At 42.0% G+C, this 72,089-nt stretch overlaps 1 protein-coding gene, 2 long non-coding RNA genes and 1 pseudogene across 4 annotated transcripts in view; all 4 read right to left on the bottom strand.

Moving 5' to 3' along the window:
* The window catches only part of LOC112845041 (uncharacterized), a 4,243-nt gene extending 599 nt beyond the window's left edge, over positions 1 to 3,644 (bottom strand). The window contains exon 1 of the long non-coding RNA XR_003217823.1: positions 3,593 to 3,644. This is a non-coding gene — a long non-coding RNA (uncharacterized LOC112845041). The remainder of the gene's footprint in view (positions 1 to 3,592) is intronic.
* A 34,085-nt stretch (positions 3,645 to 37,729) lies between these two features.
* On the bottom strand, positions 37,730 to 38,715 carry LOC109199778 (GTPase IMAP family member 4 pseudogene; annotated as a pseudogene).
* Positions 38,716 to 45,851: 7,136 nt separating this feature from the next.
* Positions 45,852 to 50,141, bottom strand: LOC112845038 (uncharacterized). Of its 2 annotated transcripts, XM_025904573.1 has the most exons (8): positions 50,024 to 50,135; positions 49,861 to 49,943; positions 49,606 to 49,782; positions 49,078 to 49,170; positions 48,361 to 48,426; positions 46,631 to 47,247; positions 46,361 to 46,450; positions 45,852 to 45,877 (listed from the first exon to the last, which is right to left on the bottom strand). In XM_025904573.1, exons 1-6 carry the CDS (start codon positions 50,031 to 50,033, stop codon positions 47,062 to 47,064), a joined length of 615 nt encoding a protein of 204 aa, XP_025760358.1. In that variant the 5' UTR covers positions 50,034 to 50,135; the 3' UTR covers positions 45,852 to 45,877; positions 46,361 to 46,450; positions 46,631 to 47,061. The 2 variants fall into 2 exon arrangements, 1 of the variants encoding a protein (XP_025760358.1); XR_003217816.1 differs by lacking the exons at positions 48,361 to 48,426; positions 49,078 to 49,170 and having other exon boundaries at positions 50,024 to 50,141.
* A 1,888-nt stretch (positions 50,142 to 52,029) lies between these two features.
* On the bottom strand, positions 52,030 to 57,452 carry LOC109199777 (uncharacterized). The gene is made up of 3 exons (XR_002060076.2): positions 57,278 to 57,452; positions 55,890 to 56,063; positions 52,030 to 52,049 (listed from the first exon to the last, which is right to left on the bottom strand). It is a non-coding gene; the product is annotated as an uncharacterized LOC109199777 (long non-coding RNA).
* Between the last annotated feature and the right edge of the window lie 14,637 nt (positions 57,453 to 72,089).

Here is a 72,089-nt window from a genome sequence, read left to right as displayed (position 1 = left end):
GTGTGTGTGTGTGTGTGTGTGTGTGTGTGTGTGTGTTCCAGATGTGACCCTGTGACCCCAAAGCTGGTGCTAAGAGTCCAGCGGTCCCCCTAACAAAGGGCTCTTATACTTAACCAGACACAGAGTAGGTGTCCTCCTACACCAGGGGTCTCAAACTCGCGGCCCGCGGGCCAATTGCGGCCCGCAGGACGATAGTTTTTGGCCCCCACCTTAATATGAAAATACGTATATAGATTTATACACACGTCAGTGGGAGTTTTAGTTATTTTCTCACAGAGAGAGATCTCATATTAACTCTCAAAGTGATGCGTAGGCGGCGGGATAAAAGAAAAGTAATGAAGTCAATGCAGCCCAATTTAGTCTGCAGTCACATAGCGACACCTGTTCATCGGCAACAACAGTCCCCGGTAACCCGACTAATTATAGGGTCGCACCGTAATTTGTGGGTCGATGTTTTTTATTTGCATCGCTCCGTTTGCATTGCAGCAAACATGAACATTACATATATTTCAATATAATGTGAAAGCAGTCAAAACAACTAACATCAGAAACATGTTATTTATGTGTCACGGTGTCATTTCCGCTTCTTTCTCCTGTAACAACAGCCCGGCGCCGTGAGCAGGCGCCTTTTTTGCGCTCGCTATCCCTGCACTTTGTACCATCTGCAAACGCCACGGTGTTCGTGTCGTCATGAAAGACGTGAACATCGAGCGTAAAAACAAAGGAGACTGCTACCGGCTTCTTATCTGCCGATCGCCGTGCTACGGTTGCAAGAAAAAGAAGCAGGAATGACGTTCTCTACGCGTTGAGACGTTCCCCGTCCGTCGGCTAAACGCTTGATTGAAACTTCAATGCGACAGTGACACCAAGTAGAATTATAAATGTTACACAGCCCCAAACATGTCTTTTTCAAAGCCTGCGGTGAAGAGAACGGTTGGTGATGAGCACCGACAATTTCAGGAAAAGTGGGAAATGCAATATTTCTTTGTTGAGCACAGGGGCACCCCGACGTGTCTCATTTGCACAGAGGAAGTTGCGGTGCACAAGGAATACACTTTGAAACGTCATTACACAACTAGACATGCTGAGGTGGATGCAAAATACCAGGAGATGAGAGAGTGAACCGGGTTGCCAGTCTTAAAGCAGATCTACTGAGGCAGCAAGGTTTCTTCAAGAAAGCAACCAAAGAGAATAATGCAGCAGTGGAAGCCACGTCGTTAGTGAGATGATCGCTAAAGCAGGGAAGCCATTCACAGAAGGGGAATTTGTCTAAAAGTGCATATTGCAGGCTGCAAATATAGTCTGTCCGGGAAAGAAAGGTCAGTTTAGCAACATCAGCCTTTCTGCCAACACCGCAGCAGATCGCATTTCTGACCTGTGACATTTCTGACCAACTGTGTGACAAAGCCAAATGTTTCAGTGCACACTCAGTCGCTCTGGATGAGACCACATCACCGACACTGCCCAGATCCCAATGTATGTCCGTGGTGTTGATGACAGTTTTGAAGTGATGGAGGAGCTGCTCACAGTGATTCCAATGCATGGCCAGACCACCGCTCAGGAGATATTTACAAGCTGTGTGATGTCATTGAGAATGTTGGTTTGCCATGGAAGAGGTTTGTTGGAATAACAACAGATGGAGCGCCATCAATGACAGGGAGGACAAATGGACTGGTGGCACTTGTTCAAAAACACTGGAAGAGGAAGGTGTGGAGGAGGCCATTGCTCTGCACTGCATTATCCATCAGCAGGTCCTTTGCAGCAAATGCCTGAAGTTTGACAATGTGATGTCTATGGTTGTGAAATGCATCAACCAAATCAGATCCAGGGGCTTAAAGCACCGAAGGTTTCGTGCTTTTTTAGAGGAAATGGAGTCAGAAGATGGGGATGTGCTCGACTTCACTGAGGTACGTTGGCTCAGCAGGGGAAATGTATTAAAGAGAGTTTTTGAGTTGAGAGCAGAAGTGAAGCCTTCATGGAGAAGGATGGAGTTAGTGTTCCTGTGCTAACTGATCCCAAATGGCTCATGGACTTAGCTTTTCTTATGATATAACACATGAGCTTAATGTACTGAACAAGAAGTTACAAGGCCAGGGGCAACTTGTCAGCGCTGCCTATGACAACGTGAGAGCATTCTCCACAAACCTGCGCTCTGGAAAGCTCAGCTCTGTCAGACAAACCTTTGCCATTTCCCAGCATGCAAGGCACTCGTGGATGCAGGCACACCATTCAGTGCTGACAAGTATGTTGATGTCATGTTGAGGCTACAGGAGGAATTTGATCACAGATTTGCTGACTTCAAGACACACAGAGCCACCTTTCACATTTTTGTGGACCCTTCTCCTCTGATGTGCAAGATGCCCCTTCTGTGCTTCAAATGGAGCTCATTGAGCTGCAGTGCAACTCTGAACTCAAAGTTCAGGGAGGTGAGTGGAAAAGCAGACAAGCTTGGACAACCTTTGAGAGAATTGAGCCCTAGTTTCCCTCGGCTTTCCCGAACCTTCAAGCGGACCATGTGCCTTTTTGGTAGCACATACTTGTGCGAGAAGCTCTTCTCCACTTTGAACTTCAATAAGTCCAAGTACAGGTCCAGACTTACGGATGATCACCTTCAAGACATACTGAGGGTCGCAACTGCTTCCTCCCTCAGGCCAAATCTGGCTCGGCTATGCGAGAGGAAACGCTGCCAGGTCTGTAGCAGCAAGGAGGAGGCAAGAGAAGCCATGTTCAGAAGAACAGTTCATGTTCTACAGTGTTCCCTTCATGTTCAGAAGAAGGTTATAGAACTGTTAATACAGACATTTCAATCTAAATACAGCAGATATAGAAGACTGAAAAAACACACAAGTTCACTGACTAAAAATATCTTATTATTATTTTATTTATTACAGATTGATTTATTAACTTATTAATTCTTAATTTGTTTTTTTTCCTATTTTGTGTTAAAAAATAAAGAGATTTGAGAAGAATGAACAAAGAGTCTATAGTAGTAGTAGTAGAGTATTAGCATTAGCTGCTAAATGTGCACTTGAGAACAAATCTATTGTGAATTCAGCCGTGAATGTAGAGTTTCCAGTATTTAAGCTTCCATTTCCAAATGTTAGCTGCTCCTGTCTGGCTCTTTGTCACACACACAGACTGAAATGATTCACAGCCTTGTTTCATCCTTCTGTCAGTGTCACTGACTGTCACTGAGACTTTGGACATACAGCATGGGAAACATACACATGGCTGACACTTTATTAGGTACACAGTGGCCACTATCTCAGGTACACCTGTGACCTAATAAAGTGTATCTAAAGTTAAAAAATGTTGTCTCTGTCCAAATATTTATGGACCTAACTGTAGGTCTACTTTTAATCAAACTCTCAACATGACTTATCAGTTATCATTAATGTTCCTGCAAACAGACTCCTTGGAGACCCCTACATAAATATCCATGTACTATCCAGCTAGACTAGTGTGTCTGTCCCTGAAAATATTCCTGCATGTGTGATTGTTCATGTGTCATCTGCAGGAAACAAACAGGAAGTGAGGGAAGGACACAGGAAATGTTTCCAGCTCTTCCTCGTCTATCAGACATTCTCCATACCTGAGAGTGTCCAGTCTCCAGCCTGGATCCTTCAGTCCAGCCGACAGCAGCTTCGTTCCTGAGTCTCCTGGATGATTGTAGCTCAGGTCCAGCTCTCTCAGATGGGAGGGGTTGGAGCTCAGAGCTGAGGCCAGAGAAGTACAGCCTTCCTCTGTGATCAGACAGCCTGACAGACTGCAGACACACAAAACAACAATCCGTCTGTTATCCATCTCTATGGCAGCATAACTAAGGGATGGTTCAGGGTCACCTGATCCAGCTCGAACTATCAGCTTTATCAAAAAGGAAAGTTTGAAGCTGATCTTCAAAGTAGAGAGGGTGTCTGTCTCCTGAACTCAAACTGGGAGCTGCTTCCACACCCAGTCCAACATAGCCAGGCTTTCTTTGCTGCTTTGACAAAACCTCAAATCCCAGTCAGAGATGATGAGCATCATCACAGTGATGATCATTTCTCTGTTAACCCAGGCTTTCTGCTTCAGGATCTGTGCACGCTCACAGAACAAGGAGACCTTTAAACATCATTTCACTAAATGGATGGACTGAGCTCAGCCTACAGATGAACTGGATAAATAAAGATTTGACCTCAGTGTGCTCAGTGTTTCTGTCTATTCCTCACATATTCCTAACATGATAGCTGCACTTTAGAGCTCTAAAACTGGAACTGACACATGTTTAAACTCTACATGTTACTCAGTACATTCAGTTCTGACACTCGCCCACAGTCCAACAAAGGAAACATGGAGATCACATCAGTTTGTCACCAAAGTCTAATTATTCCAGAGGGCAGTGTTGATACAACTAACGTTATTTCTAAGCAAAGTTGAGTTTTTTATCGTCGGAGTACTTCATGTCTGAAGTATCACTTAAATGCATTACACCCTGTTGATGGCAGCAAACAAACCACTCAAACAAACAGAGGTGGGAGGCTTGGGCAGACTACGTAGGATCAGGTTGTGGGAGGAGTCTAGATAAACCAAAGAAAGACAAGCTAACAAACGCCACAGTGAAGTGAGTAGCTACAAACTGCAGGTTTGTGTTGTTGAAGAAGTCGGTCTGAGGAACGTTCTTAGGATCAACAAATGACGGCATGTATGAGCCTCAAGACGCAGCATCACAAGAAGAACTCATGAGCTGTAGAAGAAGGAGAGACTACGAAAGCCACGGTGTTACAACATGAACCTGCTGTTGGTCTCTCTGGAGACTACTGGACGTAGCTGGGTAACCATGGTTACCTGGGAGTTACAGTACATGATATTAATGAAGAGTGGGAACAATTTGTTATGAGGTAATCAGCTGATCTTAGTTTAACTGGAAGCCCTTCACAATAATGTCGTTTAGTTTGTATAGTTTATGTAGTAGAAGTATACTACAGTACCCTGATCACTGATAGGATAGATTTATGTAGATATACACCTTTGTGTTTAACATTACTGCATTATAGTGCTGTGATCTTTGACCTTATATATGGTTATGTTAGCTATACTGACATATGCATATAACTGGATATGTATCGTATCTATTCATCTTATTTGTCATGTATTTGTATTGTGTACTTCCTTTTTGTAAGAAACCACACACGTGATCACAGCCACAAGAATCAATCAGTGAAAGAATAAAGTGCCTCAATCTGAACCTTAAGCTCCTTATTCCACACGCTGGGATCATTTGGCCTTCAGTGGTGTTCTGGTGACACACCGGAGTGACCGGAGTGCTAAAGAGTGAATCAGACACACCAGTGTAATCCCTGACATCTCCACTACATTTTACCGTGCTTCAGCTTGTGGCTGCCGTTAGCTGATCTGCTAGTTAGCTGATCTGCTAGTTAGCCAGTGTGCTAGTTAGCTGATCCGCTAGTTAGCCGGTGTGCTGACCAGTGAACCAGTAGGTTACAAGATGAGCTTGTCTTTCTGATGAGCCAGCTCTCTCTGTCTTGGTCGTTGTGTCCTTGGGCAAGGCACTTCACCTACCGCTTACTGGTGATGACCAGAGGGGCCGATGGCGCGATATGGCAGCCTCGCCTCTGTCAGTCTGTCCCAGGGCAGCTGTGGCTACACCTGTAGCTGCCTCCACCAGTGTGTGAATGTGAGAGTGAATGAATAGTGGAATTGTAAAGGGTCTTTGAGGGTCTCGAAAAGCGCTATATAAATGCAATCCATTATTATTATTAAGAGCATCTTTAGGCCTGACTGTGCTCATTCTTCCTCCAACCTCTCCTTACCAAAGATAACAACTACATCAGTATTAGCTCAATAACATTTTCTGCAATTCAGTTGTGGACATTCATTTTGAAAACGTTGTGTAAAATGATAAAACCTAAAAGTCTGAGTATTATTCTTTGTGCAAACAGCTCTTGCAGGTCCCCCCGGACTTAATAATTAAATAATAATAATAAAAATAACCTTTCCTTTAAGCAGCTGTTCAGGCCACTAAACTCATCCCAGAAACAACAAGTGACACCATTAATAGTGGAGCTAACTTTAACAGGTGAAACTGATTTGACCTATAAGGCTACTGCAGTTACTTCTTATCAGGGTTAGTAGGGAAGACATCTGGATGAGGTAGTTAGTAGTAGGTAGTTAGTACCGGGCGAGTCCCCTCCCCCACATCGGCAAAATCAAACTGTGATGAATAAATCAAGCAAGATTTGGTGGCTCCAGGTGTTGTAGAAGAAAAGATAAACATCTCATTTTGAGAAATCAGCCTTTAAAATTAAGTAAGTACTGTGAATATAAAACAAACAGCGAACCAATCAGTAGTCGCCAATATCCTCCTAATTTCATTCACAAAAAAATCAAATATATATATTATGGACCCAAAGGAGCCTAAATCTTTAAATTAGGTAGTACATGAAGTATTTTTTAAATAAGCAAAGACATGACTGTAACAACTTTTAGTAATTCAGAGTCCAATTATCCACTCAAATGTAAATAACAGTTCACTTGACAGCTGTATAAAAGTTACCTGTTTATACAATAATATAAGTCACATTTCAAATGATCATCTGTGCAAAAGTTTGAATCCTGACCTGAGAGTTTCCACTGCACACTGTGAACTCTTTAGTCCAGCAGACAGAAGCTTCACTCCTGAATCCTGCAGGTCAGAGTTACTCAGGTCCAGCTCTCTCAGACTGGAGGACTGGGAGCTGAGGACTGAGGACAGAGCTTCACAGCTTCTCTCTGACAGGTTACAGCCACTCAGTCTGAAAAATAAAAGACAGTCTATACAACAAATACTCATGTAGAGTTTGTTAATACATTTCACAACATTAAATCTTGACTTTCTATTTTTAAAGGAAACATAAACATGCCAAGATACAACATCATATGGATGAACTTTAATTAATAATTCTAAAAAGAAAATGTTTTCTGATCTGACCTCAGAGTATTCAGTTTACAGTTTAAACGTTGTAGTCCAGCAGACAGAAGCTTCACTCCTGAATCCTGCAGCTTTCTGATACTCAGGTCCAGCTCTGTCAGACCAGAGGACTGTGAGCTGAGAACTGAGGACAGAGCTTCACAGTTTTCCTCTGAGAGTTCACAGATGTTAAGTCTGAAGATAAGAACATTAATAAAGATTGTTGTTAAAGTGTAATCAGGGTGCAATAGCTTATTGTCTTGTGCTGAGCAGGTTAGTAAAACTTCACTTCAACTTGGAAATGAATAAAAATGCTATGAAACAAGGATAACTGGATAAAGATATGAACAAAAACAAACATCAAACACATAAACAAACAGAACTAAACAGAATACAAATTGATCTGACCTCAGAACATTCAGTTTGGCGTGTGGACTCTCCACTGCAGCAGACAGAAGCTTTACTGCTGAAGCCTTCAGGCTGTTGGTACTCAGGTCCAGCTCTCTCAGACTACAGGACTGGGAGCTGACCACTGACAATAAAACTTCACAGCCTTCCTCTGAGAGGTTACAGCTGCTCAGTCTGAGAGAGAAAGGGGAAAAAACAAAACAAAAAAACAAACAAACAATATATGTGATCAAATTAAATTTGTTTATATGTTGAACCTTTTTTTATTTTATTTTAAACCTATGAGACTATGAGTGCTACCAATCCAGTGCACATGATTGGTACCTTGACGGTACCTTGCTCAGGGGTACCACAGGGTAGCTATTCGGTGGATTCGACCCCTGACCTTACGATCATGGGGCGACCACTCTACATACTGAGCTAATAATTAACCGATTGGCACTACAACCTGGTTTGCCTCTTACCTGTAGTTATTTTTATTTAATTTAATAACTGTACAGTACTCTCTGTATATAGTAACCACTGTCCTTAATGTAAATATGTAAGAAAAATTGTGTATGTTTCTGTTCTGTGTCCTGTGTGCTGTTTGTTTGTACATGTGTGTTTTTGGCTGCTGTTACAACCAAATTTCCCCTTGTGGGACAATTAAAGGATTATTCTATTCTATTCCAATTCTGTGTACACTATCATACAATATTAACTAAAGCAATTATTTTAGAAAATTTTAGTAATTCAATAATCATTATGCTCATTACCTGCGTACTGTGAGGAACACTGGATTTTAAACACTAGCTGTATAAAACTCTTCCTGTTAAAGGTGCGTATAAAGGAGATGAGCTGAAACAGACTTCATGGAGAATGTTTGCTGTCAGGATATATCAAAGACAAAGCAGAGATCCATCCAGTCTCTCCCAGTAAGCCCACAGAGGGACAGACAACCACTCTCACTCACACCTGCATGAAGTTTAGATCACCAGGTAACCTAACTGCATGTCTGTGGACAGTGGGAGGAAACCGTAGAGAGTAATTCTGTGGGAACACTGGTTATGGAAGCCTTACAGTTACACATATGGTTACTGACAAGAAACACGACCTTAGAGGCAATTTCAGTAATGAAGACCGAAGTTCTCCCTCCATACGGGATGAAAACATGACAGCAGAGATTTATATTTAAAAAGGGAGAGTGTGCACTGAAAGTGAGATACAAACTTGAACTTAAATTACGAACATCAGAAAAAGATGTAGGTGAAGTCTGGCAGGTGAAGTTTGTGCTTTAGAATAAAACAACCAAACTCCTGGAGTTGGAGACAAGTGAAGAAGCTGAGGATCATAAACCTGTCAGAGGGGCTGAAGCATCAGAGCTTCTTATAGGCTGGGTCTGGATTGTGCTTTGATAAGAGTTACAGAACAAAGTGTTTTTTAGAAATGCTGGAGTGAAACATTAAAACTACCATATATTTACTGAGTGACTGATGATCATTTCATTTACTATTTTAAAAAAATGTTACAGTGCTCTTTGAACTCAGCATTTCTGATTTATTTCCCATGATTTTAACAATGAAGCGATGACAACATGTTTACTTATAGAGCTTTGTTGGAGGCTTTGACCACTGGGAGCATTCTCAGAAGAGCCTCCTCTGAAGCAGAGTATTTCTTGAAGTCAAACTCATCCAGATCTTCTTCTGATGACAGTAAGATGAAGGTCAGAGCTGAGCACTGAGCAGGAGACAGTTTACCTGTGGAGAGACTTCCTGAAGTCCTGTGCTGTTGGATCTCCTCCACTAGAGAACGATCATTCAGTTCATTCAGACAGTGGATCAGATTGATGCTTTTCTCTGCAGACAGATTCTCACTGAGCTTCTCCTTGATGTGCTGGACTGTTTCCTGATTGGTCTGCGAGTTACTTCCTGTCTGTGTCATCAGGGCTCGTAGGAGAGTCTGATTGGTCTGCAGTGAAAGACCCAGGAGGAAGCGGAGTAACAAGTCCAGGTGTCCATTTGGACTCTGTAAGGCCTTGTTCACAGCACTCTGGTGGAGAGATGGTTTAAACATCATGGAGGTTGTTTGTTCTTCCAGCAGATTGAGTCCAGAGTTGATGAAAGTCAGGTGGACATGAAGAGCAGCCAGAAACTCCTGAACACTCAGATGGATGAAGCAGAACACCTTGTCCTGGTACAGTCCTCTCTCCTCTTTAAAGATCTGTGTGAACACTCCTGAGTACACTGAGGCTGCTCTGATATCGATGCCACACTCTGTCAGGTCTGATTCATAGAAGATCAGGTTTCCTTTCTGCAGCTGATCAAAAGCCAGTTTTCCCAGTGACTCCATCATCTTCCTGCTCTCTGGACTCCAGTGTGGATCTGTCTCAGCTCCTCCATCATACTTGACCTTCTTGACTTTGGCCTGAACCACCAGGAAGTGGATGTACATCTCAGTCAGGGTCTTGGGCAGCTGTCCTCCCTCTATGGTTTCCAGCACATCCTCCAGAACTGTAGCAGTGATCCAGCAGAAGACTGGGATGTGGCACATGATGTGGAGGCTTCGTGATGTCTTGATGTGGGAGATGATCCTGCTGGCCTGCTCCTCATCTCTGAATCTCTTCCTGAAGTACTCCTCCTTCTGTGGGTCAGTGAACCCTCTGACCTCTGTCACCATGCCAACACAGTCAGGAGGGATCTGATTGGCTGCTGCAGGTCGTGTGGTTATCCAGAGGCGAGCAGAGGGAAGCAGTTTCCCCCTGATGAGGTTTATCAGCAGCACATCCAATGAGGTGGACTTTCTAGGGTCAGTTAGGATTGTAGTTTTGTGGAAGTCCAGAGGAAGTCGACACTCATCCAGACCATCAAAGATGAACACAACCTGGAAGTCTTCAAAGCTGCAGATTCCTGCTTCTTTGGTTTCAGTAAAGAAGTGATGAACAAGTCCCACCAAGCTGAACTTTTCCTCTTTCAGCACATTCAGCTCTCTGAAAGTGAATGGAAATATGAACTGGATGTCCTGGTTGGCTTTGTCTTCAGCCCAGTCCAGGGTGTATTTCTGTGTTAAGACTGTTTTCCCAATGCCAGCCACTCCCTTTGTCAGCACTGTTCTGATTGGTTCATCTCTTCCAGGTGAGGCTTTAAAGATGTCTTCTTGTCTGATGGTTGTTTCTGGTCTGTCTGGTTTCCTGGATGCTGTTTCAATCTGTCTGACCTCATGTTCATCATTGACCTCTGCAGTCCCTCCCTCTGTGATGTAGAGCTCTGTGTAGATCTGATTCAGAAGGGTTGGGCTTCCTGCTTTAGCGATGCCCTCAAACACACACTGGAACTTCTTCTTCAGAGTGGATTTAAGGTTACGTTGACATACCGTAGGAAAATGTTCTGGAAAAAGAATGCAAAATATTACGTCTCATTTCTTTAAAGCATGGATATTTGGCTACATGTTGGTCAATCTCTTAAGACAATAACAAATGTTCTAGTCATCCATCCATCCATTTATATTTTTCCGCTTATTCAGGGCCGGTCAAGGAGGCAGCAGCCTAGGTAGAGAAGCCCAGACAACCCTCTTCATGACCATTTCCTCCAGCTTGTCTGGGGGAACATCAAGGTGTTCCCAGGCAAGCCAAGAGATATAATGTTTCCAGCGTGTCCTGGGTCTGCCTCGGTGGGACATGCCCAGAACACCTCACTTAGTAGGTGCCCAGGAGGCATCCTTGTCAGACCCAAACGACCTCAACTGGCTTCTTTCGATGTGGAGGAGCAGCGGCTCTACTCTGAGGCCATCCCAGGGGGCCGAACTTCTCACCCTATTACTAAGGCAGAAGCCAGCAGCCCTTCAGAGGAAGCCCATTTCCACTGCTTGTATCTGCAAACTTGCTCTTTTGGTCACTAACAACATGACTATAAGTGAAGTTAGGGATGTAGATCGACAAGTGAGACTTTAGCTTTAAAATTCAGCTCTCTCTTCACCATGACGGACTGGTACAGCGTCCGCATTACTGCAGCAGCAGTACCACCAATCCGTCTGTTCTCCCATCACTTGTTAACAAGGCCCCGAGATACTTGAACTCCACTTGGGGCAGGAACTCATTCCTGTCCCGGAGTGAGCACTCAACCCTTTTCTGGCTAAGGACCATGGCCCCAGATTTGGAGGTGCCGATTCTCATTTCCACCACTTCACAATCAGGCATGAACCGTTCTGGTACGAGCTGGAGGCCATCACCTGATTAGGGCAGCAGAACCACATTATCTGCGAAAAGCAGAGATCAGATCCTGAGACCACCCAAGGGAAACCCTTCCGCTACTTGTCGGAAATTCTGTCCATAAAAATTACGAAGAGAATCTGCGGCAAAAGGTAACACGGACAGAGTCCATCACCCACTGGAAACAAGTCCGGCTATGCTAACCAAGCTCTATGCTAACCAAGCTCCTGCAACAGGTGTATAAGGACCAAATACCCTTAGCAACAGGCCAGACACTCCATACCTCCCAAAAGATCACTCAGAGTGACACCGCTGAATACTTTCTCCAGGTCCACAAAACACATGTAGACTGATTGGACAAACACCAATTCATCCTCAAGTATATTTGAGAGGATAAAGAGCTGATCCAGTGTTCCACAACCTGGATGAAAACCACATTTTTCTTCCTGCATTCGAGGTTCAGACGGACAGACGGACTCTCCTTTCCAGCATCCTGGCATAGACTTTCCCAGGTAGTCTAAGGAGTGTGACCCCCCTATATTTGGAACACACCGTTGGGACCCCCTTCTTAAAGATGGGGTACCAGACAAAATCCCCTAGCAAAATTGTATAGAGGCGTGTCAACCAAGACAGCCCTATGACATCCAGAGTCTTCAGGAAACCTCATCCACCCCAGGTGCTCTACACTGTAAACCCTAAAGTACAATGGGCTCAAGTTTTATAATCATAGAAATCACAAGTAGCCACCAAGTCATATTTTTAAAAGTTTTAAAAGGGAACAACTGGAGAAAAACTGATGCACTATATTATTTGTTATAAAATACTATATATGTTGAAGTTTAAGGGAAAAGCTAAAGAGTAGACTAAGACTATTTATTTGGTTTAAATGTTTATAAAAATGCCTTTTATTAGTTTTATAACAGCATCAGGCTGATACTTTTATGTTGTTTCCAGAATTATTTTTAAAAGAAAGCCAAAGAAAAGGCTGAAGCACTATATTGTTTGAAATTTTCACTGTACAAGTTGTACAATAAGCACTAAAAACATGTTCAAATAGAATAGAATAGCCTTTATTGTCATTGTACAGGGTACAACGAAATTGGAGTGCCACTCCCTTGGTGCAAAAATACAATAATAAATATAAATGTAAAATATAAAAGGTGCAATAAAACAAACAATAGTAAGTACAATATATACAGGATAGCAGCATTAAATGCAGAAGCATGTAAGGTTTTGTGCAGGTGGTTGTAAATAAACTTGAAATTGCAAATCTGTCTCAGCTTTCTTTACAGACAGACCCTGTCTATGAAGGGTTACACTTACCGTGCGCTTTAATAGGTAATTAGAGTTTATATAAGTCATAATATTTAAGTTAGTAAAGTAATGAAATAAAGTTCAAATAAAGTAAAATATACAGGTTTAGTGAAATTAAAGTTTGTAAGTTACTTAAATACTAAGTTACAGGTTGGAAGTAGTTACATTCTTTGATCTTATTCAGGTCATATTTTTTAAGTTACAGTGAACTTATAGTTTTTAAGTAAGTTAACTTTAAAACTATTATGTAATCAGTTTCCTCATGAATGTTGACTGGACTTATTGGGGTTTACAGTGACCCAACAAGGAGTCATTTATCTCTCTTAGGGACCCCGGAGACAGGCGAGTCGTCCCCTCATCCACAGACTCTGCTTCTTCTACAGGAGGAGGAAGCCAGTGGGATTAAGGAAGTCCTCAAAGTATTCCTTCCACCGCCCGACAATACTCTCTGTCGACGGCAGCAGTGCTCCACCTGCACTATACACAGTGCAGGTAGAGCACCAGCCTCCCTCAGACTGCAGTTGAAGCTCTGCCAGAGGAGTATGTTGAAGGTCTTGCAGACCGGGGCCTCTGTGAGGCGTTCACTCGCACGTTTAGTTGTGCCAGGTCTGTCCAGCATCCTGCGGCGTCCTGGTGCCACGTGCACTTATGGACCCTTATGTTCAAACATGCTGTTCATTAAGGACAAACTGTGATCTGCACAGAAGTCCAAAAACAAAACAGCACTCGGATTCAGATCCAGGAGGCCGTTCCTCCCAATCACGCCCCTCCAGGGCTCACTGTCATTGCTCACATGAGCGTTGAAGTCTCCCAGTAGGACAACAGTGGTTGTTTAATGACTGTTGTAGTCATCAATCAGCTTAAACGCTTACAGAAATGCTCTTACTGCAATAGAGACGCTCAGCCAGCTCCTCCTGCTTCAGTCTCCTCAGGAAGTTCACTGTGATTGTCACAAGTGCCTCTCTGCTCCTCCTCTCCTCCTCATCCTCCCTCTGACTCTCTAAGCATTCTGGGTAATCTGGACTCAGAACCTTCTGGATCTTCTTCAGCTCGTTCACAAAAGTGATGATGTTGTCCTCCAGCAGCTGGAACAGAATATTTATGAATGAACCAATCAGAGTGAAATCATGTAATGATGAAAACATGTAAACACAAAGTGTGGATCATTAACCTGATGTTTCTACCTCTGATGAAGTCTCAGCTTTGTTTTTATACCAAAGTAGTTTACACGCAGTTTGTAGCTGCAGAGAAAGACTCAAATCATTTGGAATTAAATGTTTTTCATTTACAAGCTTTACAGGTTCTTTCAACAGTGAAATCCAAGATCAATAATCATCATTATAATATTTCTGACTGAGTCAAAACTGAATTTGTGAATCAGAACTGAATCATTGTAAAAATCAGTACACAAAGTCTGTACTGTAACAGTAGTTGTTGTTCATGTACAGACCATAAATATGGAGTCCAGCTGTGTTTGATGCTGCTGGGCAGACTGACCACTGGGAACCTCTGAGCTCTGCTGGTCCACTCTGTGGAGGAACCATGAAGGATTAGATCAACACAGGATAAAGATCCAGGAGTTTCTGCTCAAATAACTTCATCTGAATCAAGTCTGTCAAGTTTTAAACTCTCAGATTGTGAAAATATGGGTCATTTTTAGTAAGTTTATGGACGTCCTTTCAGTGGTGATGTCAGGGATGAATTTGAAGAAGCTCATTAAACTGAACCATCAGCAGATCACTGCTCCAAAACCAGAACATGATCAGAGGTCTCCCTCCACCACCAGAACACCAGCTTTACTAACGTGGTAGATCAGTGTAGTACAGATCAATAACTGATGAGTCATTTGATCAAAATCACTGAGTGCTTCACATCTGACCCTCTGATGTTTCTGTGGACATTTTGCATATTTAATGAATGTCTGAAAGTTTTACATTCATTCTATGAATACAGTGAAATGTTGTGTTATAGTCTCCATGTTTTTTCCAGCATCATAAATTCTTAAGTTCAAAACATTAGATTCTTTTTTCACAGCTGAAAAACAACAACATTTATTCTCTATTGAAATCTGCATCGTCCACTCCAAAGGTCACAATCTGAAGGTAACATCTGGTTTTGTTCCCTGTGATTAACTCTGAGCATCAGTATGGTGGGATTTATCCACTACATCCACACCACTGTGGTTCAGTGTTGTCCTGATGGAGTAACAGCAGCCAGTATGATCCAGGCTTTAGCTGCTGGGTCTCTGTGTGACCTCTCAGACTGTTTCACAGATCAGACACAAAGAGAATCAGAGCAGCTCTTTAAAGACAAACATGAACCCACTCAGGTCACACTTTCCCCACAGATATGAGCATCACTGTCCTCAAACAGCAAATGACCAAGTCGAACATTTGGATCTTTTCTCTTTGTTTTCTTTTTATGAATCTTTGTAACAATCTGAGGATGTTTCAGGTCAGATTTATCCAGGAAACACAAACATGTAAAGGAGTCATCACAGCTCTCTGACCTCGTTGGTCCAGGTTCACCACTGAAGTTTGGAGGTTTATCTTTGGACCGGTCACTCCTCACAGACGGACAGCTGGACCCTGCAGACTGTGACCTCTGACCTCTGCAGACACAAACATGATTGAAGCAGCTGTGATCACACAGACTGCAGATGATGCAGCTGTTTCCTGTCAGTAACATCCTCTTAGATTAGAGTTCAGCTTTTTACAGGAAAACTGGACAAAACTGATTTTTGTTACAAACTCATTTTCATTTCCTCTCAGCTCACAAACACAGAAAATCAACCAGAATCAACACTGATTATAATGTCAGTGCAGAATTATTTCTGCAACTCAGTGAGTTCAGCTCTCTGACCTCGTTGGTCCAGGTTCACCACTGAAGAGTGGAGGTTGACCTTTGGACCGGTCACTCCTCACAGACGGACAGCTGGATCCTGCAGACTCTGCTCTGTCCTCCTCTTCCTCCATCATCATCTTCAGTCAGTCTGAGAGGTAAACCACAAACACTCAGTGAGTCACAATAACAGGAGTAACTGAGCTACAGTCGCTGACCTCTGACCTGTCATATGACCTAGAAACCAGATCAATATGTCTGTAGGTTCAGTCATCCAGGTCATGTGATCTAAGGAGCTTGGAGAGAAAAGAGACGTCTTTAAGTTTCTGGAAGACGTTTCATCCAAGAAGCTTCTTCAGTTCTAAAACCAAACGGTGGAGAGTCCCAGATATTTAAACCTGAGACGGAAAGAGACGCTCAACATTGATCATGTGATGAGTCACATGATCAATGGTGGGTCAACAATATAACAACAATATAAACACTTATTTCAAGGAGGAAACTGAGAGCCCTTCCACCAGGAGCACAGACATCTGGAGCACAAACATCTGGAGCACAAACATCTGAAGCACAGACACCTGGAGCACAAACATCTGGAGCACAGACACCTGGAGCACAGACATCTGGAGCACTAACATCTGAAGCACAGACACCTGGAACACAAACATCTGGAGCACAGACACCTGGAGCACAGACATCTGGAGCACAGACACCTGGAACACAAACATCTGGAGCACAGACACCTGGAGCACAGACACCTGGAACACAGACATCTGGAGCACAGACATCTGGAGCACAGACACCTGGAGCACAGACATCTGGAGCACAGACACCTGGAGCACAGACATCTGGAGCACAGACACCTGGAACACAAACATCTGGAGCACAGACATCTGGAGCACAAACATCTGGAGCACAGACACCTGGAGCACAGACATCTGGAGCACAGACATCTGGAGCACAGACACCTGGAGCACAAACATCTGGAGCACAGACACCTGGAGCACAGACATCTGGAGCACAAACATCTGGAGCACAAACATCTGGAGCATGTGCATGTTGGAGGCATTTCCTCTTTGTTGTTGTGATCAGCACAGACCTTAAACACTTAAAGCTTGAAGCTAATGATAGTTATATAAGTGCAGATGCTGCTGGTGCAATAAGCTGTACGTTTTACGTCCAATGGATGATGATCTGACTAGTCGACTATCAAAATAATCGTTTGTGGCAGCCCTAGTATGGGGACAGTGTTTACTCAGCTTTAACGTCACTCTGGGTTCTTGGCTAGCTTAGCATTAGCTTAGCATTAGCTTAGCATTAGCTTAGCGTTAACATGCTGTGCGGCTAGCTTAGCGTCAAATCTCTGCAGGTGTCTCGTGTGTAAATATTAATCACAGTGACAGTAAAAGAGGTAAAGGGCTGTGACGTCATCACGTACGCTGCGTCCTCTGTGGGCTCTGAGTGAACTCACAAAGTACAAACTACAAGTACACAAACATGAACGTAGCTCAGAGTGAGGACACACTCGGCCTCGTTGGTCCAGCTGTGAGTCCGTTACCGTGAACTATGGAGCGGCAGATTTGTGCTGAACTAAGCTGCACACAGCTGATGTTAGCCAGGAAACATTACACACTGACTTTAATGGAGAGACCAGAAATACAAACACACACAGTTTGTTGTGTGAAGAAATCAAACATGAACAAACAGTAAAGTTCCTAAAGACAAACTGTTAAAGGAGGAAACAAAGCAAACTCACAGTTTCTTCACACCAACAACAACAAGCTCCACTGCACGAAGTTCAGGAAGTGAAAGTAAACTGAGCAGGAAGGAAACACCCAAAGAGACGTTTGAGGACAATCAGGAGCATTGGACACTGTGTGCTGCGTTCAGGTGCACCTCGGAAACTCCAAACCTCTGGTAGGCTGTGATTTATTTTTGCTGGTTTTCCAGTTTGGAGCACAAACATCTGTCATCACTTTGTTGTTGTTCTTCCTGCAGCGTTTGAATATTTCAGCACTGAACTGATGTTTGTTCAAAGCTCATTTCAACCTGTTGAAGTCATGAATTAAAGTGCAGACTGAGAGTGGATCACATGATGTTTAAGGTGTGTCATGTGACATGTTCAGTATTGTCACACATGTCTAGATTGTCCCTGATATCATGATTATATTTGAAGAATTATTACTGATGGCAGCAAAGCTTGAATGGAGCTCTCTGTCTGTGCTGATTTGTCGCCCTCTGGAGGTCAAAGCACAAACTGCATGATGTCACTGTAACCACCACAGTGGTAAACAGCGGCTGGTGAGGCCTCTTCTTCTTCCTCGTGTCCACTATCATCTCCTTTGTCTTATCAGTGTTGAGGGTGAGGTTGTTGTCCTCACACCGAGACACCAGACCAGCCTCCTCTCTCCTATAAGCCACGTCGTCCTCTCCAGTGATGCGACCGATCACTGCAGTGTCATCCCTGAACTTCAAAATGATGTTGTCTTTGTTGGAGGCGACACAGTCATGGGTGACCAGGGTGTAGAGGATGGGGCTGAGGACGCAACCCTGTGGGACGCCAGTGTTTGTCTGCCAGTCAAAAAGTCCTGTAGCCAGTCACAGAGGGTGGAGGGTGCAGGCCGAGTGTAGCCAGTCACAGAGGGTGGAGGGTGCAGGTCGAGTGTAGCCAGTCACAGAGGGTGGAGGCTGCAGGCCGAGTGTAGCCAGTCACAGAGGGTGGAGGGTGCAGGTCGAGTTTAGCCAGTCACAGAGGGTGGAGGGTGCAGGCCGAGTGTAGCCAGTCACAGAGGGTGGAGGGTGCAGGCCGAGTGTAGCCAGTCACAGAGGGTGGAGGGTGCAGGTCGAGTTTAGCCAGTCACAGAGGGTGGAGGGTGCAGGCCGAGTGTAGCCAGTCACAGAGGGTTGAGGGTGCAGGCCGAGTGTAGCCAGTCACAGAGGGTGGAGGGTGGAGGCTGAGTGTAGCCAGTCACAGAGGGTTGAGGGTGCAGGCTGAGTGTAGCCAGTCACAGAGGGTTGAGGGTGCAGGCCGAGTGTAGCCAGTCACAGAGGGTGGAGGGTGGAGGCTGAGTGTAGCCAGTCACAGAGGGTGGAGTGTGCAGGCCGAGTGTAGCCAGTCACAGAGGGTGGAGGGTGCAGGTCGAGTGTAGCCAGTCACAGAGGGTGGAAGGTGGAGGGTGCAGGTCGAGTATAGCCAGTCACAGAGGGTGGAAGGTGGAGGGTGCAGGTCGAGTGTAGCCAGTCACAGAGGGTGGAGGGTGCAGGTCGAGTGTAGCCAGTCACAGAGGGTGGAGGGTGGAGGGTGCAGGTCGAGTGTAGCCAGTCACAGAGGGTGGAGTGTGGAGGGTGCAGGTCGAGTGTAGCCAGTCACAGAGGGTGGAGGGTGGAGGGTGCAGGCCGAGTGCAGCCAGTCACAGAGGGTGGAGGGTGCAGGTCGAGTGTAGCCAGTCACAGAGGGTGGAGGGTGCAGGTCGAGTGTAGCCAGTCACAGAGGGTGGAGGGTGGAGGGTGCAGGTCGAGTGTAGCCAGTCACAGAGGGTGGAGTGTGGAGGGTGCAGGCCGAGTGTAGCCAGTCACAGAGGGTGGAGGGTGCAGGTCGAGTGTAGCCAGTCACAGAGGGTGGAGTGTGGAGGGTGTAGGTTGAGTGTAGCCAGTCACAGAGGGTGGAGGGTGCAGGTCGAGTGTAGCCAGTCACAGAGGGTGGAGTGTGGAGGGTGCAGGCCGAGTGTAGCGAGTCAGAGAGGGTGGAGGGTGGAGGGTGCAGGTCGAGTGTAGCCAGTCACAGAGGGTGGAGGGTGGAGGGTGCAGGCCGAGTGTAGCCAGTCACAGAGGGTAGAGGGTGCAGGTCGAGTGTAGCCAGTCACAGAGGGTGGAGGGTGGAGGGTGCAGGTCGAGTGTAGCCAGTCACAGAGGGTGGAGTGTGGAGGGTGCAGGTCGAGTGTAGCCAGTCACAGAGGGTGGAGGGTGGAGGGTGCAGGTCGAGTGTAGCCAGTCACAGAGGGTGGAGGGTGGAGGGTGCAGGCCGAGTGTAGCCAGTCACAGAGGGTAGAGGGTGCAGGTCGAGTGTAGCCAGTCACAGAGGGTGGAGGGTGGAGGGTGCAGGTCGAGTGTAGCCAGTCACAGAGGGTGGAGTGTGGAGGGTGCAGGTCGAGTGTAGCCAGTCACAGAGGGTGGAGGGTGGAGGGTGCAGGCCGAGTGTAGCCAGTCACAGAGGGTGGAGGGTGCAGGCCGAGTGTAGCCAGTCACAGAGGGTGGAGTGTGGAGGGTGCAGGTCGAGTGTAGCCAGTCACAGAGGGTGGAGGGTGCAGGCCGAGTGTAGCCAGTCACAGAGGGTGGAGGGTGCAGGTCGAGTGTAGCCAGTCACAGAGGGTGGAGTGTGGAGGGTGCAGGTCGAGTGTAGCCAGTCACAGAGGGTGGAGGGTGGAGGGTGCAGGTCGAGTGTAGCCAGTCACAGAGGGTGGAGGGTGGAGGGTGCAGGTCGAGTGTAGCCAGTCACAGAGGGTGGAGGGTGGAGGGTGCAGGTCGAGTGTAGCCAGTCACAGAGGGTGGAGTGTGGAGGGTGCAGGAGGGTGGAGGGTGCAGGCCGAGTGTAGCCAGTCACAGAGGGTGGAGGGTGGAGGGTGCAGGTTGAGTGTAGCCAGTCACAGAGGGTGGAGGGTGGAGGGTGCAGGTCGAGTGTAGCCAGTCACAGAGGGTGGAGGGTGCAGGCCGAGTGTAGCCAGTCACAGAGGGTGGAGGGTGCAGGTGTAGCCAGTCACCTGTGTCATTTCTGGTCAAAAAAGAACTTGCTGGTTGAACAAAAGAAACTTTAAGTCAAAATTTGGAGGGGGTATGAATAATTGTGGGCTTGACTGTAAGATCCTCTCTGAACAGCACATTAATATCAAACACAGGACTAAACAGGACTAAGTCTGTGGTGTTTTCATTATTACTTGCTAAGTATTTTTCCAATGGTTTGAAATGTGACTCCGGTCTGATTCTTCTACTTTGTGTGAACTCTGAGCAGCTGCATTAAACACCTGCTTTTCAAACGAGCCTCAATTCTGTGACTGTATGAATTTAAACGTTTGTCACCTGCATAAATAACAATACTTGATCTAGTGAGGACTGCAGTGCTGCTATGATCCCAGCTTATAGATGGAGGCTAGCATAAGAGGCTCACAGCTAAAGCAGCACACCTGGGTCTCCCAGCCTATTAAAAGCAGCCCTTTGCTTCACCTGCTTCACTAAACATTATTATTCTTATTTAAGCAGAGTGGTGTGATTGATGTAGGCATTGCTGTGTGACAGGATGACTTTTCTTGCACACCCACTGCTGTGGATGGGCGTAGCTTTGGGTCACGTGGTGTTGGTAACAGTAATAGTGATCGCTATATCACCTGTTCACGTCCCGAGGGGATTTTTGTGAATGAGTGGGTGAAGTCGACTTTTGCTGACCGCTCAAGCTGAGAATGTTGATTTTGATCACTGTTTTTCTGGATTGTAAGGATTTGATAACAAATAAAGAAGTTTTTAATCTGGAACTTTGACTTACGTTTTGAACAGCGGGCGCGTCAACATTATTCCCCTATTCAGCTGCTCGGCGACTCAAAGGCTTGATAGTCGCCAATACCCACCAAATGAGGGCGCACATGCTTCCACGCCCACTGGTGACTGCACACATCCTTTCAAGGAAGCATTTCATTCATCCCTAACAAATGGAACAAAACACTGTGCAGCGTGTTCAGGTTTGAACGTGGCCCTGGCCTCTCTCTGCATCCACCTGCATCGGCCTTCTTGTGTGTTGTACCTCCAACAACCCAGCAGCACATCCACTCCCTGCTGACCTGCTTGGTTTGAATAAATTCTACTTTCTTTGTAGGTACATTTCATCTGTGAACTCCTGAACTCCTTTACAGCAAAGGCTGCAACTCATTGGTGGTTATGTCACCATGAGAAGATTTTATTCTTTTGCAGAATTTTTTAGGATCATTCAGATGTTTAGTAGTTTTTGAAGGACAGGATTCTGATTTGGCCTTTTTAATGAAGGAGGCTGAACGATTTCCGAGCTGCCACAAATCAGCCAATCTGCTCCAGATTTAGTTTCTCTGGCCTGAGCAGCATCCCTGTTTTTAAGGAGACTGCATAGCTGAGGACAAAACCAAGGATTGTTTCTGCATTTCACTCTAAATCTGAGCATGGGGGCATGCTTATTTATCATTTTGATAAAAGTGTCATAACAATAATTCCATGCCATCTCACCATTGGTGATCAGATTCTGTTCCAGTTATAGTCCCATAAATCACGAAGCTTGCTGACAGAAAAGCTTCAAATCTCCTTTGAAAGCTGTTTGTGGTCTTGATTGTGGGAGCTTCAGTTGTCTGACTCCAGCTGCCACACAGTGGTCACATTTGCAAAAACCCCAGTGTGACAATATTTATCAGTGAAACAGAAATCAGGAAGTGATGACTTTTCTTTGAACATTTGCTAAGGCTGAGCTGTGCTTTATACCACAGTTGGGAAAAGAGGAAAGAGAGTATATTATCCTTAATGTGTTAGGAAAAAAGACATCTGATACCAAACTGATATAACCACAATAGTCACATATCAAGTAACCAGAGTACAGCTGTGCAGGACTTTTATTGTGAAAAGTAGGAAGAGGAAACAGTTTTCATGAGCAAGCTTTTCTGACATGTGTATTGAGTGGTTGAGAGGAGGCGGCAGACAGCAGGACAGTCAAAAACTCCCGACCACACTGGTACTGGGAATCCCCCAGTGCTCGTCCTTTAATAAACACTCCTCACCAACAAGGCTGAACGGCTGCTGTCTCATCATACATGAAGCGAGCAGCGTTCATACAACAGAGGGCAGGGCGCATGGTGTGACATCACTAAACATGAAGTTGTCTTAAAGAGACACCACACTATTGCGACTGTTACACATGGAAACTTATAAGCATAACTTCTCTCCAACAAACGTGGAATAACAGGAAGATCCTTTATAAACACAAGTCATTTCTTCTTCTTTATATGGAGGAATTAACTGGAAACAAACTTGGCTGCATGAAGGACAATTTAAAGGAGTTTCTTATAAAATACTACAGAACTTTCAAATTTAGAGACGAAGCCAAGAAGACACTGCAGAGGTTTCAGCCTGATGTGAACTGTTCTGCTTCTTTCTGTGAGTTACGCACTGAAACTATTTATCATCTATTTTATCAGATTATAAACACCAGAATCAGAGTTACTTCTAACAGCAGTTTCATTATTGATCCAACAGCACAGATTTATCACTGATCTGTTAAACCTGATCACTTAACCCTTTCACACACAGTGGTCACTGCAGTTACAGCTATTCAAAGGCTTGTATTTGTGTCAGTGTTGATGGTATACTGGCACATAAACCACTACACTGGACACTGATGTGTCCCTCCATACCCAGTCAAAACCTGTTGTCCACCTAACTGGACATGTAAAAAAAACCTCTTTGAAAAGTACACGTTTAAATGAAGTTCAAAAATCTTTTTTCATGCCTAAAGATGAATAAAAACACTTAAGAAAAAAATCCTGATTGAGGCTGTCATAATTCATGCGTGAAAGGGTCAAAACTAGAAAATAGATGGGACAGACATGACTGAGGGAGAGGAAGGGGAGAAAGAAAGATGAAGGAAAAGAAGAACAGAAGGGAAGAGGGACAGTGAGAGAGGAAACTTAAAAAGAGAAAGAAGAGAAAAAACATCTCCTGGATCACCTGTTGAGAGAAAAAGAAGAGAAAACAAGCAAAAAAACAAAGCAACATACTAAACACAACACCATCAGGTTAATTAAGTGTGAACAGCAGTAAATACTAAATATTGAATGTTGTTGTGTAGCAAGCAGGACAGACAGCGCACAATGCGCTTGGAAATAGCAGCCAATAGAGGTGTAGTTTATGTCTATGAACAGTGAACACCCGTGTGCACACCTGTGTGGATCAGCGCGCTTTCAAAAGGTTTCCCCATGTAATGCTCTGCTCCACACGACCAGCCTCTGTGCCTGTCTGCTGCCAGCGTGAAGAGGACACTCATCACCATCAACGCCCGGAAAGCAGCGGGTCCAGATAACATCCCTGGTAGTGTGCTGAAAGACTGCGCAGAGGAGCTGAAGGATGTCTTCACAGACATCTTTAACACCTCCCTGAGGCAAGCCACTGTCCCATCATGCTTCAAGACTGCCACCATCATACCTGTGCCAAAGACACAGGTCCCAGCCTGTTTCAACGACTACCGCCCCGTGGCACTGACACCCATTTTTATGAAGTGCTTTGAACGACTAGTCATGTCACACATCAAATCCACCCTGCCTCCCACCCTGGACCCATACCAGTTCGCATACAGAGCGAAACGATCCACAGAAGATGCAATCTGCTCTGCCCTCCACCCAGCCCTAACTCATCTGGACAAGAAAGACTCATATGTGAGAATGCTGTTCATAGACTTCAGCTCAGCATTCAACACCATAATACCACAACAACTCTTCTGTAAACTGGACAGACTGGGCCTCAGCACCTCCCTCTGCAACTGGCTGCTGGATTTCCTCAGCCAGAGGCCTCAAGCGGTGCGTGTGGGCAACAAGGTCTCAAACAGCATCACCCTGAGCACGGGGGCTCCACAAGGCTGTGTGCTCAGTCCTCTGCTCTTCACCCTGCTGACACATGACTGCACACCAACCTACAGCTCCAACCACCTTGTGAAGTTTGCGGACGACACAACGCTGGTGGGGCTCATCACCAAGGGCAATGAGACCCACTACAGGAAAGAGGTTGAGCTCCTGACCACGTGGTGCAGAGACAACAACCTTCTGCTAAATGTTAGCAAGACCAAGGAGGTTATTGTCAACTTCCAGAGAGGCCCCACCTGTCACCCCCCATTGACCATCGACGGCGCTGCGGTGGAGAGGGTGAGCAGCACCAAGTTCCTGGGGGTGCACATCAGTGAGGACCTCTCCTGGACCACCAACACAGCATCACTGGTCAAGAAAGCACAACAGCGCCTCTACTTTCTGCGCAAACTCAAGCAGGCAAGTGCTCCACCACCCATCCTGACCACATTCTACAGAGGAACCATTGAAAGCATCCTTTCCAGCTGCATCACTGTGTGGGGCGGTAGCTGCACTGACTATAACAGGAAAGCTCTACAGCGCATTGTGAGAACAGCTGAGAGGATAGTTGGTGTACCACTCCCCTCCCTGCAAGACATCTACACCACCCGCCTTACCCGCAAAGCCATCACAATTGTCAACGATGCAACCCACCCCGCGCACTGTCTGTTCAGCCTCCTGCCCTCTGGAAAAAGATACAGAAGTCTCCGCTCCCGCACTACCAGGCTCACCAACAGCTTCATCCACCAGGCTGTGAGACTGCTGAACTCTCTCCCCTCCCGGCTCCCACACACACACACTCCACAACAAGGAAACACTCTCTACATTCCTGACTGGAAACGACTACCTCTGCATTACAATTGCACACACCTGCTGCCTTATATTTTTTGTATTTTTAGTATTTTCTTTAGCACTATTTATATTATTTATATTACTATTACTGCTGCTACAGTCTTATGCTGCATTAAAACAAAAACCCTTACCAACCACAACCTGGGACTACGTCAAGTGAACTAGTACACTACTTTCCAGGGCGCACTGTGGAACACTTTATTATATGTTATATGTTATGTGTAGGTCCTGTCTTGTTATATCCTGTATGTTACCTAAATGTTGTGCATCTGCACTTTATTGTTGTCTATGTCTACGCATGGGACAGTGTGAAACGTAATTTCAATTCCTTTGTATGGCAAGTACATCTGAAGAAATTGACAAATAAAACTGACTTTGACTTTGACTTTGACTAGAGGGTGTAGAGAGCCATAGCCCCGCCCCCCAGGGCATGAAGCAGGCATGGAGGAGATCCAGCCTCCACCTGCTGCCACAGATGGAGCTCCCACAGCCAGGGGAAGGAGTACTAGCGGTCCACTGCAGCGGCCGGCCACTTCAGAGAAAGCCAAAGACGGGACCCTGGACCCCAAGAACCACCCGACACCTGGGGGAACCCCGACCGCGCAACTAAGAGGAACAAGCCATCCCCGGAAAACAATCCTGATAGGAGCAGGCCAACAAGTCTCGCACCAGTTGTGACATCACATCCTGTGTCGTGCGACACAGTCGTTGTGGTGCGTTGGTCAGTATCAATATTTGTAACTTGATCCATTGTGCCGTGGTCGTTGCAATCATGCTCATTTTCCCACCATTTTAATGACGATCCTGCACCGAATCTCAGAGACACACGAATACACAGAGTGAGATGTTTAAGCAGTTTGAAAACTTGAATTTGTAGAAAGACCTTTGCAAAAAACACCCTCAACAAAGTCGTGGCTTCCAGTTTTGGCTTCTCCTTATCAGCTCGTGTGACGTGATCCTGTCTGAATGGTCTAATTTAGGAGGAGAGTGCAGCGCCTTCTCCCGCCTTAACCACAGTTAGAAACGACTGCATCTGTGTGCTGACCAGATGAGTTAAATGACCATTGTGGGGGTATGATGGTGCCAGGAGTGGTGCCAGGGGTGGCGCCACAGGGGCACTGGTCCCAGCTGAAATTTGATTGGCCCCCTGAAGTGCCCCTGTGCTGTCACTCATCTGTCCTTTGCGGGAGTGTTCATCAGATTCAAATCCAAGTCCCAACACTAGTGGTGCTAATGAGAAAAATAGGAATTTCCAGTGTGAAATCTTACAGAAGAAGATTTGAACATCCTGCAATGAAAGCTTTTCAACAACTGGTTAGAGTCTACATTTTGAGAAGTTTGTTGGTATGTCATAAATCTGTATTTACCCACAGCTGTCATGTAGCTGAAGTCTGACAAACATTAAATGAGCCCCAGTGCTCCCAGTATCGGTGCAGAGATCCCGTTTAATCGACTGTAACACGAGCTTTGTAATATAAGTCCCGGCGTGTGTGGTACCTAAAAAAACTGAATCTCAGCTAAAAGCTCCTTTAAACCATTTCTGCAACCACCAAATACAGCAAGGACAACAAACAGTTAGGAGCCTGTCAGGAGTTTTCCTGTAATTCAACTCAGATTGGAATAAATGACACTCAGACAGGTTTTATAAATTAACGTGCACGGGAGAGAACTGGACAGGCGCTGTTCCTTCGCTTGACCTCAGTTGCTCTCGTCCGCTCTCACATAACACTGCTCTTTTATTGTGGTTACATGAATATGCATAGGTTCATTAACATATGACATCTTATAGGTATACATGTGAACAAAGAATACCTTGTGTGTGTGTGTGTGTGTGTGGCCATAAAATGACTTCCTAACCTGCTGGCCTGGAAGTCCAGCAGTTCATCTAAACAAAATGCACTTAGAGTAAAACAGACATAGATACGTTTATCCTACCATAAAACAATAAGACAAGGTACGACCTCTCCCATGCTCCCAGGATGTGGGTGTGAAAGCCAGAGTGCTCTGGAATGCACACAAGCTTCCTAGGATGAGACATCCTTTCAGGATACTATCAACTACATACTTCTAAACACAAATGATTACATGCAGCATTCTACCATAAGTAAACCTATATAATTAAAAGGTAATACTGACATTATATTTAACATTCTATTAACATTCCCTCCTGTTGTCAGTTTAACTTTTAAATGAGATATCATTATGTAACATCTTGTTGTACATTTCTGTCACATCCTCATTAATCACACAAAATCTTCACGTTCCAACAGGTCAGAGTCATTATCATCATTTGTCACAACTATGTATGCAGTAACACTGGAAAATATTATACGGTTAATCATGAGTTTTAGACATGGCAGGATACATGTTACAAAGTCACAAAATAAAAGTAAAAAATAGTCCAACTCCAATAAGTAGTCTTTCTAGCACCTGGCTTCAACCTTAAGTATTGTGTTTTTGGCAGGTCATAGATGTTCTCACATATTCTTTTGCTGAAGTTTCAAAATTAAAATAAAAAAAATAAAAAATAAAGTGTAAAATTGTTGATTTATTATAGAGATCATCTTCCCTCCTGTCGAGACATGATTTAAAGCATGGCTCACTAGAGTGGCTGTTTTGTGTAATGATTTGGGAAGAATGGGAATTCCTGCTATTTCATATGTCATCAGTGTCTAATAATGCTCCGTGTTTTAGCCATTGCGTTTGTTCTTTTAATCGTGCTGCTTCTTGTTCATCCTGCAGTATAGACAGTGGGATAGTGTGATTTTCATAAGTCGTTAGTAAGACTGTGGTTGCTATGGCTGCTGCTTTTGCAGCTTTATCAGCAAAATTGTTTCCCTTTGTAACTTCAGAGTCATCCTTCTAATGTGTGGTCCGCCACATATTTCTGCAGAACAGTTAAGTTCTGCAGTGCCGCATATATGTCTCTTCCAGTTGTTCCCATCACTGTCCATAGGATCAGAGTCCAAATGTATGTAGAATAAACATTCAAACATACCAGTTGAGTTTGTTGTTTGTCAACATGGGTCTCAGCTATCTTGAAAGCTGCAGACCTCGCTCGAGTTTTACGGCCTCTGCCAACCCCCATCACCTCACTTCAGGCCTCCTTGTCCTGTGGGGGATATTTATGACTCCTCCATTGTCCATTCTCTGCAGGAAAAACTCTGTGGAAAGGATGCTGGATCCAGTTATCTTACTGCTGTTGTGATCCCAGCACTCTTCAGTGTGCCATCGTATGCACAGTACAGTGACACAGCATTAGGTGATGTTCATAGGAAACTGCTGTCATCACCACCATCGCTTCTGGTTCCGTGCTGTTCACAGAATCATGATGCCATCCTCGAAATCTGCCTGCGCTGTCGATTGGAGCTTGGCACGCTCCCCTCATCCTTCAGGTGCCCGTCTGTCGTCCACAATCTCCTCTGTTGGTCTCTGGAAAGACCCCTGGGCACAGCTCTCATTCCAACGCAGCTTCGTGGTCCTTGCTGTGGCTCCAAAGTCTGATCTCATGATGGGCCCCAAACAGCTCGACCTTTGACCTCAACCACTGCCTTGGCTGTCAGCTATGCCTGGAATGGGTTCGCTTCTCACTGGGCCTCAGAAGATTTCTCAAGAGATTCCTTTCAGCAAGACTGCTGCACCTGTATTTCCTTGCTAGGAGGAAAAACCTTCTATTTGGAAAGCATGTCAATCATCATCGAACCACATTCTTTAGTTCAGTGAGCTCCATCTATGGACCATCAAAGCCTCATCTGAACATGGATGCACCACTTTGCATAGGTTTAATACCTGTAAATAAACTGTTAATCACACAAAAATCACTGCAAAAATCATAAAAACATAGTTTAGAAAACATAAAAAGATAGTTTCATGTAACTCTGTAATTCTGGACCCCTCCTGTTGACGCATGGACACTCCCATGAGTCAACTCATCAAACCTAGATTCCTGTCTGAAATAAAAAGTTAGCGAGATCATGTCCCAGGCAACATCAGGGTGTCTCCCCCTCTGGAGCAGCACCACCCCGGACCTATAACCCTGCAATAAAAGATGTTAGTGTGTTTTGCATATTAGGTTTGCTTAAAACCCCGCTCCACCAGGAGCCTGCATACACACCATCATGGCCTGGAAAACAAGATCTAGAAGTAAAATCAACCTTCACACTTATAAACAATTGTATAATACGAGTATGAAAGCATTCAGCATCAACAGGACAAGTATCATGTGCAGATTTTCTCAAATCAGTAAACTGCAATTATTGGCATAATTTGCCTCAGACATGGATCATCCCATGTACTCAGTTAACATTAATGTAATCGGTGACTTCCCTTAAGCAAAGTCACTCCACTTAGCTATCACTAGGAGCTCAGTAGTGGCCAGCTAATGAGCCCCATATTAAACTATTCCATAAACACTGTATCTCTCATTTGCTTTCTCATGTTACTTGTCCGTCTCTGCTGAATCCTCTACATGCACTCTTAGAAAAACAAACATTTAGCAACACACATGGACAATCCTGGAGGTCAGGCACAAATTGACAGGTTCCAGAGGTGCTGTAAAAAGACCATAAAGTTCTCACATGTTATTCACATCGTCAAAGTAACCTTCAACATTTCCCCAACAACACAGTGTAACAGCATCACCAACTCATAACCTGTAAACACAGTTTTCTTCACACATGAACCCAGAAATCCTGTAGTGGAAAAACATCAACCAGCTATCCTGGTATAAATCACATGATCAACTGACATGAAGAACTGTAATGCTGTAGAAATGTTAGCGCTGCGCAGGTGTATACACACTTTCTCACAGTTACCTCTGTGAGCAACACAAGGTAGTGAATAACACCCCTGGTAGATGCAAACACAGAAAGTAGCATTTAAAAGGCTAAATCATCATGCAACCTCGGATGGTGCTATCATCTTCCTGCTCCTTGTAAGAAGAAACACACATAGATTTATCTGCACCTTTGTCAGGTGGGGGTTAACTTTGCACAGTCGTGTTACATCAGTAAAATCGTGTCAGCTTTTGTCAGCTGTTGTCAATCAGTCAGTTTTATTTCTCTTACTCATTTGTTATTCACTCATTCATGCATTCATTCATTCTTTGCTAAAAGTGGAACCCATCGACGCATTCAGTTTCCACACATAGCAAAATGACGTCATTTTAAAAAGAAAAAGAAGAAAATTTCAAAAGAAGAATTTAGACTGGATTATCTCGCTGAATCCTTTTTGACAGGGACTTTCATTTTAATTATCCCAGATAAGTGACTTTCTCCTGAGCCCATTTCAATATTTTGGAGAAAGTCAACGGTTTGCAACGGTTTTCTTGACATGTCGTTTAGCGCTTTTGTTCCAATCATGCAGATCTGCTCAAACAGAGATTATCAAACCAAACTTTCAGTGCACTGTGAAAGTATCAAAATAAAAAGGCCTTGTTAAATCATGACACACACTCCTCATCTCAGGAGGGTAAATCATACCATTAGCATGATTTATCAAACCATCATACTAATTGGCAGGCTCAACTTCACAACAAAAGAAAAATCATCAGCTAGATAAACACCAAACCAACCATCAGCCGCACGACACACAACATAAGCCTAATGTCTTATTAGCTATGAATTTAATCTGTACCTTTTTACTCATTTAGACCAAAGATCTCATTTAGTTTTCCTTTTTTTTTTTTTTTTTTCGTCATCATAAAACATGTGACATGTTGTCATGCACTTCACAAAAGAAGTTCGTTCTCATGTATTCAGAGTTGTGTATCTGGGTGCAGGATTCATTCACACATCACAACAGGAAACTCAGTGTTTTAGAGTCTCCACTCAAACAAACTCCAACACTTCCCATTCACTCGTGCTAGAATTCAATCACCTTTCCTTAATCTAAGAACGATCAATAAATTTGCATATCAGCTATTAACCCACTAAGATGACAGGACAACAGAAATGCATGTTCAAAATATTATCACAAAAATAGAATTTCCCTCATACAGTAAAATATTTTGTGCTGCATCAATCAGGCAGAAAGCATCTCCTAATTTACTATATTAACAACTAAATTTATTGTCTGATCCCTGGTTGTTCAAACCAGAATCTTTTTTCCCACAAAAATTAAACTGTTGTCCTGCAACCTAGAGAGTTAACTGTCAGCATTGGATACACTCAGCATTTAATAACAAGCGTCTGTTAAATTGACACGATTTTAACACTGATGAGAGATAACAAGCTGATTTTCATTGCATGTGTGTTTGTGTTATTAGGCAGGTTTAATCAATGTGTCTGGAGCTGCATCTCCAGCAGGGCATGTTCTTAAAGCTGCCTTTCCTACACACTTCTCTGCTATTAATTGATCATTTTTTAACTAACGTGCTATGAGTCCACTGGTCTTTGCATCACACGAGGTGACTTGGATAAGATGATAAACAGACTCACATGCTCAAGATGCTGTCTAATCTTCATGAGCTCTCTTTTGTTTGTGTTAGTAGGGTTAATGCATGTTCTGCTTGTGTGTGTGATTTTGTATATGTTTCTTTTTGTAGTGTTTCAGATTCCTTCACAATTTTCCTACTTAAGCAGTCAGTATTATTTTCCCCAGGTTTGCTAACCCAAATTTTGATTTCCCACATTAAACAACAGCATTCCTCTGTGTTCTCACCTGCTGCTCTCACTCTGTTGTCCTCTCCCACTTCAACAGTCCAACAGCCGGCAGTTCTTCTTCAGCTTTGTCCTGTATTCCACTGTCTCTTCTTGCCATTTTCTCCAAAGGTGGCAAATGTCAACTTCCAACAGTCTCCTCAGTTCTCCTCAAACGTTCTTTTCACAAGCACAGTGAAGTTGCAGCTTGTTGGAAACACAGTGCCATTCATCAATCAATCAGGATGATGGGTTTGTTCTTCTTCTCTGATGCTGTTTGTCCACACTGCTGCTGCTTGCTGGGTCTCTTTGCTCAGGACTTTGCTGCTGTCTCTTTATCGGCCATGTTATTGCTCTTTGGAACTGCATTCCTTGTCTTCAGGGAGGAGTGAGAGCTCACTTGTGAGGATGAGGGACACATGGAGCTGTAAATAAGTTAGCCAGAAACCTGGCCTGAATGTTTCCAATGATCTTAAACTATAACTTTATTCCGACCGCTGCATGTGGAAAATTGGTCCAGGTCTGCTTTAATCTGAAAGTGACAAAACTAAGACATTTTCATTATTATCATTACTGCTTAACGAACACACAGAACTCTCCTTTCTTAAAAGCAGAAAATGAGATTGCAGTGGTTCTTGGCTAATAAACACATAACCTTTTTCCTATGATTTTTCATCTACAATGTAGATTCTGTCTCTTTTTACTCTTTTTTCTTTACACTAGCTGGTGACCTGCAGAATCACCGCTCTCACAATTTGTGACAATTACATTTACACAGCACACACACACACTGCGACGTCAGGCACATTCACACTCACTCTTTTCATCTGCATAAATAAATCATATGGCTGATGATATGTGCCATGGTGATCCATAAGTATGATCACAAGTTTATTTAATTATTTTTCAACCCAACAAAGCAAATAAACTAAAACATGATGCTGATGCTATGAACACTCTACACACGAGTCAAGATCCAGGAAAACTGCTGCGCATCTGAAAGAAGAAGCTGAACTCACGGATACGCTACATACTCGAGTTATCATAGTTCTGTTTCTCTCTCTTTGATGAGTTCTCAGCCAGCTCCTGATCTGATGATGTGTAGCTTGCTCATCAGCTCAGAAGAGACAGTAACGCAACCTCACACAGTGGTTGCGTGCTTTTGCCCACAGTGGCAAAGACTTACACATATTAATTTCAGCTTCTCCATCATGTAGTTTTAGCTGTTTTATACAGGGTTCAGCTTATTAGTTGTTTTCATAGGTGTGCTCTATATCTCAACAATGGCTCATATTAGAATGACAGTTTTTAAACAGGTCAAGTGCCTCTATGCACGTAATTAGGTAAAATATTTGCCTATTTCACTTCATCTCATATGTCATTGTACTGTATTTGAGCAACCTTAAGCTTAATGCAGATTACTTTTAACACTTATCCACCTCAATCAAATCTGTGGTCTGGAGCACAGGCTGTTGTTGATCAGGGCAAGCTAAAGAATCATCTAAATATTTTGTGTCAGCAAGGGGTGGGGGAAGCCATTCACCAGAGCATAGTTTAAAGGCTGCTGATGTGGGCTGGCCTTCTCCACACGCTCTTCGAGGCTGCTGTGTTTTCTGACAACTTTTAACATGTGACATTCTCCAACCACTGGTTTACGGTGATTACAGTTATGAGCATATAAATACCTCGCACTGCCGGGAGTAAATCCTTACATGAATGTGTCGTCTCCCTGTGAGACAGTCTTACTTGCTCGGGAACCCATGATAACAACAACAACCGTGTCACAGACCTCGTCTGCTCCGCAGTCATACACACAACAACAACAACACAAAATAGGCCTTTTCAACGCGTACTACGTTTTACGGACAAGGTTTATCTAAAAATGCTTCCAGCCCTCTTTCAGGCGAGCATTTACTTTTAGAAATCCGCCTAAAAATGCTTCCAGCCCTCTTTCAGGCGAGCCTTTACTTTTAGGAATGCTACCAACCCCTCTGGGCGAGCTTAAACGTTTTACGCGAGGTGTCTCAGAGTGTCAATATTCACCTGGTTGCTGATTCACTGCCGGTCTCTCAGGTCCGCCTTATCAACCCCCAACGTCGTGTACCACTTGTAATAACGCCAGCCAGAACCCGAATTCACGTCTCTGGTCTTTTATACTGTACCTAGACAGTAGCTGTCGACAGACTTCAGCGCGGGCTTCTCACGACGTCAGGACTCGATGAGGTTTTCCCGTAGGAGCACACAAAACGTTATGTCCTAAATCCGGCTCGAAGGACCAAATAAATGTCAGGAGTTTTCCTGTAATTCAACTCAGATTGGAATAAATGACACTCAGACAGGTTTTACAAATTAACGTGCACGGGAGAGAACTGGACAGGCGCTGTTCCTTCGCTTGACCTCAGTTGCTCTCGTCCGCTCTCCCGTAACACTGCTCTTTTATTGTGGTTACATGAATATGCATAGGTTCATTAACATATGACATCTTATAGGTATACATGTGAACAAAGAATACCTTGTGTGTGTGTGTGTGTGTGGCCATAAAATGACTTCCTAACCTGCTGGCCTGGAAGTCCAGCAGTTCATCTAAACAAAATGCACTTAGAGTAAAACAGACATAGATACGTTTATCCTACCATAAAACAATAAGACAAGGTACGACCTCTCCCATGCTCCCAGGATGTGGGTGTGAAAGCCAGAGTGCTCTGGAATGCACACAAGCTTCCTAGGATGAGACATCCTTTCAGGATACTATCAACTACATACTTCTAAACACAAATGATTACATGCAGCATTCTACCATAAGTAAACCTATATAATTAAAAGGTAATACTGACATTATATTTAACATTCTATTAACAGAGCCGTTACGTCATTTCACAACAAACACAACGCAGCCTCGTTAGTGCAAAACTGCGGCAGCAAAACATTGTTTAAAAGCTGAGATCTCACAGATTCCAAAACTGCGAGTTTCATCACGCTCCGACCAAAATTCATGGAACCAGCTGAAACAGCAGACCACAAATATGCACAGCGTTCAATAAAATATAACGTAAAATTCGCTCCTTCCAACGTGTGAACATCCAGTCGGGACTCCAGAACTTTCCCTTCCTCACTCGATCTCCCACAATGCCTCAGAGCCGTTTCACGTCGAAAATCACAAATTTTGCCCGGCTACAGACATTTGATTGGACCAGGGTGAGTGTTGTAAATTTATGGTTACGTGTATTTTTTGCTCTGCAACTTCTGATTGGTGGACCTGACGTAAAAACAGTGATGTTAACTTGATTCTCTCGGCTAAAATTATTTTAAAAAGAGGGTCAATCATGCAAATCTGCCAATAGAAGCCAAAGTTACAGCCCCTCAGAGTTTAAAGAGAAAAGGCACGTTTCCAACACTCGGTTATGGAAAGGGAAACAGGCCCACAGTGCCTGAGTGGGTAATTCTTCAAATAATATTCAAAAGCAAACATTTTTAAGCATGTAAATAAAATTAAATCATTTCTGCTCTTCAATAAGAAACTAAAACTGGCAGATGGTACCAAAATGTGAAACGCCTGGCTATCTGTGCATTTAGTGCTGTAAGTTTCACTGTTTACCTTCAGAAGCATAAATCTTTGCAGAGATAATGTTCATATGTGGATTCCTGGTTTTCTGGAGTTAATTGTGACCCAAATCGTATTTTTAAAGTGGTTCCAGGCAATAAAATCTAAAAATAAATCTACTTCCTGTTTCTGTGTTCCAGCCTCAGTGACTCTGACACAGTGCTATAATATTTACACCTCTGATGAAAACAGAGTTTGTAGTTGCAGAGAAATACTCGACTCATTTTGGGCATTTACGAGCAGGAACCTCAGTAAGCCCCTCGGTGCTTCACTGGTTAAGAAGCAAAGCAAACATTAGTTAACAGTGATGTTGATTAAGGCCCAAAGTTTAGGAAAGAACGTCAGCACTTCACTAATGAATGTAATGCTGATTCATGTACTTGTTTTGTAATGTGCATGTTGTGCGTTGCTATTTCCCATATTCTTTGGCACTGATAGATGAAAAGTCTCAGGCAGGACCTGAGCCTGCCAGCTGCTGACAGTGAGCAGGGAGAGAAGAAGAAGCTGGTCAAGAGCACCTTCAGTCCTCCTTCATCAGGTCAGAAATCATTTGGGTGTCTGTGTGAAATGTCTGATTTTTACAATCTTTTTTGTAAACATATTTATTAAATGTTTAACAATTATACAGAAGAAAGACGATGTAAAGAACAAAACATTTGGCCCATAAACACGGTCAGGAGTCACAGTCGAGTGTGAGCTGCATGTATACAATGAAATAAGAAGGAAACAGCAGTTAGAAGGAGCGTTGTACGTGCTGTTGGAGTAATACTTGGCCCCTCTATGAATACTGTGGCCTCTTGATGGCCCCACACTCAGAAACATAGATCCACCACTTTCTTTCTACTGCACTGAGGTCTAGCAGGACAAGCACAGAGATGAGTCCACTGTCACCACCACTTGTCTTTTCCCAACCATTAGTCCTGTTATTGTGCCTGTTGATGTGGGTGTGGCCAATGAAATGTCTCCATTACCTGTGTTGACACCAGGCTGTGACATTCTCCAGGTGATGGTGACTGTTCAGTCTTGGTTTTGGATCCTGATGTGTGGAGCCAGGGCTTTGGCCACAGCTACTTTCCCCTGTAGACCAAGCCCCTGTAGAACAGGCTGCTTACAGCACCCCCTGGTGGTGTTAAAGTGGAGTACAGCCATGAGTGAGAGATGATCTCTTTCCTTTGGCTCTGCTGTTTGTCCTCATATGATCCTTCTTCCTGGCAACAGTGGGCTATTCAATCAATAATCAATAACATTGTTGCCTTTCTTTCAGGAAACTGTTTAATAACCAGCAATCACAAATCTGAGGACTATTAAACACTTCATGACTCTTGTTTTTGAACAGCCTGCTCGATGAAGATTACAGAGAATAGTGTTGTAGTTCAGCCTGACCAGATGGGGGCAGTATAACAGTCACAGCATTCCTCAGCTGCTTTCAGGTTTCATTTGCTCTAACATTTAATTTAACGTTACTTTTACAGACAACAGCTTTGTCAGATAGGTGGTTACAGGGTTGTGTGGTTATTATTTCACTCGCTTCATGTAACGACCCTGACTGCGTGGCACAGACTGGACAGCAGGTGGCGCTCTTCACTTCTTTGATGATTCAGCAGGTGAGAAAGAGAAGGGTTTTTTCCACGTCCAACATGAGGATAAAAATGTTAACCACCTAAAGTTTGTGAACAGGGTAAACAGCATCCTGTCATAATGTGTGGCTGCTTCTTTAAACCTCTATAAACTTTGTTATTACTGATTTTGTGTAATTGATGGTAGCTACTAAGGCACATTAGCATAACTGCTGATCTTTGGACTAAAAACAGGTTTTTTAGTTAATTTAAAGGCAGAATCAGAGTTTGAAACAACATTCAGAACTGCAGTTAACCTGTGTTTCATTCAGGTGCTGCAAACACATCAGCCGTTCCAGGACAAATTTCCAGCTCATGAATGCTGAAGATCTCACCAATTCACTGGGAAAACATCCGCCTTCAGCTGCAGTAGAGAAAATCCATGACTTCTAAAAGTTGATGGAGCTTCTAATTCTTTAGTTTGCTCAGAATGTGAACTGCTTCAGGTGGAGCACTTTAGCTCTTTGACTGTGATCAGAAAGAAAGTCCATCACTCTGTGAGAACTTTCAGTGTGAAACTTTAGAAACATAAAGTACACCGAGCTTACAGAAAATGATCCTGGTAAAATCACATAAATTGCTGCAGAAACGTAGTAATAAATACATGCATGTAGTTGTAAAGAGTCTGTTCCATATGTTGGTCCATGTGAAGAACAGAGCTACATAACTGATGGTGCCAGCTCTGTACAAGAGTCAGAAACAGCTCCGTTCAGTTTCAGGGTGTGGTGGAAATTGGTGAGGATTCATCTAAGGAGTCGTCTTTGGCCACCTGCTCCACGACCTGACCGACTCCGCTCTCTAACATGTGGTAATACTGCCTCAACTCCTCCAGCTCAGACCTCATCCGTTCCTCCACCTGCTGTTTCTCCTCCTGAGCCTCCATCAGCTTTTTCTTGAAGAACTCTCTGAGCTCCGACTCTCTCCTCTTTAGCATTTCTTCAACTTCCAGGTAGGTGTAGTTGGAGTAAAACTCTCCTCCGTCGTCGGCCACCATCTTATCCACCTTCTCCAGCAGATTCAGGACTTGGCGGCGGTCGTTGGTTTTGAGGTTGTTGAAGACGTGGTATCTGTTTCCAGCCTTCTGCAGGACCTCCTGCAGCTCAGCTCCTGCCTCCTCCAAGGTCTCATCCAAGTCTGACTCAACTACATCTCTGTGAGTGAAGAGGATGATGGTGTACCTCCAGGCACCCTCTCCAAAGATCTCCTCCACCTTCTTCACGGCGTCTCTTTCCTCTGCTGTGAAGCGTCCAACCTTGATGACCAGCAGGATGGCGTGGGGCCACGGGGCCGACATGTTGATGCATTTGGAGATCTCCCTCTTCACAACGTCTTCAGGCAGGAACGTGTCAAAGAGGCCGGGAGTGTCGACCACAGAGACCATCTTCTTCACCACCCTTTCCTGCTGCTTGGAGCATTCAGCAGCCACTGAAGAGGAGAAAACATATATCACCTCATCTTAATTTTGATCAGATATGAACTGCACAGAAATGGTGTCCCGTTTTACACACCTACAGAGTCCTCGCTAAAATAAGTAACAGGTAAGGAATTCCTACTGCTGCTCCCCATTAAAAACTCTGTGTGTCTCTTACCTGATGAGTGACTGGAGATTTCTCTGAAGGCATCTCTTCCCAGGATGCTGTTTCCACTGGAACTCTTTCCTTCTCCAGTCTTCCCAAGCAGAACCAGCCTGAGATCAGACATGAGCACCAGTGTTGAGTAAGTTACTTTAAATTAGTAACTTAGTTACATTACTAGTTACTTCTATCAAAAGTAACTCAGTTACTTCAAGTTACTCGTTACTTTCAAAGTAACTAGTTACTAGGGAAAGTAACTTTGGTTTTACTCAGACTTCTCTTGTTAATGTGTTGCTTCTGTAACTGGATACCCAGCCAGAGTCTTCTAGCTTGCTTACTTGCCACAGTGCACTGAGCCACCTACCAACAGAAAGGAAAAGATAATGTGCATATTTCCACGAGAGAAATCCCACGCCTGGACCGTCGTCGACCGCCGCCATGATTCTAGCCTACGTCACAGCGTCATGTGCGCTTTTTACATCCAACAGAAAAACTGCAGTCGTGGTGCTTTGGTTGTACTCAGAACTCTGAAATTCTGCCTTCTGAATAGGAAGATGTAGGAAACAGCAGACTGCAGATGAGCTGCATACAGGGCTGGACCGGCCCACCATTATAGGAAACATCATAAAGCCTTTGAATGAAAACAAACGCTGTTGTGACAGTGATGTTCACTGTCTTGATGGTATATATGTATCAATCTATCAATCGTTTGTTGTAAGATTCAGATCATTATTTTTTAAAAGCGAGACATTTTAAATGAGAATGAGAAAGAAAAGTGTTTCTTTGTGCCCCCCTCTCCATGTTAATGCCTCTCACCACATATCCAAACCAACATCATGACCAGCAGCTTTACAGCTGTGGCTCCAGCAAACATCAGCTGATACTAGAAAGTAATATTAAATACATTCTAACAACAGCTGATCAAACGTGCTGCTGTTGTTTAGTGCGACATCCGCTGGTTTCCTCTTTCTGGCGCAAAGTGGGCGATAAACAAACAAGAGAGAAAAGCTGATCAGCTGATCATTGATCAGTTTAATGATTGAAGTAGAAACAGGAGAGAGAGGGGAGAGGATGAGAGGAGAAGAGGCAGCTGTGCAGCAAAGACACAGAATAAATCCAGCTTTGTGTCTTTTCCATTTTAGCTGAAGTCCAGGACAAACTGTTCCTTTTCAGCTCAACACGAAACGCGTCATATTTTCTCTGAATACGAGACGATTCTATTTTTTACGGGACGGTTGGAAACTCTACTAATATGTTTTGGATAAATTCTTCCGCCGCTCTGAACGCGGGAGGAAGCGATCGATGGGAGGAATGTCAGGGGCCTTGATCCGCCAGGCAGAAAGGAGCCGGAGAGTGAAAACTCAATCTGCAGCTCACAGCGTGAGTCGAGGTGAGAGCGAAGCTCAAACAAACTCACAAACTCACATGGACTCAGCGAGGAGTTCCTCCGCTCTCAGCAGCACCATGCAGACAGCTTTGTTAGGACTGCACGCCTGCCTGATCACCAAACCTACTTCTCCCAAAGTCTGCAGAAAGTTTGCCAACCTTTAAAATTCATGCTGTTTGCATTCATTTATATTTGCACTCATCAGTCCTCCGGAGTTTCTTTGTCCTCAGGATTATTGCTTCATGCTTATTGAAGATGGGAATGAATGTATTTAATGTGTGGGTGCCACGCTGCTGCTTGTTGCGTGGTGTGGGGACGCAGGCCGAGTTTCTGCTTTCACATATCAAAGGCTCGGTCCTGGAAACACTCTGAGCACGAGGACGGGATTCAGCAGGAACAACCAGGCCTGCGGTCACTCCACCGGTCCTGACCGCTGACCTCGGACCGACGTCCACAACAAAGAGTTTATGGAATATGTTTTACTTACTATACAGCGGGTGAGATGATGTCATTTAAAAGCAGGACACAGAGGACAACAAAACTGTGATGAACTCAAAGAGAGCCCTTTATTGTGGCTGATGGAAGAAACTTGAACATGCAATAACTGTAATCAATCCTGAAATGGGCGAGACTAAACTACGACTGCTATGAATATTACTGTGACTATGACAACACTACTACAGACCTGAACATGATGGCGACCAGCAGTATGAGATCAAATATGAAGGGCTACACCCAAGACTTGAACATGAGAAAGGAAACAGACTCTTCAAACAGGAAACATGACGAACGTATACCTCACACTAACAAACGAGGGCGATTGGAACGTAATGGTGACACGAAAGGATCCATGTAAACAAAGCAGTAAAGACTGAGCAACTATGAGCTGTCAGGGAGAATTAGAAGAACAAAGTATCGCCAAATTAAAACTACTAACTAATAACAGCAAAAACAAGAATTACATACATTGATCAATAGTAATCTGAATCAACACCAAAACCAATGCAAAAAGGCTCACAAACCCAAACTGCCAGAATCACATTATTTTCTACATTTAGTGTCATTTTTTTTACAAAAGGTATTAAAATGAAAAAGAATGCAAACAAAATCTAAACGAACGAGCTCTACTTACATTTCTGAAATACATAACCTGCATATGTACACATACAAAATGTATAAGAACAATTTACATCTGTTCCTTAGTTTCTATCAATACAAATAAGAATTTACATGACATTATTCAACCTTATATACATTTTACAAAATAAATGCGAGTATTTATTTTCCACAGAGAGCGCGCTCCCATTCTGCAGCCTCTGCCTTCTGAAACAGCTCAGTGTTCATCTGCAGGCACTGTGTGTGAAACCACCTTGAACAGCTGTCACACTGGATCTGGGAATGTTCAACAAACCAGAAATAAAAAACATTCTTTAATCACGTGATTTAACATGAATATCTTTATTAATCTGACATTAGTATGTATTGCATATTTTTTCCTTATCAAATATTCAAAATAACTAACACACCAAGCCAAAAACAATTACATGCAAGTTAAGGCTATATTTCCCCTCTTCCTCAAAACAAAAACCAAATAACAAAAGCAACTGTACACAATAGATTTTGTTAAATAATATCCCCAATTACAAATCTGTCTTACCCATGTGGTGATTGAAGGCCCTGGAAAAGGTGGTTTTGGAGTTGAACACATGGCACAATTGTTTTCTGCCTCCAACACTGTTACAAATATAGTAAAATTAGTGATTGACAATGAATATTTAAATACAAGTGATTTCTTTGTGCTATAACACTTTACAAACCTGAGGCTCCCAGTATATGTAAAGCAGTTGCTTCACGCTGCTGTACCATTGCTTTAATTGTTGTTTCAAATGTCATGTCTGGTATTTTGGGAAAGGACTCCATGAACGCCTTTGCCATCTATGGAAATAGCAAAATATTCCAAAATAATTGAGTCATATTGCTTTTCTATAGCAGACTCAATTTTATAATGCACCATCAGCACAAACATTATTTGTCTTTGTTACTTTACCAAGATGACAATCACATGGCAGCTATTTGTGTCCTTCTGTACTGGCTGTTTCAAAACTCCTGCTTTTAACTTGATATCCACCCAGTCAGTCTTGTTGACTGCAGTACGCCTCATGTTGAAGAACTCCCTGTGCAAGGGTCATACTGTCATGTGAGGGCCGTGTGCAGGCAGGAAAAGGACCTAAAATGCAGACTCACGCAAACAAAAGGTGAACTTAAGTACAGCTTTAATGCTGGATGGCAAACAGAAAACTGTTCTGAACTAGAACACAAAATGAACCCGCTCGGCACGCTGGCAGGCCGGCAGGTCATTACCTTATTTTGAATGTTCAATGTCAGCACACAGAATTTGAAAAATACTCTAAAACATTTTGGAATAACATGTGGCTTAATTTAATGCCACATTCTTTATTTATGGGAAACAAAGACGGTCGAGAGATATCACTTAGACAAAAACTACAACAGCACTGGCTCTGAGTACTGTATTAAAGCGTCTATAGTAATCACAATTCACTATAATTTACACAGTCCCAGAGCCAATAGGGCTGCACCACCAAAAACACACAGAATCAAAAAGTTTAATTCAACTGAAAAAACAGGGAAAGTCATATATAATGAAAGAAAGAACAAAAATCAACCAACACATTACAAACATAAGCTGCTGGATCTAAACTGCTAAAGCAAGTTCTTCAGGCCAATGACTGACCCTGGATCTGCCATTGGGACACATACAGTTTACTTAATACTGTCATTTAACACAATATTAAGTCAAATAATAAACTAACAACCAACTTGTACTTTTTCATGCTAAAATGTAATTACTGAGGCACATTACCATCCCAGCCCACCGATAAGGCCTGGCCTACAAATGTGGAAAACACTGCAGCACTATAAAAGTAAATGATAATATATTCACTTTAATTTTTGAAAAATAGAATTTACCTGAATTTTTGTGCTGCCACTTTGGATTCTTCAAGCTCTCTTGTGTTGCTGGATCAACAAGGTAAAGACAGCTGTCTGCTTTACTTAGGCACTGTAACCGAAAAGATCATATAATTAATTCTCTAGCCAGTAATTACAGATAAAAATATGTCTTTAATCATGCTGAGAGGTTTGACTATAACTTGTTTGATCAGTTATTACAGCTGATTTTTAAAATGAGCCCAGGAAAAGCAGTTATAAAGATATTATTACATCAATCCCCATCAATCCCTGTTATAATAAGTCAAGCTGATTTACAGATTCCATTTGCTATTATCTTATTTGTCCACACACGATTTACTACAGTCGAACACCTTAATTTTCAGTTTTTAATGGAAACTGATAGGAAACCATTAGTATTCCAGTATACTGGTATTTGAGGTGCAGGACTTCATAGTGAGACATCAAACACACCACAAATCTGGGTTTGATGAATCCAGTTGTCTCAGAAAGTAAAAAATGTTTCCAGGGATGAAATTTTATGGCACTTACAGGACATAATTTGAAAAACAAAACCCTAATTTTTCCATAATATTGTATATTTTTTAGCATTAATACAATGTAAAATACAAATATATTTATATTGCAATATGTATATGTATTTATTAGCTTTGACAAACAGTGCCTCCTCATCATTTCTCTTTTCCCGTCAGGATGACACCGGCAGTGTAGTGGTTCAGTATGTATACCTTACTGCCCAAATCCAACTTGCAGCCAACATCATGCAGGGCACGCTCTATAATCTTGTAAAAAACACTGAATAATGAAGAGAGGTCAACTTAAACTGCTAATTATGTTTTTGAAAATATGTAATCCATGATTAATTAATAATGTAGTGCTATCAATGTAAGAATTTTACTCTCTAAAGCACTCAAACACACTGTTTTCATTTTCATTGATTGACTGATTTTCTGTGTGATTTTCTCTATGAGAATATAGCTGGTTGATGTCAAACGTTACAAAAGGAAAGAATATATTGAGCTAACAGGATAATAACAGTAACTCAAATAACCACTATATAAAACCAAAGTACACAGAAGACAAATGATGAAAATACAACAAAGCAGATCTGGAGGCAGAAGGTTTCTATCAACCGAAGACCACACTGTGGGTGACTCCTGTCAGCCAAGAACAGCAAACTGAACATTTTGTGCTCATAAACGTTTCACATTTTCATAAAAACAGATTTAAAAACAATATAGTCCAATAACTTCCACAGTTACCATCACAGAACATTCTTAAATCCTTCAGTTGTGTTTTCATGGAAAATTTGGATACAAAATGTGACTCAAGACTGAAAGTTCGTCTTTGACAATTTCACTTTTTTTATATCTTTGATAAATATTTTTATTGTTTTAATTAAAGCAATGCTGGTCATTACGCATGAAAGTTAGCGATCTGGAGTTGTGACTGTCAACAGTATAAAACCTTTTAAGATTCAAGTGCATCAGCACAGTAACAAATCCATTTAAGACTAAAGCATGTATGAACAATAGCTGTGTCTATAAAAACATTGCATCTGTCTAACGTGGATGATAAAATGTGTTTTTGATATGGGAACAGCATTAGGATCAGTGATGTTTTTGCTCTATGAATAGCAATAAAGCAAAACAAACAGCAGGAAATTAAATTTGGGGTTTGAAAGGATTACTGTAACTCAGTAATTAAAATACAGCTTCATTTATTTTGTAGTCTTTTCCAGGTACCTGGCCTGTTAACCATTGATGAGGTTCCAGTGATTTCAGCTGTGGTGAACTATAAAGTTGTTCCTTTTATTTGTGATGGAATCACAGCAACAACAGTTTCCTGTCTTTTCCACAGTGTATTTGTATTTGTGGCACAAGAGTAAAAAATTCTTTTGTCAAAAAAGTACACAAATAACTCCAGATTTCCTGCATCTTACAAAACGTACATTTGCATACTGACTCATGGGCATTTATTAGTGGTCTTTGATGAGTCCTTCTTCATCAATGCTCATATTTGCATAATTATGATGAAGCAATTCACCCCACAACCCATCATTACTTCAGTTGGCTGGTTTCAGTGATGATGATAATGTACTCTTTATAATTTGGGGGAAACCTGCAGTCAGCTGAGACTGAATTCAATTCAATTCAATTCAATTTTATTTATATAGCGCCAAATCACAACAAAAGTCGCCTCAAGGCGCTTTATATTGTACAGTAGATAACACAATAATAAATACAGAGAAAAACCCAACAATCATATGACCCCCTATGAGCAAGCACTTTGGCGACAGTGGGAAGGAAAAACTCCCTTTTAACAGGAAGAAACCTCCGACAGAACCAGGCTCAGGGAGGGGCGGGGCCATCTGCTGTGATTGGTTGGGGTGAGAGAAGGAAAACAGGATGAAAGACATGCTGTGGAAGAGAGACAGAGATTAATAACAGATATGATTCAATGCAGAGAGGTCTATTAACACATAGTGAGTGAGAAAGGTGACTGGAAAGGAAAAACTCAGTGCATCATGGGAATCCCCAGCAGCCTACGTCTATTGCAGCATAACTAAGGGAGGATTCAGGGTCACCTGGTCCAGCCCTAACTATATGCTTTAGCAAAAAGGAAAGTTTGAAGCCTAATCTTGAAAGTAGAGATAGTGTCTGTCTCCCGAATCCAAACTGGAAGCTGGTTCCACAGAAGAGGGGCCTGAAAACTGAAGGCTCTGCCTCCCATTCTACTTTTAAATACTCTAGGAACAACAAGTAGGCCTGCAGAGCGAGAGCGAAGTGCTCTAATAGGGTGATATGGTACTACAAGGTCATTAAGATAAGATGGGGCCTGATTATTTAAGACCTTGTAAGTGAGGAGCAGGAAGTGAAGAAGTCACCTGGATGATGACGAAACGTTTCTCCCACTGAAAACGTCCAGATGAACAGAGTCAAGTTTTTCAGATAAAAAGGATGATTGAAAGTTCATCAAGACATATAAATGACTCTGTGTTATACCATTATAGAGACCTAATACATTGATAGGACAAGCTAAGTATTTATGGAAAAGTTGTTTTATGTGCACAAGATTGTTACTTTCAAATTTAATTTCTGAATACTAATAACTCAATTTGACATCAGTGTAACCTACCACGATCAATAATTAATTAGCTTGGAAAAGCTATTAAAAGGATGAATAGTTTAAAGGGAACAGAAACAGTTTTCAGCATCACAGAATACAGAAGCCTGAGTTTTGCACAAAAAGTTCAAACATAAAAATTCACATGTTCTTCTCATGTGATCCTCTGCATGTTTCTGTGTCTGAATGACAACAGCGACTCTAGTGATCATGATGTTATGACTGTTTGATTTCATTGAAGTTAAAGACAGTAGAATACACATTGATTTACCTGTAATTTATCCAACGTGTTGCCCTTTTCCTCCTCCTGGACTTTTCTGGAGGTGTTTCGCACATCGCATCCTTCTATATCTTCTGTGCTCTATAATAAATGAAAACACTTTACCATTTAAATATTGTTTAATATGTGTGGTGTGCTAGTATATTATAATTCACTGTTTTAAAGTGTCATTTTTGCCTTGCATTCCATATTTTCCTATTGATATCAATCAAAACTAAATGACCATAATTCAAACATTAATATGACAAAAACAATGATCACCTGACTTATGGAAGTTGGAGTTGGATCCTCATTCTGATTTCCTCGTCCTTCACTGTTTGGAAATGGGTCCCTCAACAGTTCTTTGCATTTTTTTCCTCCTAGTCCACAAGATTTATTGTAAATGGTGCTGATTTTGTAGTCTTATTTTTTACATGGTCATAGATTGTTGGAACAATCACATCAGCACATGCCCTGGCAGGAAAGTTGTATATTCCTGAACTTACTGCTGGAATTGCAATAGAACACAGTTTGTGCTCCTCTGCCTTTTGCAAAACACTGATTATGGCCTAACATAGGTTTTGCCTGTGTGACATCTTTGGCTGATGGTTTGCTTTGCAGACATGGTCCCACTACGTGAATCATTTTTTGGCAACACAGGTTCCCAGCACTTGTTACAACAGCTTCTCCAGTCTGCAGAGGTCCGTTTTCTGCTATGTAATTATTGCTCTCTTTCTGTATTTTTGGCCACCACAATGTTGTAACATGGTATTTGCTGCACTGACAACAGCGTCCACTTGAAGCTTGCAGAGATCAGCAATCCACACTGATGTGTCTACATCTTGCGTGAGATGTGCTGACATGATCCTTTTTTGTTTTGCTGCTTGTTCTTTTTCATCCTGGTGAGAAAATTTATAAAATGAAAAATAAAAAACTTTAAATAACAAAATAAATATAGAATTCATAACATTATAAAAAATGTAAGAAAGATAAATACAGTGATTGTAATATACATATTATTCAAGGTCCAGCATAGCTCAACAACAATGTGTTTAAAATTAGATGAGGCAAAACTACTACAGATGCCAGCCATCTCTTCTTTGTATTAGCTGCTGTATTAGAAAGCATGAACTAGTGCTATTAGATCCAAATTTTCATTGTTCTCACACAATAACATTAAAATTTAAAAACACACACTCACATGTTTATCTCTCTCTCTCTCTATGTATATCTATCTATCTATGGATAGATAGATAGATATTAAAATGTCTTTTTTTTTTAAACAGTATTGAGCAATCACTCCAACAGTTTAAATGCCTTTCATGACCGGACTTTTTCACTCATTTTTATTCGAATACTACCGACTGACATTATTCTGAGGAAATGAAGTGACTTCTTGACGACCCAATTAACTCCAACTTTTGAGTTGCTCTAAGAACAAAGGAACCTACGAACATAAGTCCTGATATGAACCAGTATTATGGCTGGCCTTCAAGATTATCGGATCAAAAATAGGAACGACTGCCAAGAAGTAATAATCAATGAAGCGAAATATGGCTCACTGACTGTGATATGCAAAAACATCAGTGGCCACAGTTTTTAATGGGTGATGAATCGTAAAATTACATTTTTTCATTCATATCATCATCTGTAGGTTATGAGAATATGAGTACAGAGATACAATATTAATATCTACAGCCAATGATTAAAAACTAAATATATTGTCACTGTTCAGGGATGTAATTTGGCCATTGGTGGTGTTGTTCTCAAGGCTTCTTCGAGGAGCATCCGGGAGAACTACTTTCAACGTATTTAAATAAAAAGAAAGCTTGTTTTTCTTTTAGAAGGTTCCCTTAATAAATATTTACTAGCAACCTCTTTAAAATGATAATTAAGGGTTTGTGTTTATACATAAAAAAATAACAAACTAAAATCATTAATCATAATAATAATTTTTTTAATACAATTTAAATGTATATATATATATAAATATATATATATATATCTCAAACCTGTTTAGTGACAGCTTCAGTCGGCTCTGTGGGCACATCTGAGTGTGGTGGTTCTTCTTGATGATCCTTATAAAAATAATAAAATTACAACTTTACATGGAAGAACACAGAATACTTACAGAACACACATGAACATGTTTGTCTTTAGCAGAACTTAAATTATTCTCCATCTATAATACATACATAGGTTTAGACAATATACAGTCTGTGTTTATATGTTACTGCATTTACAGAACAAAATGTTAAGTGATATAAATGGTCTTCTACAACAGCAATAACTAACAATAATGCTCATTATTTCACTAACATCAAGTATTTTATGGGTAGCTGTTGCCATGTGTGGAGTGTACAATATCATGATTTTCATAAGTTTTCCTAAAAGCTGTGAAAGACTAATGATGTTTTAATTTAAAATGTATTATGGCACATAACATGGTTATCTGATGTATACAACACAGTTTTAACACATAGATGAGTTATAATTACTGTACATTTATGTATAGTTAGCATCGTTATTTACTTTCATAAACATAAAATGAATTAAATCACAGGAGCATAAAGAGAGTTACAGTAAGATTACAGTATTTTTTACATGCCTAATTGAACAATTGTAAAAAAAAAATCAAAGTATACATTTAAATTTGATTACAACACACAACCTTTCAAATAGAAAATGTTTTAGTGACATAGATGAAAGAAAAAATGATGATACCTTACCTGTTTGACTCGTTTTCCCATCAGAGCAGTTACATAGAAGCCTTTTCGTTTTCTACTTTTTTTCTTCCACTTCTCAGTCTCCACTCGGTAAGACTGAAAAGTATACTTTTGAAATAATTAACAATACTTTTTAGATCTGATCTTCATGTACAAAAGATTACGAACATGCAAACCGTCAAGGACATTTACTGTAATCCCAAATTTATTGGAGCGTAAAATGCTTAATGCTTCCTGTCTTTTGTTTAATTACAGTTGTTAGTCAAATAATCTCCTATATTTATCACATCAGAAATGTCATTCTAACCACATGTAATGCAGTAAAATGTTTTTTAATAACACAAAGTCACAACGACAGTACCAAAGACATTTTAGACTAAAGCATGCACAAAAAACAGACCATTTCTAATGTGAATGGGAATATACATTACAGATTGGATAAATTCAACAACAGCAGTGTGAATGACTTTCGTTGTGTAAAAACTGCACCAAATCTGTCCCAAAATGTTAATTATCCTCTTCAAACCTCACCTTCGTCCTTTTTTTGCCTACATGGCCATATTCTCGGAGAAGAGCATCATGTTTCCTCTGATATATCTGCACAAAGTCATCTAGGCTAGCGAGACGCCTTCGTTCAAAGCGAATCCTTTTCAGGTCCCAGTGACTTTTTTCCATGATCCCTTGCGTTCGATTGTCTTCAGTGTAGTTCTGAAAATGGTAATTACATCATTTACACTTTGGCCAAATTCAGCATAATGTTTCTTTTACTGTATTAACTTATTCTACCTGCTTCTTCAACTGCGACACATGATTGTACCGTTTACTGAGAAAGCCATACGCTGAGCCTTTCCCATGCCGTCCAAGGTCTCCTGAAGAAAAACACAATTTTTAATCAATAAAGCACATAAATAACAACATATAAGTGTTGATTGACCAAAACAAGACATACCAAGCAGCATTCCTGACCACAAGGTAGCATGTGGTAGAAAGTACTTTGAAATACTTGAAATGAATGCTGGTGCATGGTACACATTCGGTGGTCCAGTCACATCAAGGTGGGCACTGGCAATTACTTACTAATTACTAATTAATTACTAAGTCTTAATCTGTTTTAAAAACACAGAAATGTACTACAAACGATGTTATTGGTGTCACACTATATCATGAACACAATTAATATCTTAATCATTGAAATCCAAGCTGAATTTTAAAATGACCTTATAATCCTCTGGAAGGATGTCTGTTTCTTCAGCATCCCCATTCCCCGTCTGATCGATCAGCAGTTTGAGGTTCTGCAGGTGTTTGTTCACTTCTGGTCCACTGCATGAAAACAACTGTTGCACTTATAATGATGCCATCCATGTCTTTCAAGTTTGAAGAACAGGCCAGTAATCCAAAAACGTGCCAAATTTGTAGTGTTTCTGTAGTCTATAGTGGAAAAAAGCATATAAACAATAAGCATGCATACTAAACACAAAGTCTAATCATTAGCAGAAACAACATTAACAAAATATAATTATAATAGAGATGAATTAGCAAGTCAACAATAACTACAAGAACACTAACACCAAAGAAATACTAAAAACAGAAAAATAACAATCGCACTCACAGACTCTGGCACAAATACCTCTTTTTGCAAAGATCCTTTGTGTTCTTCATGATGTGACTCAAACACCGGTGGAGAATGGGTATGTTGAAGTTATCCGTGTCTAACTGTCCTGTGATCACCTGGAAGTATCGTTCCAAAAGGTCTTCCAAACTTGCTCTGCAGAATGTTCCAGCAATGGACTGGAGAAGCACCAGTGAGCCATCACATATGATCATTACTGGCCTTGTGTTTGCCCTGCTTCCATACATTTGTGTAAGCTCTGTTTGAAATGCTTGTAGAAAATATGTAACAGAAGCAGTGGTATGGTCACATGTTACAGAAGTTGCTGTTGGTAGAGGTGATGATCCCTTGAAGGGATTTCTAACTATAACTTCATACACATAGTACGGAGTAGCAGAAGCATCATCTTTAGAGATAATGCTTCCTGTTGCATCCAAATATTCTAAGTGTCCACTTGCCATTGTAAATATATTCCCCCGCATTATAACGATGTCAGGAGTTAATGCTTATCAGAGTTTTCATCATGGTCACACAAATCCTTAGCAAAGCAAAGTGGCCTACTTAGCAATAGCTGCTCAAGTTGTAGAAAGCAAGAGAAAACAGTATTAGCATTAGCTGCTAAATGTGCACTTGAGGACAAATTTATTGTGAATTCAGCTGTGAATCTAGAGTTTCCAGTATTTAAGCTTCCATTTCCAAATGTTAGCTGCTCTGCCTCTTTGTCACACACACAGACTGAAATGATTCACAGCCTTGTTTCATCCTTCTGTCAGTGACACTGACTGTCACTGTGACTGTGGACATACAGCATGGGAAACATACACATGGCTGACACTTTATTAGGTACACAGTGGCCGCTATCTCAGGTACACCTGTGACATAATAAAGTGTATCTAAAGTTACAAAATGTTTTCTCTGTCCAAATATTTATGGACCTAACTGTAGGTCTACTTTTAATGAAACGCTCAACATGACTTATCAGTTATCATTAATGATCCTGCAAACAGACTCCTTGGAGACCTCCTACATAAATATCCATGTACTATCCAGCTAGACTAGTGTGTCTGTCCCTGAAAATATTCCTGCATGTGTGACTGTTCATGTGTCATCTGCAGGAAACAAACAGGAAGTGATTGAAGGACACAGGAAATGTTTCCAGCTCTTCCTCCTCTATCAGACCTTCTCTCCATACCTGAGAGTGTCCAGTCTCCAGCCTGGATCCTTCAGTCCAGCCAACAGCAGCTTCATTCCTGAGTCTCCTGGATGATTGTAGCTCAGGTCCAGCTCTCTCAGATGGGAGGGGTTGGAGCTCAGAGCTGAGGCCAGAGAAGTACAGCCTTCCTCTGTGATCAGACAGCCTGACAGACTGCAGACACACAAAACAACAATCAGTCTGTTATCCATCTCTATGGCAGCATAACTAAGGGATGGTTCAGGGTCACCTGATCCAGCTCTAACTATTAGCTTTATGAAAAAGGAAAGTTTGAAGCTGATCTTCAAAGTAGAGAGGGTGTCTGTCTCCTGAACTCAAACTGGGAGCTGCTTCCACACCCAGTCCAACATAGCCAGGCTTTCTTTGCTGCTTTGACAAATTCCAGTCAGAGATGATGAGCATCATCACAGTGATGATCATGTCTCTGTTAACCCAGACTTTCTGCTTCAGGATCTGTGCACGCTCACAGAACAAGGAGACCTTTAAACATCATTTCACTAAATGGATGGACTGAGCTCGGCCTACAGATGAACTGGTGCCAGAGATCATAAAGAACATCAAACAGTCAAATTCAACACTTTAGATGGAAATATGAGATTAATGCTGCAGACAATCATGAACCTGCTGAATTCATGAACATCAAGAATGCAGCGAGTGGTAAAATAAAGATTTGACTTCAGTGTTACTGTCTATTCCTAACATATTCCTAACATGATAGCTGCACTTTAGAGCTCTAAAACTGGAACTGACACATGTTTAAACTCTACATGTTACTCAGTACATTCAGTTCTGACACTCGCCCACAGTCCAACAAAGGAAACATGGAGATCACATCAGTTTGTCATCAAAGTCTAATTATTAGGGCAACTTAACCTGTTATTATCTCGTTAACTCATTAACTGATTAACATCAGCAATAATTTTAATCACAGTTTTTAAAATCATGATTATTGTGAAAGTGCTCACTGGCTCTGAATATAAAGCCATGGGTCACAGGAGGGATGTTGATCAGTGCTGGCTTGAAATGGGCGTCATTATGCGTCTCAGCCAATGAGAGCATTGAGGGTGGGCCTAATACTACTGCAGCACTCACATGACCCAGGACAGAAAGAAAGGGGCGGGGACAGAAACATGGAGACAGGTACAGATCTTTGACATGTTCATTTTAAACTGTTCCAGAGGGCAGTGTTGATACAACTAAAGTTATCTGGAAGTAAAGTTGAGTTTTCTTATCATCGGAGTACTTCATGTCTGAAGTATCACTTAAATGCATTACACGCTGTTGATTGAAGAAGTTGGTCTGAGGAACGTTCTTAGGATCAACAAATGACGGCATGTATGAGCCTCAAGACGCAGCATCACAAGAAGAATACATGAGCTGTAGAAAAAGGAGAGACTACGAAAGCCATGGTGTTACAACATGAACCTGCTGTTGGTCTCTATGGAGACTACTGGGCGTGGCTGGGTAACCATGGTTACCTGGGAGTTACAGAAACGTGCTAACATGTGATTCATGTTGCACAGCAGTGGGACATTTGAAATAAAGTCAGCACACTCAGTACAGATAGTGCATCAAATATGATGCTGCTGCCAGACGTCTGCCTTTGAACACGTCCCTGCATCGCACACAACACCAAGGTTGCCATGGCAATCACAGCTAACAGGGACAAAGTGCACAGCTGGAGCCCTGCAGGTATATTTAACATGATGTATTTCTGTGTCCTGTCTGTGTGTGAGAGACAAACAGCCTCTGTATGTGTGTAAATACAGCATGAATATGTAGAGGACATGTTTGTGTATATAAGGACATGAATGCTCTGCGTCATTTGAAGCTTTGATTCTTGTTTCTGTTGCAGGTCTGTGACTGAACTTCTGGGAGGAGAAAAGTTGGTTTCATGCTCTGTGATTCTGTGATTTGTCGTCTCTCTCAGGTGATGGAGAGCTCAGATGATGACCCCGCCTACGTGGTCAAATTCAAGTCTACATTCAGACTAGACCTGGAGACACGCAAGCAAAATGCCAACATTGTATATGTGAAACTGCTGCTGCACTGGAGCCAGATTCAAGGAGCTCAAGTGTTTACCCAGATCTTACTGAACATACTGAAGGAACAGAGGGTTGTTGGAGGGAAACCTGTGGAAGCAACAACATCCGAGCCACCAGAGAAAAAGTTGGTCCTATCGGTGCTTCATCAGAGTGTGAACAGGAGGAAGACTCAGCTGAGAACAGTGTGGTGGATACAGAGCAGAGCCCACCATCAGTACAGAGGCCTGTCCATTAGAGTGCTGCTCCAAACATGCAGCACATGTACTTGGCCACAGCTGCAACATCTGTACCTGTGAAAGCTTCTTCTCTGTTGCTGCTCATATTGTACAGAAGAAGAGAGTTTCTTTATCATCAGAAAATGTCAGTGAGCTTGTGAGTCTTAGCAGGTGGCTCGGTGCAGAGGAGGAAGAACATGTCAAGTCAGAGGAAGATAAATGCAGTTCATGTTGTCAACTCAACCTGGACGACTGAAAGAGTTTTTCTTTGTCTTGTTTCTGACTGAGATTCTCCAAAGGAAATCCAGCACAAACACACACTTCACACACTCAAAGTCCTGCACAGTAAATGAGCTGATGAGCGTTTGTGCTGCTGCCTGATAACAGAACAATAGTTCTGCTGGTTCCTGTTCTGAAAACACACATTTATAAATGTTCACTTGCTGTTGATCAAAGGTGCCTGTTATAATGTTATGTTGGTGGCTCTGGACTCTGAGGGGAACTTTGTAAAAAACTAGATCAAATGTTGACGTCCTGGCAGAGACAAAGAACTTTGATTTGATTGGATTAGATTCATGTTTCAGCTCAGACTGACAGAAATATTTGAACTGCTACTGTGTTAAAGGGAATACTGCTGTACTATTAAAATAAGTACACAATACACTACTTTTGAACTCATGATTGCATGTTGCTGTAACATGTAAATGTTTGCACAAGTGTGACTGATCCACTTTCTAATGTGTGTGTAGCCACACTGTGTGTCACTGTGTCACAGGTGAGTCTGTGTATCCAGGTTCTATGAGGAGAACAGGATATAGTGACTGAGTCCAGCAGCTTAAAGTCTGACTCCATCCTCCATTTAAATAACTCACACCAACAACTGAACAGCTTTGCCTTTGTGTAGCTGACACTTCATTTTAATGTCCTTCTATTCTGGTTCATCTGGTTTCAGTTTCTATAAGCACACAGGTTTCATCAGTGACTCTGTGACCTCAGTAATCTTTGCTGGGCCTTAATGCTCTGAACAAAGCTGCACATCACAAGACTAAATAGAATCAGTCTTTCATTTCTCACTGCTGTTTGACTTCAGCTCTCAGTGTCCCACCATAACCCATGGAAAGAATTACTGTCCATCCAGGCTGCTGAACATGAAGCTGATGAAGGTGGAGTATTGTGAGGGCTGATGGAGATGATGATGAGGAATCCAGGAGCAGTGGGTGGATGGCAGCATCAGCATGAAGGATCAGTGTGAGAACACATCATCATCCACAAATAAAACCAGTCTGAGTGTCTGACGCTCTTGTTAGAAAGACGCAGTCGCAGCTGTGGCTGGAGTTAGCTTCGTTCACTAGTTAGCTGGGCTGCTAGTTAGCTGGGAGCTAACTCACTGGAACATTAGATGCTAAACTGTCTAAACTATGTGACCAGCTTTCATGGCTGCTCTGTGTTAACTCAGTCCTCTCAGTTTTTTCTCCTTACAATCTAGTAAACCTTCTTTTTCAGCTTCTCCACACCCGAGCTGTGGCTAAGGTGCTACCAGCATGCAGGCTCGGTCTCTCTCACTCAAAAATTACACTCGTCACCCAGACAGGAACTACTTCCTGTTTTAGAACTTTTCAACATAAGAGTATGTTGCACTTCAGAAGACCTGCACATCTCATCTTAATAGAGGACTGCCTTATTATTAATCTGCTAATTCTGTCAGTTGTTGAAAAAACAATGCTTGATCTCACCTGAGAGTTTCCAGTGTACAGTGTGGACTCTTCAGTCCTTCAGACAGAAGCTTCACACCTGAATCCTTCAGGTTATTGTTACTCAGGTCCAGCTGTCTCAGATTAGAGGACTGAGAGCTGAGACCTGAGGCCAGAGCTTCACAGCTTCTCTCTGACAGATCACAGTGACTCAGTCTGAAAATAACAGATAAACAATTAAAAAAAGAAAACAATTATGTTGACGTTTAATGAGATACTATTATATTTAGCAATATTTAATCTTGTTTTTGTCAGGATACTGAGCACTGATGCAGAGCAACATGTGGAGAGAATCAGAGGAGAAGAAGTGAAGAGAAAACAGCAGTAAAAGAACACTGAACTATTCGGTGTGCTATTGCTATCAACACAATGTGTCAAATTTCTTTATTTTGTATTTGTTTTAGTAGAAATGATGATTATCACTTAGATAACAACCACAGGCCAGGTCTAGATGGCACTTTAGTAACAGTTACACGCAGAAATATTTCAGAAATGTGGACAATTTCGGGTGCAATGTTTTCAGTATTGAACAAAGTGAGTACTGATAATCACTAAAGAGTTTTATATATTTTTCAGACATTAGCAGTCATTACTTCTTTTGTTTAGTTTTGAGATTTTATTTTAGTTGTTCCCACCTCATCTGTGTTAACTAGAATAAACATTTAAAAAGTAAAGGTATGATCGCATATTTGCTTACAGAGCTTTGCTGGAGGCTTCGACCACTGGCAGCAATGTGAGTGAAGTTGCCCCCCCCCCCCCCCCCCCCTTCTTCAAATCAAACAAAATTGATGTCAAACGTTTGTGCTATGTTTGTACTGGTTTGTGCTGCAAAAATTTTCGTTTGTGCTACTATCATTTTAACGATATTAATAAAAACTTCTAGAGGTCATCAGAGGTCAACCAGCCCCCCCACATTAATTAAATCAAACAAAATGGGTGTCAATCAACTGTGCTACGTTTGTGCTGGTTTGTGCTGCTAAAATTGTTGTTTGTGCTGCTTCTGTTTTAAAGATATTAATAAAAATGTAAAGGTCAAAAGGTCAACCAGTCCCCCACATTACCCAAATCAAACAAAATTGATGTTAAACATTTGTGCTACATTTGTGCTGGTTTGTACTTAAAAAATTTTCGTGTGTGCTGCAATCATTTTAAAAATATTAATATAATAACGTCTTGATGCGTGCTTAATCATCCAGGTAAGTAAATCCCAAAAGGTTGATTCTGTTCATCTGGACATTTTCAGTGGGAGAAACGTTTTGTCACTCATCCAAGTGACTTCTTCAGTCTCAGCTGACTGCAGGTTTCCAACCTTATAAACAGTACAGCTCAGAACTCTGCATTATCTACACAACTAAAACATGGTGACTGACCTCAGAGTTTCAAATCGACATCGTGGATTCTCCAGAAGAACACACAGCTGCTTCAGTCCTGAATCCTGCAGGTTGTTGTAATCTACACTCAGGTCCAGTGCTCTGGGATATGAAGGGTTGGACTTCAGCGCTGCTGCCAGATAATCACAGCTGATCTCTGACAAACCACAGCACTTTAATCTGTGTAAATAATGAAAGATGTGAGTTTATTAGACAAAGTGTGTGATAGGTCTATCTAAGCACAAACCTATTGCTGGAACAGCTGAGACAATCCACTACAATAGCAAAAGCACACATCAGACACCAGAGCTCTTTGTGTGATCTCCTGCATGAGGAAGATGACCGAGACAAATGCTGTTCCTGCCGCTTGAACCACAGTCACTCTCAGTCCCCCGTAGCACTGCTCTTTATTGTGCTTACATGAATATGCATATGTTCATTAACATATGACATCTAAAACAGGCATATATGTGAACAAAGAGTACCAGCCTGTGTGTAGTGTAGGTATGCATGTGTGTATGCTAGTGATGTGTCGTTCGCAAACGAAATGGCTCTTAGAGCCGGATCTTTGACGTGAACGACGCGAGCCGGATCCTTATCGCCAGCCGTGGGTTTGTTTTTTTTTCCCCTTTCTCTCAACCTCTCTCTCGCCCTTGTTTCTGCTTCACTCCGCATGTGAGCCTTGTGCTTTGCGCTGGGCAGAGGGGGGAGGGGCGGTAGTTACACTCAGTAGCTCAGGAACAGAGCGGGAGGGAGAATGTGCATCTTCTTTTCATATTTTAATTTATATTTAATTGTGTTGTGGTTTGCAGTGTTTAAATTTGTAAAAGGAAAAAGCTGAAAATTTAAATAGTTAAAAGTTGAAATGTGAATAGTTGGTTTTTGTATTATATGATTTATTTGTTACATTTTATGTGGAGTGAATAAATAAAAGTATATTTATGGTGGCCCCTAGAGACAAAGCACGTACAACTTCGAAGCACGTAAAAACTCCAAAACACGTACAAAAGACAACAGAAGTGCTCCAGGATGCTCGGTGCAGTGTTGAGCTTTTGTTACCTAGTGGCTGCACAAGCCAGCAACGACCGGATTTGGTGTGTGGTAGTAGCAGGTAAATTAACATTTTTTTTTTAAATTATTTGAATATATATGAGTGCTTGTGTATAAATACACAAACAATACACATATGCTTTCAATTGTGTAATTTTTTTATGACTCAAACTTTATTAGATTTTAATATAAAACAAACAAACAAACTAACAAAAAATAAAAAATAAAAATGCAAAAAAGCAGAAGATAACAGGATGGTCATTCCCAATAACAACAACACAACAATTTGATAATCAATGCCTATTCCCATCAAAAAAAAATACAGCTATCCTATTTAGTCCAACCTTAACTACTTTAAAATCTTAAATTGGACCAATCTTGAACGCAATTCGCGTGACAGTTTTTTCAAATTCCTGAGAATGCCATTCCATTCCTCCAGTGTAAAGCTGAGACTTAAGTCCATTTCCCACGTTCTTTTGAGGGACAGTGTGTTAGGATCAGAAGCTAATAAAAGCATTTTGTAATAAGCTGATGCCTCTTGTCCACGCCCAAAGGGTTTTTTTTATTTCCTCCATAAAGTCACAGCTTAAAGGGAACTTTGCGAATGAACTAAATGTATTGGCCATCAAGTGTCTTAGTTGCAGGTATTTCCAAAATTCCTGCCTGGGTAAATCAAATTCTTCTGCAAGTTTTTCAAATGATTAAAATGTACTGTTTTCGTAGAGATCCCCACAAAAACTGTTATACCTCTCTGATCTAGGTTTTTTATTATTCCATACAAATGCTTTACAAAACTGGTCAAATTGTTTGATGTATTTCAAAGGAACATGAATTGGTAGAGCCTGCAGCAAATAATTGAACTTAGGTGTACATACCATTTTGATTACGTTGACCTTTCCCCACATTGAAAGATACATCTGAGACCAACGATCAATATTAATTTTCATATCGCTGAGTAAAGGTTCAAAATTTATCTTTATCAGGTCTGACAAATGAGGCGGGAAGGTGATGCCTAAATACTTAATGCCGTTCTGAGGCCAGGAAAACATACCGGTTTGAAAAAGTGACCTGGGACAATAACTAGTTAATGGGAGGGCTTCTGATTTGGTCCAGTTCACCTTATAACCACAAATAGCTGAAAACGTATTTATTATTGCCTGCAAGGAGTTTAAAGACTTTTCTGGGTCTGATATAAAAAGCAAAATGTCATCGGTGTACACCAACAGTTTATGACAGTCTCTCCCAATACTGACACCTGGAAAATTGGGCTCCCTACGAATAGCTACTGCCAGAAGTAGGGAGAGGGGATCCCCCTGCCTGGTTCCTCTACCTAGTTCAAAAGAAGGCCCTATTATTCCATTTGTAAGTACTGATGCCTTGGGGTGTACATATATAAGCTGAATCCAATTAATAAAGCTTTTGGTAAAACCGAAACACTCCAAAGTGGTGAATAGATATCTCCACTCGACTCTGTCGAATGCCTTTTCGACATCCAGCGAAATCGCAGCTATGGGAGAATGACTGTCCTGAACCGCCCACATAATGTCAATTAACCTCCTAATATTGTCAACTGAAGAGCGTGAGCTTATGAAACCAACTTGATCTACATGTATAAGAGAGGTTATTACCCGGTTTAATCGATTAGCCAGAATTTTAGATAAAATCTTACTATCATAGGAGGTCAGGCTTATCGGTCTGTAGCTTTTACAATCACTGGGGTCCTTATCCTTATTTAGGATAAGTGTAATGATGGCTTCAGATAGTGAAGGTGGGAGCCTACCCTCTTGAAAAGATTCGTTATAAGTGTTTAAAAGCAGTGGCGCTAGATCTTCTGGAAAGGATTTATAAAATTCAGCCGTATAACCATCCAGGCCTGGTGCTTTATCAGAGGGCAAGTGTTTAATAACTCCCACTGTCTCTTCAATGGTAATGGGAGCATCCAAATATTTAAGTTGATCCACTGTCAGCCTAGGAAGATTTAAAGATAACAGAAATTTCTTTATATCACTCTCTGAAATGTTTGATTCCGAGCTATAAAGATCTTTATAAAAGTTGCTAAATATTATATTAATTTCTTTAGGTTTAAAGAAAAGACGTCCATTATTATCTTTAACAGCTAAGATCATAGCCATAGCCTCTCTCTGTTTAATATATCTCGTTAAGAGCCTTCCGGCCTTATCCCCTTCCTCGAAGTGTTTTTGTCTGGCACAAAATAGAGAAAATTCAGCTTTTTGTGACAGTATTGCATTAAATTCATATTTTAACTTGGTCAATTCATTCAGATTTAATGAAGAACAATCATTTTAAAATTTTAAATCAGGAAGTTTAATCTGACGTTCTAGATTTTGAAGTTTAGTTATATTTTCCCTCTTTTTAAAAGAGGCGTACTGTATTTTATTACCTCTCAGGAAAGCTTTTAGTGCTTCCCATGCTACTCCTGCTGAAGATGCGGTAGGGACATTCGTCTCTATATACAGGTTGATTTGTGATCGAAGAGACTCTTTGAATGTTGCATCTAATCTAGGCGTCCTAGCTGTAGCATTAGATAGTAACATGAGGAGATAGACAGGGCTATGATCCGAGAAGATTATGACTCCAATATTACTCGATACCACAGCAGCCATTAGTGATTGGGATACCAAAAAATCTGTCCTTGAAAAGGAGTGGTGAGGGAGGGAGAAAAAAGTATAGTCCCTTCCAGAGGGGTTTTGTAACCTCCACACATCTGTGAGGCCACACGCCTCAGTCAGCCCTTTATGAGCCCTAGAAGCATAGATTGATCTGGAACTCCAATCCAGTACCGGGTCCATAACCTCATTAACCCCCCCCCATAATGATAGGATAGTCCCCCATGTCAGATATTCTTTTCTCTAATTGTCCAAAAAAGGATGGATCATCTACATTAGGAGCATACACGTTAGCTAAAATGACCGTCTTCCCTTGAATTTCACACAACATTAACATCATTCTCCCAGCATCATCCTTACTCTTTTGGATACATTTAAACTGTAAGTGTTTACCAATCAAAGTGGCCACTCCACTACTTTTACTAGTACCACTAGCTGCCCCTACATATCCCACCCAACCCACGCATAGGTTCTGAGAGTCTTGAGGCAACAGGTGGGTCTCTTGAACAAATGCAATGTCACACTTCTTAGATTTTATAAAGGACAATATTTTGTTTTTCTTAATAGGATTATTGAGGCCCTTGACGTTCCAGCTCATTATACTCAAATTATTACTACTAATAGATCACTTTAAAGGTAGATATAAAGCAAGATGTACAGAAACCTGTAATAATGATTAGCAAATTTGGCATCTTCAATTGTGTAATTTAAGTGATCTAGGTAGCTCTATTTTGGAAGTTCAGTTTATGCTAGAAATGTGCTTCGGAGTTTGTAGGTGTTTTGTCTCTAGGGTCCACCGCATATATTTATATATAAATAAAACCACTTTTTTTTACATTAATAATTCCTTTTGTGCATAATTTTATATTATTGTTAATAATAAATTAATTAAAGCAACAAAACAACCTGAAGAGCCGGTTCGGAGCCGAAAGAGCTGGCTCTTTTTGGTGAGCCGAACTGAAAGAGCCGGTTCTCTAAAAAGAGCCGGAAATCCCATCACTAGTGTGTGTGCATGTGGGTGTGTGTATGTGTGTATAAATGTGGATAAAGATGTGACCCTGTGAATGACTCCCGTGATCTGCTGGCGCCAGGGAGTCCAGCAGTTCCCCTAAACAAAAGGCTCTTATACTTAAACAGATACAGAGTAGGTGTACTCCCATACTATATAACAGAAAGAGAAGGTACGACCTCTCTCATGACCTTAGGACATGTGTGGTATGCCAAAACACTCTGGAACGCACACAGAGTCTTTAGAGACTACTATGGATCAGACATTCTATCATTATACAATAGATTAAATATTTCTAAGCATAAATGACAATCATAAAATATAACTCCAGCAGTGTGTGCTTAAAATCGTTCAGTGTTTCATCATCTGTTCAGAGCTGAAGAAGGTTCAGAATGTAGAAGTTTAGAAAAAGGAAACTCCAAACAGCTGAAGCCAACAGGAAGCAGCTTCAAACAAACACAATAAGAGAAAAAACTCTGAATTGTTCACATTAAAGTCATACATGTATCATAAAGACTTGAAAAAGTCATGTTTTTCCATCCAGGAACCGCATGGCTTCACTTTCAAAGGTGAAGTGTGAAAGAAACAGACATATTTGAAGTCCAACAACACCTTTTTCCAATCTTTGACCCATCTAAAGAGGAGGGATATTAGGCCCCTTATGTCAAACTGAGTGATTTGTGACCCCAATAGATTATTCATGAGCTCAGGAAGTAATAAAGGAAGTAATAAAAATATGATATTAATAAAATTATGATATTCATCAATATTGGCTAGTTCATAGCTCATTAATTTTCCCCCCCAAAAGTAAATTATTTCATTATTAAAAAATTAGTTAGTTAAACTTGTGCTTTTGTAACGTTCAGTATGGCGAGACATACAGGTTGCATGCCTCGTTGGAAAACTTTATTTCAATTTATTTGCATTTATTTAATCCGAACAAGGAGATTTAGAATCAAAGTCCGAGTCGCAAAAAACTCTCGCAATCCCCCAAGAATGAGCTCACCGCGGCTCCCCGCAAAAACCCCTAGGCAAACAAGCAGGGAGCCCTCCTGAAAAAAACCATCCGTCTTTCTCCAGAAACACACAACAAATCCCCCCTAGAATTACTTGATAGGGACCCATCTATTACCAAAACTTATATTCGATAACAGGGCAAAAACTCCTGAAAAAATCCTTAGTCTTTTTTCTCAAATTCAGTGCCCCGCGGCTCCCACCCAACCCTTAGGCAAACAAGCAGGAAACCTCCTGAAAAAAACCTCCGTATTTTTATCCAAATACACGCAACAAAAACCCCCTAGAATAACTTCTTAAGGAACCCTCTGTTCCCAAAACCTATATTCGATAATAGGGTAAAAACTCCTGAAAAAATCCTCAGTCTTTTTTGTTCAAACCAGCCCTCTTACTAGCTCCGTCTCAAATTCAGCACACAGCCTAAGTTCTCCATCGCTCATACTCGCACCGAGTCGCAGCCAGCGCACAATTTTTTCCCATTGTTACTCTCGCTGTATCTGCTCCTTAATGATTCTGGCTCTTCGTTCGAAATTCGCGCTGTATACCAACTCCGCCTCCAAGGCGTGCCTAACTTCACCCCACTGCCAATCACATAACAAAGGGGTGGCTACCCTCGCATCCCGGTTTGCCAATCGGATACAGGTCCACTCTCTTGCTCTCATTCAGGATAAATAATCTATCATTTTCAGCTTAAATTTAACTATTTTTTCTCCCAGAAAAAAAAAGAAAGACTTTTCTCTCTTTTTCTTAGAACAACATGGATGCCAGACCTGCCAACCTCACTGTGGTCTCTCAGACCCCAGTAACTAGCTACAGAGCCTCTGCCACGCCAACAGAACTCACACGGTTGCATATTTGTAGGATTCAGCCAGCCACTACTAATCCAATGGAGGAGAGATTCAGGCTTAGCTCCGGCGGGTTTTGAGCTATGCCTTCAGCCTTAGAGAGAGCGAAATCTATTTCTACCAGCTAAAAGCAGGTGAAAGTTTTGGCCCGCTTACACCACGGATCGCCTTTACTTCCTCTGACTGGGCTGTTTTGACCCCCATCGCCACCCATGAAGTTCAGAAGAGCCTGCGGCAAACCAGTTCGCGGCAACCACGAACCGGGGACCAGCAGACGCTGATGCATCCGGTTTTCAAAGAGGCCCACGCATTTCCACCATTCAGCTAGCAACACCATCAGCACCGACCTTTAAACATGGTGAGAAAAACAGTCACATATACGCAGTGGAAGACGAAGAGCACGCCATTTTCTCTGTGGTTTTGTAGAGCCAGTCGGCAAACAACCGATGACGCTCGCACGGATGAGTTTGTGTTGGACCTTTCAAACACCCAGTCTGGTGTTTTCAACACCATGCTTTGAATTCCCACTCAGGACTGGTTGAAGATGGTGAGCAAAAAGAGTGTGAAAATATTAGAGCTTTTTAAGCTGAGTAAAACTACAATTGAACTGGTCCTAGTTGGAAAAACGTTGCCACATTCTACATAGCACCGCCCCCTCATCTGGCCCCGTTACCCCCGCCTCCTCCTCTCCCAGTCCTTTTAAAAACCACAATGTCCGTTTCTTCTCCACATCATCTAAACAATCATGACTCACCATAGCTTCGGAGCCCCCTCTACTGCATCTCCAGCTGATTCTACTCCACCACCAAGTCCAGCGATGGCTCTGGCTACCCCACCTCAGAGCCCGCATCTGGCCTCAGCGTCTCCGGCCGCTATGCTTCCAAATACTCCGCCACCGCCCTCATCCCCTCAAGGCTGAAACTCGCCCAGCCATCCGCAACTCGCCGCTCGGTTGGCAATCCCCAGACCAGACCCCCGGCAACACTTCAGTCTCCGGTGCCTCGCTCTGGGCTTTGGGCGACCCTGTATGCCGGGCCCTATTCCGAGAGCCCGAAGACATCGATCCCCACCCCGGTGAGAGCCGCGGACAAACTTCGGCCGTGGGCAACGACAAGGCGGCGAGTCTGCTCCCCACCGCTGTTTTTGAACTTACAAAATTAACTGTCAAGTACCTTATTAACTCGCTAATCCAGAAACACCGGCAAGAAGTCTGTCAAGGATGTGAGGTCTCCCACCCCTCGCAGAGACGACATTCTTGTCTTTTCCCGCGGGAAAAATATTACTTTTTCAGGTACTATGATGAACTCTGCAAAAGATTATGGAATGGGCATTTCACCAACACATTATTGCAAATTTTGCGGTTAGAGGGTTTTTCACCACCAGCGGCTCAAGTCAGAGGCGTTGCCCAGGCATATCTGTTTGAACTCAGAGACGCCCGCGACATAGAGGCCATGCTGCAAGAAATTGACGCCAGTGTCACTGAGGTGACCAGGACTGTAATTCATTAAGTGCTCGACGAGAATTACACATTGTGGCTCTCCAAGTAATCGTTTTTCCTCCCTTCCCTATTATTTTCTCAATGTTTTGTTTTTGCTTTCTCTTACTTTTTAGCTTTGTTGTTTTTTTATTGTTTGTTTGTTTTATTACTTTTCAGCTTTGTTTTTACCCCTTCAAATGCATTGGGGTATTTTTTTCATTACATCAAAATAAAAAAAATAAAAAAACTGTTTTGGAAAACCGTTACATCAAATAAAACTTTTTTTGGAAAAGCATTGCAAGAATCATTCTCATTATTTGTTTTTACTCATTCAGATGTAATGATTTAATTACCTGAAATAAAATATTTTTTGTAAACTCGTTACATGACATAAGTAACCGTGGTTAAACATAAGTTAACATAAGTTCAGCGGAGTCCATTTGTGGTAGACAGTAGGCCTATTTTGTGTTGTTGTGTTTGTGTTAATGACTGCGGAGCAGGCGTGGTCTGGGACACGGTTGTTGTTGTTATCATGGGTTCCTAAGCAACCAAGAGTCCGTCCGAGCGTAACAGACGTTTATGCTGGACTTCGCTCCTGGGAGCGCAAAGTATTTAAAAAAAAGAGTGACGGCTCCTTAGCTGCGCGGGTTCACGCGAGCATGATTGCGCGGGTTTCACGCGGACCTGAGCAGGCTTATAAATGGAAGAGATTCAAATGTTAGAAGGTTTCAGGAAAACAGCAGCCTCGAAGAGCATGTGGAGAAGGCCAGCCCACATCAGCAGCAGTTAAGCTATGCTCTGGTGAATGGCTTTCCCCACCCCTTGCTGACACAAAATGTTTAGATGATTCTTTAGATTGCCCTGATCAACAACAGCATGTGCTCCAGACCATTAATTTAACCAATTGTTAAAAGTAATCTGCATTAAGCTTGCTCAAATTCAGTACAATGACATATAAGATGAAGTAAAATAGGCAAATATTTTAACTAACGAAGTGCATAGAGGCACTTGACCTGTTTGAAAGACTCGTCTTATTATGAGCCATTGTTGAGATATAGAGCACACCTATGACAACAACTAATATGCTGAACCCTGTATAAAACAGCTGAAAACTACATGATGGAGAAGCTGAATTGAATATGAAAGTGCAAGTCTTTGCCACTGTGGGCAAAGCACGCAACCACTGGGTGAGGTTGCTTTGCTGTCTCTTCTGAGCTCATGAGCAAGCTACACATTATCAGATCGGGAGCTGGCTGTACAGAGGCCAATATCGGAGTGATGTGGTCAAATTTTCTTCTGCCAGTTAAAAATCGTGCCACAGCATTTTGCACTAATTGCAAGCGTGACAAAGTGCCCTGCCCAACCCCTATTAAAAGAGAATTACAATAATCTAAACGTGAGGTAATAAAGGCATGAATAACACTTTCCAAGTCACGCTTGGAAAGAAAGGGCTTAAGCTTTGATAACATCTGAGGTGATAAAATGCTGATTTTACCACCCCGTTTACATGGTCATCAAAGGTAAATGCAGAATCAATTTTAACTCCAAGATTTGTGATCGAACTCTTTAGTTGGGAAGTTAAAGCTGCAAGATCAACATCCGTAGTATGAGAAGAAAGATTTGGGCCAAATAAAATTGCTTCTGTCTTCCGATCATTAAAATTTAAAAAGTTTTTTGCCATCCATGCTTTGACATCAGTAAGGCAGTCAAGCAGAGGTCGAGTTGGGAGACTATCAGAAAGACTAAAAGGTAAGTAGAGCTGGCAGTCATCTGCGTATAGATGGAATGGCACTTTATGTTTCCGGAAAATGGTGCCAAGAGGCAAAAGGTACAGTGAAAACAATAACGGCCCAAGAATAGATCCCTGTGGCACACCCCAGAGCAGAGGGGCCACAGAGGATGAAGCCGACCCCAACTTAACACAAAAGGTCCTATTTAAGAGATAGGACTTTAACCACAAAAGTGCCGAACCAGAAATTCCCACACAGTGCTGTAAGCGGGAGATCAACAAATCGTGATCCACTGTGTCAAATGCAGCGGTCATGTCCAACAAGACCAGCACTGCATATTTACCATGGTCTGTCGCTATCAGGATGTCATTCATAACTTTTACGAGGGCTGTCTCCGTACTGTGGTTATAGCCGGACTGAAAGATTTCTGACAATTCAGAGTCATTCAAGTAGTCCATCAACTGAGTATAAACAATCCTTTCCAGTATCTTAGTAAGAAAGGGAAGCTTAGAGATGGGTCTAAAATTTGATATGACTGAACTGTCTAAGCCCGAATTTCTTAAGTAAAGGATGTATGACTGCATGCTTAAATTCCCAAGGTACTTGACCAGACAAAAGACTAGTATAAATAATGTTCAGAATGTGTGGTCCAATGATAGGAAATACCTTTTTAAGAAAACGGGGAGGAACAACGTCATTTGGAGAGCCACACGGTTTAGCATTCAACACAAGTTTCTCTAAATCAGATAAAACAATTGGTAGAAAAGCAGAGAACAGACTTGAGCAAGAACCATGCATGGCTGGGTCAGCAATAGGTAGAGTCGGAGGTCTCAAACTAGCAACCTTGTCCACAAAATAATTAAGAAACTTATTGCACATAAGCGCAGAAGAGTGCAAAGGAATATAGCCTTCCGGATTAATTACAGAATTTATAGTGTTGTATAGAACACGAGGATTATGCGCGCTGGCAGCAATAAGTTGAGAAAAATAGGAGTGCTTGGCAGCCTTTACTGCTCTCTGATAGACTTTCCAGCTAGTCTTAAGAGCTTCCATAGAGACACACAGCCTATCTTTTTTCCACCGTCTTTCACATCTTCTACATTCTTTTCTAGCAGCTCTGGTAAAATCAGTTAGCCAAGGACTAGCCTTTGGCTTGCACTGTCTGAATCTAAAAGGAGCGACAACGTCAAGGACAGATTTACAAGCAGAATCCAAATACGAAACTAATCCATCTGAGGTGGACAACTCAGGAGGATAAGAAATAAATTGGTCAAACAATATGGAAAACCGCTCGGCGGTATCTGAGCCAAAAGCACGATAACATCGAGCAGATACAACACGCTTAACAACAGTCACATAAAATAGGCATATGGTCAGAGAACACCGCATCCTCAACGAGTACGTTATGGACAGATAAACCATGTGATAAAACCAAGTCCAGTGTGTGACCACGTTCTTGAGTGGCACCTTTAACAGACTGAACAAAGTTAAAAGAGTTCACTAAATCCAGAAAGTCCTTAGCCAGGGGCTTCCCCGGGCAGCAGACGTGTATATTAAAATCACAAAGTAAAAGGATCTGGTCATACCGTGATGCACAGTTAGCAAGAAACTTTGAGAACTCGGATAAAAACTCCTTATTATATTTTGGGGGCCGATAAACAATCGCACTCAACAGCGAAGACGAGTGGCCCAGTTCGCACAAACAGAGTTCAAAACTGGTGTGGCTTGTCGATGGGGATAGCTGCTTAAAGTCAAGATGTGCCTTAAAAACAACAGCTAGCCCTCCTCCGCGACCAGAAACTCTCGGAACACTAAAGAAGGCACAGCCAGCCGGCAGTAATTCAGAAAAGGCACTTAACTCACCGGGTGGAATCCAAGTTTCAGTCAAGCAGAGAAAATCCAGCGCACGGGAAGAGAAAAATTCCTTCAAAATGAATGTCTTATTTGCCACCGATCTGGTGTTAATTAAACCCAACCTGAGAGGAACTGGCTCGGGAGCTTCCGAGGCGGTAACAACCAGATCCACAGGTCGAAGGTTTGTTCGGTCCACTCCACGCCAACGCAGATGTCGGAGAGGAGAGGGTTTTGCAGAACCCTTCTCAAGAGATCCCACAACAGGAACCAAGCAGGAGTCCACCGGGTCCAAAGCACGCAACGGCACCAAGAGTCGCGGACAGGATCGACAAATTGAGCGAAGCTCATGAGGAAAAATAGAAATCCTGAGTCTCAGTTTGACAAGGCGACCTCCACGGTTACCCCGTCTCCTGCGTCGCTTCCACACATCCAATGGCAATGGTAAGGAACGCCAGTGAGGGGGTGTTACTTCCAAATCAGGAGGCAGAAAGCCTTCGTTGTCATTTCCAAACCGAGCTAAAGTTTGGGTAGATAAGCCTATTTCCAATAGTGTCTGGCGATCATAAAACAATGTAGGGCTGACATGTTGCACAAAATTGACTAAAAACAATAAAATAAAACAAATAGAAGAGAGCGACAGATGGCATGTCAAACACACAGGCGCCATCTTTGCTATTCAGTTTAGAAAAAGGAAACTCTAAACAGCTGAAGCCAACAGGAAGCAGCTTCAAACAAACACAACAAGAGAAAAAACTCTGAATGCTTCACAATAAAGTCGTACATGTATCTTAAAAACAGTAAAAAGACTTGAAAAAGTTCTGGTTTTCCTTCAAGGAACCACAGGGCTTCACTTTTAAAGGTGGAGTGTGAAAGAAATGGACATATTTGAAGTCCAGCAACACCTTTTTTCAATCTTTGACCAATCTAAAGGCCTAATTATAACAACAGTCAAATATTCCTTGAAATGTTCTTTGGGGGAAATGTTCAAGTGGGGGCGGGATGTTCGAGGTTACGTCCCACAGTCCTCTGATTGTTTTTAATTGTTGACCGGAGTTCAGACTGACAGTTTGATGCTCAGTGGGAGAGATACTAGACTGTAGACAAAACTTTCAAGTGCCAGAAATAAACAATTTTTAGCTTTTAAAACATTTAAAGTATTTGTCATTAGCCATAGTCACGTACTGACTGGGCTACACCATAGACACTGGCTATGATGATAAATGATTAACCTGGGCCAGAATGCAGGCAGACAGGAGAGCCCTTTATCGGTTTCAGTTCTGCTGCTACAAGGACAGATACAGAAAATGTCTCCTTATTTTATGATATTTACATTTTGGATTTATTAAGCACTCTTTATGTTGTTCTTTTTAATTGATGTCTTGATATATATATTGTTCCTGACCAATGCTGCTTCTGTAACAACTTCTGGGACGTATTAAACACTTCTCCCCTTGGAGCACAACAGCTACCCAGTTCTGTGTTGTTGTGTTTTTTTCAGCTTGCAATGCTAAATCTGACCTCTTGATGAATCTGAACAAGAAACTAAGATAAATGAGAGTCTGATATATGAACAAACAGCTCTGTAAAAACCAATACAGGCAGGAAACTGAAGCTTTGATTGATGGAAGTGCTGCAGACGTGAAGACACATTCTCACAGGATCCAATGTAATTTTAAGAAATCAGACTTTAAAAATATGTGCTCTAAAATTACACATAATTTAATACAAATGAAAAACAAAACAAACTATGAACCACTATCTCTCTACACATGTAAACATAATGATTGAAAGAAATGTAAAACACAAGTTTCCTGAAATATGGATATGGAAATGATTAAATACTATTGAATATGCATTGTAATTAATGCCCAGTAGACACCATACCATGTAATTTGGACATGGTTTTCATTCCATAAATGAAACGAGGAAAGTGACCACCCCACTGAAGTGAGTAGATGCAGGAAACTGGGGAAAGTTGGCAGGAAACCACATGGATATTATATCAAGGTCATGTGGTCAATCTAGCACATCAGGAGGAGCCAATGTGTCAGCACTGCGAACCCCACAGTGTTGGTAAGAAGAGGATTACTGGCCATAGACTGAAACTTTACACAAAAAATACAGATAACAGTGGCCACAATAAATATCTGAACCAGCCAATGTGGGAAAAGAGCTCAACATGATCATTGCTCACAAACTCCTCAAATTAAATATTTGGATTGAAGCAAAATCTGAATGATTTATTTGTGTACCTGGCACTATGATTCTGAACACACCTGCCATTGATGGGACTCTGACTCTTTTCTACTCTGGGAGTGAGAAATGAGAAGTTGGTTTTATGGTTGATACTCTTTGAATATTTTTCTGGCCTTCCAATCCATCTCTGACCGCCTTGCTGTCCTCACTATCAACAGCACCATCAGAGCCCACATCATAGTTGTCTGGATCAGTTGGGAATCAGTGACATTGTGAGCAGAAAAAACTGAGAGGAGCAGGTCTCTTGTTGGCTATATTGACTGCTGTGGAACAAATGGCCTGCTTGTCAAACAAAACATGCCACAGAAAACATGAAATGGACAATACTTCTGTTTTACCAATGAAACAAACTAATGTGACTGTAAAACATCTTTGGACAGTAATGAAGAATCTCCTAAGCCATCCAAAGATAAATAAAAGGTCACTTGCCAAGTCTAAAAAGCTTAGTTCTTTATAGAATAATATGATTCAGACTTTAAATGATCAGCAGTGGGAATGTTTGGATCCTGACCTGAGAGTTTCCAGTGTACAATGTGGACTCTGCAGTGCAGCAGACAGAAACTTCACTCCTGAATCCTGCAGGTTATTGTTACTCAGGTCCAGCTCTTTCAGACAAGAGGACTGGGAGTTGAGAACTGAGGACAGAGCATCACAGCTTCTCTCTGAGAGGTTACAGCCACTCAGTCTGAAAAACAAACAAACAAATCAATTTAAATCACTCAAATGAAACATTTTTTTAAATGCCAGCATGCAAAACAATTAACTAAATAGCTTCATTAAAAAAACAACTGTCCTTCTATATCAGCACTTAATCCTTGTACGCCCCACCTGCTCCACCTTCTGAGTGAGAATACATGAAAACAAACTGCAAATCTAGTACAAACATAATTTCTGATTCACGATTGGAAATGTAATCTTCTCAGATCCATTTGTACATTTTAGAGCCTGGT

Source organism: Oreochromis niloticus, unplaced genomic scaffold (genome assembly GCF_001858045.2).
Source record: "Oreochromis niloticus isolate F11D_XX unplaced genomic scaffold, O_niloticus_UMD_NMBU tig00002548_pilon, whole genome shotgun sequence".
NCBI classification, from domain to species: domain Eukaryota; kingdom Metazoa; phylum Chordata; class Actinopteri; order Cichliformes; family Cichlidae; genus Oreochromis; species Oreochromis niloticus.
This window is presented reverse-complemented; position numbering and strand designations above follow the sequence as displayed.

Excerpts from the sequence above, each read along its gene's own strand:
- LOC112845038 (XM_025904573.1), bottom strand. Across the intron at positions 49,171-49,605 it reads TAGGCAAAAAAAGGACGAAG|TCTTACCGAGTGGAGACTGA; the intron begins GTGAGGTTTGAA and ends TATACTTTTCAG. Across the intron at positions 47,248-48,360 it reads CTGAAGCTGTCACTAAACAG|GATGAAAAAGAACAAGCAGC; the intron begins GTTTGAGATATA and ends TTTTCTCACCAG.